The sequence below is a fragment of the Vombatus ursinus genome, unplaced genomic scaffold (genome assembly GCF_900497805.2).
Source record: "Vombatus ursinus unplaced genomic scaffold, bare-nosed wombat genome assembly UNPS02000577.1, whole genome shotgun sequence".
Lineage (NCBI taxonomy): Eukaryota > Metazoa > Chordata > Mammalia > Diprotodontia > Vombatidae > Vombatus > Vombatus ursinus.
This window is the reverse complement of record NW_020940355.1, coordinates 8100873-8172961: the sequence shown is the minus strand read 5'-3', so window position 1 is coordinate 8172961 and position 72089 is coordinate 8100873. Positions and strand designations below refer to the sequence as shown.

At 38.9% G+C, this 72089-nt stretch overlaps 1 protein-coding gene across 1 annotated transcript; it reads left to right on the top strand.

Moving 5' to 3' along the window:
- The first annotated feature begins 28916 nt into the window (after positions 1-28916).
- Positions 28917-58003, top strand: STMND1 (stathmin domain containing 1). The gene is made up of 5 exons (XM_027865711.1): positions 28917-28997; positions 37583-37763; positions 43925-44076; positions 53745-53876; positions 57713-58003. The coding sequence occupies exons 1-5, from the start codon at positions 28917-28919 to the stop codon at positions 58001-58003; spliced, it is 837 nt and encodes a 278-aa protein (XP_027721512.1).
- The last annotated feature ends 14086 nt before the right edge of the window (positions 58004-72089 follow it).

Here is a 72089-nt window from a genome sequence, read left to right as displayed (position 1 = left end):
GTAAGGTATTGTCTGTGTGAGTGGAGAAGAGGGAATATCAAATAGGAAGTATGTTATGGAGATAGAAATAGCAATATTTGGCAACTTATTAGACATATGGGGGAAATGAGAACGAGGCGTTGTGAATGACATTGAGGTTGCATGCCCTAGACAGGAAAGATGGTGATGCCTCTGACAGAAATAGGGCAGTTTAGAGGATTTAGAATGAAAGCTAACAAGTTCATGTTTTAGACATGTTAAGTTTGAGATGTCTGTGGGATATCCAGTTTGAAATGTCCAGCAAAAGAGTTCAGAAGAGATTAGTGTTAAAAATATAAATCTGATGGGATGACCAACTATGATAGACTTTGCTCTTCTCAGCAATACGAAGATCCAAGACAATTCCGAAAGCCTTGTGATGGAAAATACTGTCCACATCTAGAGAAAGAACTGTGGAGTCTGAATGTAGATTGCAGCATACTCTTTTTGCTTTATTATTTGTTTTTTTCTTTCTTGTGGTTTTTCCCTTTTGTTCTGATTCTTCTTTCACAACATGACTAGTGTGGAAATATGTTTAACATGATTGTACATATATAACCTATATCAGATTACTTGCTGTCTTAGGGAAGGAGGAGGGAAGGAAGAGAGGGAGAAAATTTGGAACTCAAAATTTTACAAAAATGAATGTTGAAAACTATCTTTACATGTAATTGGAACAAAAAATAAAATACTATTAAGTGCAAAAAAAATAGATCTGAGAATCACCTAAATAGAAATGATGATTAAATCCATGCCTAGCCCAGTGTTGCCTTTGGCAGATATCTCTTTCCATTTAGCAAATAAATCAGATGTTAGCTCATTTAGGTATGTTAAATACTCTCTTGATCTCCTTGATGTGGCAATTAATTTAAATTGACTAAACCTCTATAAAATTATTATGATTGGTGTTGATGTCATTTCTGTTGTCCATTTCCCATTTTTATAGCCACTTATTTATCCAAATAGTTCAGAACTGAATTGCCTTGGTTGAACACCATATCTTTTTTCATCATTATTCTTTCTTCTTGCTTTTTCCTAATTATGATCTTAGCTCTGAGAAGCTGATAGGCTTGACTGTACACAGAAAACTGATTCAGGGATAACTTGCAAATCAATACAAGTCCTTTCTTATCTATTAAAATATATTTTAAAAATTTTACAATTCCATTTTGTGCTCTCCTTATCCAGCACCTAATAAATCTTTTTTTTTTTAAAGAAAGTGTTCATAATATAAAGGCATGAGAATTCTGTGTGATCTACATCTTTGGCATTTCTCATTCATGTAATCTTAGTATCATAAATTTAGAGCTGGAAGGAATCTTTGAGACTGTATAGTTCAACCTTTCAATTTTACAGATGAGGAAACTGAGGTTAAGTGCCTTTTTTCACAATTAGGGGATTTGAACTCAGGTTTTCTAACTCCAAATCTGGTGCTCTTTCTACTGTACCACCCGCTTTACACTGTCACTTGAATTTTTCAATGCCACAATGAAGGTCTGTGACTTTTCAAAGACATATAATAGAGGACTAAACCAGTTAATAGACCAAGTTGGAGGGGGGAAAGGAATTGAAGCGGGATGGGTCAATGAACCGGGAAACTGGAATCCCCCTGGGGTTCATTGGGTCCATAGAAATTAAATCCCACAGCAATGCCTGAAGTTTCTCTCCTTTCCAACCCATCCCTCACAAAGCCATCAAACCAATTTTTCTTTTACATATGTATATATACACACACATACACATATATGTGTGTGTGTGTGTGTGTGTGTGTATAAAATCATGTCATCTGTGAATAAACTCCAGTGACTCCCTGCTGCCTCCAGAACGGGAGGGGGAAGGAGCAAGGAAAAGATCCTTGAGGACCAGAACAGTACACAAAGGCTTCAGGGAGAACATAGGAGTTAGAGAATGGAAGGGATTGGTCTAGGTAGTGAAAAGTAAAAAGGGCATTCCAGGCCAGGAGAAAAGCATGAGGAGGGTGAGCAGCTCAGACTAAATCTTTCTTTTTCAGCTCTTCCACTTATAAAAGGAGGTTATACTGGTCCCATCTTACAGCTGTATATTAGCTAATTAATGATAACAACCAAGAACATTGGAATAAAGCCTGCTGAGGATGCCAAGAACTCTAAAGGAGGGTCTGTAGTTTATTAATAAATCAGAAACAGAAGAGGCTTTGTAAGATAAAGTCTGGGTTGAGGGAGACACGGTTTCTGCCAAGATGTGAACAAGCATATCCCAGAGAAATTCTTTTGTGGGACCAGATATGGCTGTGACTCTTCTCACAACCCTGGAGGATAATAATACCTGGTTTACAGTCAGAGTTCTGGAGTGCTTGTACTGGTCAGGATTCATAATATGAACTTCTCTTTCAAGCAGACCTCATTCGTTGGCAGACTTCTGAAAACTACAATCCCAATAACACTACATTAGTATGTCTTGCAACTGCTTGGCATTTATAAGCAAGGCAAAGCAGGATAAAGATCTGGCCTTTATGGTTGTTTCTGGGACATAGGTAGTTTCAGCGGTCATACTTTCATACCCTCCCCAGTTTCCCTTGGTTATAGCAGATGTATGTTGGGGTGGAGGGGTGGGAGGAGAAAATGGTCAGGGCTAAATAAATTCCCCTTACCATCAGAACACTCTACCACCAATAGTCAATATATGGTGTGGAGGTACTGGTGTTTGGGGAATTGGATTGACAATGGTGAGAGGAAGGTAAATGTGGAAAAGGAATTACGTGGGAAACTCCAAGACCTCTCTGGCTTATTTCAAAAAAATTAAATCCTATAGCAAGGAATTCTTCCAAATCTTCCAAAGTGCAGGAATTTCATTTTCATAAATCTTTGGTAAAACCACTGGGTCATCAGCTGGAATATGGGAATAACTGGCTTATGCACATATGCCTTGTGCAATTGGAAATTCCACATAGATAAGTACAACTTCTCTGAGACATTTGTTTTCCTATTGAGTCTCCTGGTGTTCTTTGTAATTGGTATTTTTGCTTTTCTTTTACTTCCACTTTGGGATGTTATTAAATAATAGCTGAGGACAGGAAGGTTGCCATTTCAGCTAATCAGCTGCTTTGTATTATGTGTGTTGTGACCATAAATCTTAAAATCCAGTAGAATGTTCTGGCTGCATTCTAACAGTTATGTGAACTTCATTCATCTATCTTCAGGAGAGCTATCAAGTGTCAATACAACCCCTTCTGAGATTAAAACATTTCCTGAAATGACACTAGGAAAAACTTATAGCTTCTGACCTATAAGTTATTCTATCTGTTAAAGGCAAGATTCTTCCTACTTTGAAACATATTTAGTGGTGGAAGAATCTGAACCTGTGATTACATGGGGATAGAGAACTCCCCAGTGTGGAAACTTCTTTGGCCAATGCAGAAGGAAAAATCTGTCAATAAAATTAATAATAATAATAATAATAATAATAGCATTTATATAGTGCTTCAAGGTTTGCAGTTCACTGCAATCAGAAGAATCTGATTAATAGTAGACTCCATTATTAAAGTTTTTTTAAAACACAGAATTTTAACATTACATGAATGATTAAAATCACTTTTACTGTTGTAAAATAATTGAGATGCCTTTCTAATGAGTTTTTTATTTGCTATTGGTATGTTTTAAATGCCAATGACGTCACTTAAGAAGCACAGTTATATATATGTGTGTGGGAGTTTTTGACATATTATTAAGGAATATAATCATTCCCACAAATTCTTCTTCTTTTTAAGTTTGGGGAAATGTTTCATGTTAACTTATTCCTTTACTGGTCCAAATATCAGCCACTTCACTTAAAATGAGATATCTTTAAAAAGAAATAGGTAGATATAATTGATAGATGTGAATATGCATATCTAAATATAGTATATAAATTAATCAATCAGCCTTTTATCAAGTGTCTGCTGGGTGCTAGGCACTGTGTTCAGTGCCAGAGATATGAAGACTAGGGTGAAACAAACAGTGCATGCCCTTATGCAACCGACATTGTATTAGGGGAGATAATGGAAACGTACATAGGGATAAACACTGGACCTAGGATTTCATTAGTATAAGGAGCTCCTGGTGGGAAATTTCCTCAGCCAGTGGAAGTCAGCATCTTCTCTGCATCAATATCTAGTCTTATGAAGTCACCTATAACACTAAGAGGTTATGTTAGTAGCCCAGAATCACTCAGCCAATTATGTGTCAGAGACAAGACCTGCACTCAGGCATTTCTGACTATTCTAAGACCAGCTCACTATACCACATTGCCTCTTATAGGTGTTTGTCTGTGTATACTTATGTATGTGTATAGCAATGTATAGGGAGATGCACATGTGTATGTATATACTATATGTCTATATATGTATGTATATAGACATATACATGTGTATATGTAAAGAGAGACACATATGTATATATAAATGTATGTTTGTCCATGTACATTTATATATATGTATAGGGAGATGCATGTGGGTACATATAAATTGTGTGTCTACATATATTATGTATATAGACACATGTATGCATGTGTATACATAAAGAGCCACATATGTATGCGTGTGTGTGTGGATATATGTGTGTTTATAGAGATGCACGTATGTATATATGAATATGTATATTGTATCTATGTAGACATACTTATGTATGCATGTGTGTCTGTATATGTATCTGTATGTATATATATACACATATATGTATATATATATACATAGACATTTAAATATAAGTGTAATTGAAAAAATGGCCCTATATAGAAATGCTTGGGTTTGTGTCTCAAAGGGAAAAAAGGTGAAGAGGGAGGACATTCCAGGTGTAGGGGTTAGCCAATGGAAAGGCTCAGAGATGGCCAATGAAACCTATGTATAAGGAATAGTATAAGGAATAAGAATAAGGATAAAGTGAGATGATATTTGTAAAGCACTTTGTACTTTTGCACTAAAGCACTTCTACTTTATAAAGCAAACTTTAAACAGCTATATAAATGCTAGCTATTTTAATCATTGTTATTATTAATGACTATACTGTGTAGCATGAAGAGGAGTAATACGTCATAAGACTGGAAAGATAGGTTGGGCCCAGGTTTTGAGGGGCTTTTAAATGCCAAACGGAGGAGTTTATATTTTATTCTAGGGATACATATACATATACAATGTATGTATACAACATAAATGTATACATGTGCATATATAATGCTATATATACATGAATCTATTGTTGTTCAGTCATTTCAGTTGTGTCTGATTCTTCATGACCCCATTTGGGGTTTTCTTGGCAAAGATACTGGAGTGATTTACCATTTACTTCTCCAGCTCATTTTGCAGATGGGGAAACTGAGGCAAACAGGGTGAAGTAACTCATCCAAGGTCACACAGCTAGTAAGTGTCTGAGACTGAATTTGAACTCAGGAAGAGAAGCCTTCCTGACTCCAGGCCCAGCAGTTTATCTACTGTGCCACCCAGCTTCCCATACACATGAATACACATATCTATATACTATTCTATATTTACAGTACATCTATATGACTATACATACATATTTTCTGAAAAATAGCTCTGGTTATCAGTTGTACTGAGTGATTATGTAGGACAGATTGGTGGGAGGTGGGGGGTTGGAGTATACAGCCTGTATTTGGACCCATACCGTATGTAGTACTGCACCAAAACAGCTCTTTTCCTTTCCCAATAAGGGAGCATGCAGGGATAAGACATAGTGTACATATGTCCCCCTACTGGCCTAAGAGAGTGAATGCACCCTTCTGAGCATCTGACAGTGACTTGGGCAGAAGAGAAATCTGGCTCTGATTCTGATGAGCAGAAGTGGAAAGCATTTCTGAACCAAGAATAGTGGGATCATTTACTCCTACAGAACAGGAAAGTGGCAGCCTCTGCTTGGGAGCTTTATGATCTCAAGCACACAACACCTCACTGAGGCTTTTTACTCATTTGTCACCTAGGGATGGATGAGCATACAAATTTAACTGCGTTTCCCCTAAGCAGGGTTATTCTTGAAAGAGGACAGGTCGAATCCAATTTGAACTGCATCAGATAATAACAGTGGAACACCTTAAAATAATCCAGAAGCTGTTTAAGCAACCATACTTTCCCCAAGACTGACACAAAGGCTCAAAGCAGCTGCTTTCTTACTTACCTGTCTCTAAAGCTGCATTTGTTGTTGCTATTAGTTTAAAAAGATATCATCTGACCCATATGCCCTATAGAGTTTCTGGCATCCACAAAATTCCAATACAGGAGGATGCTAGGTAAGTATCACTGCATATTGTAATTCTGACACTAATGATGTATCTGAAATTATTAGGTAAATCCCATCACCTCTATGAACCTCAGTTTCTTTATTTGTAAAATGAGGGGGTTAGATTAAATGACCTCTAGGTGACCTTCTGGCTCTTAACATTCTATGTCTAATACGACAAAAGTTCTAAGCCCAAGATCTAACAGGTTCTTTGGTGAAAGAGATTGCAGACATACACAAATATTGTTCCTGATGGTTATTTCTGGCCATTTTAGAAGCTTAGGAAAGGTTCTGTCCACTTTCTGGGGATGCTATAAGTGCATCCTCATGAGGCACAGAGGACGGGGGAAAAAATAAATCCCTCTTTTTCACTACTTTCACCTTTTGGCCCCTGGAGAAAAGACAGAACCATTCCCTTTCAACCCCAATAGCCTTCGTGGTCCCTAGTGGTGGATATCAAGAATTAATAAGCTTTCCTTTCAGTTATAGGACATTTGATATCTATAAAACATTTTAAGGTCTGCAAAGCACTTTACATGTCTTCTGTGAATCAATTCTTACAGCACCCCTAGAGGGTAGGTTCTGGAGTTGTTATTATTCTCACTTTACCAACAGGGAAATTGAGGCTCAGAGACACTAAGTGACTTGCCCATCATCAAACAACTAGCAGTTGTCAGTGTCGGAATTCAAAACCAGGTCTCTTGACTCCCAAGTTCAGTGTTCAATGACAGATGCTACCTCTCATTGTCTGCATTCTCTCTTACTCAGCCTTCATTCTCCTCCCATCTCCCCGCCCCAGTCATGCCCTCATTATTCTCTTCCTTCTGTCCCTGCCTCAACAGCTTCATCCCTTTTCCTGACTGCAGCAAGAGAGTGCAGGCAGACAGAAAAAGAAAACTATCCCTGAGGGAGATAAAGTACAAAGGGAAAACCCGAATCCCTGTAAACCTGCACAGCTTTGCACACCAGTCTCCATTCATTTCCATATTGGAAAACTGGGGGGCTGGTTACTGGTGTTATGTTATGCTAAAGGTGTAATGAGTCTCTTAGTGGTCAGTCACAGAGTAACGGAGTAGGGGTGTGTAGTCGGCTGAACTAAGATTAGCCTCCTAGGATTGATTCGGCCACAGTAAGATTGTTCTTACTTGAATGTCACCGTGGTATTATTGCCCCCTGGTGGCTATTTTAATTACTTAGCCCTAAGTAGTTAAGAAAAAACACTTTTGAAAATACACTGGAGCTAGGCCACTCAAACTTTCTGAAACAAAATCAACTTTGCATATTGCTGAAAAGGAGAATGACAGCAGCTATGAGCACCCCAGGTGACCTTGGAGATCATTTAAGAATCCCTGTTGGAAACATGGATGTCCAAGCCTATAAAAGATACTTTGCAAGAGATCTTGGGGCTTGGGGGCTAGATTATTTTTTCTTCTCTATTTATTTATTCTATCATTGTTGGGGTTTTCCCCCAAAAAAGCTGGGACAATTAACTCTTTTGTCTCATGTAGTTTTCGTTTATGATTTCTTGAAATACAGCTCTGGAAAACCAGGTTTTGAAAAAGTCCATTAAGATTCAAATGGAACTAGTTGACTATGCCTTTAAATTCAAACCACTAGGGCTCTCCCTGATTGTCCAGTAACAGGTCCCAGCCCAAACTTCATTTGTCCATTGTTTGGGTTTTGATGGTTCAGAGTGAGTGTAAATAGCAATTGTTTCTGCTCGGGCCAGAAACTCTGAGGGTCAAAGGCAAACTAACCCATCTTTTGCCTCAATTCCTACCTAGCCTTTAACTACTGAATGGGGCATTGCCCCAGACAAACTGAGACCTGGGAAAGACCTTAGGTTAAAAAGCCCAAGGTCTCCCACTGCATCCCCGGCCATCACTGGTTGTCTTGATCTATGTCTTGCCACTGGACTCCAATGACTCTGGAGGAGAGAGTGAGGCTAATGACTCTGCACAGCTCTGCCTCACTTAAATCCAATTCACTTGCAAGCCATCATATCAGCCTGCTGACGTCATTGGACTTCTTTGAGAACAAAGGACGAAAGACAACATTGAGTATCTCTGGCCAATTACACTCTCACAGGCAGCATTGATTTTTCTGGTGCATAAAAACTCAAAATATTATAATTAATAAAAAATGAAGTTATAAGTAAATACCATCACACACTTAGAAAGTGCTATTCCACCAAGTGACTCATGCTTTTGTGTGTTCCCCATTGCAAAATGTATCCTCATTATTAAAATACCAAACTTTGCCTATTGGCACACAATTTAACTACTCACCATCATCCAGCCCCTTTAATATAATCTTTCCATCCATACAACTCCAGGGGTGAATACCCCTGCAGAGGCTCAAAAGCCATGTAATAATGGACAGTGGGAAGGTGGAGTTGAAAAAAGGATTGAGCTAAATATGAGAACAGGAAGAGTAAAATATCACCTTGTTAGCAGTGCCTGATATCTTCCTTTCTTGGCCATGTGGTCAGGGCAGCTTTCCAAGGGAAATAGTTAGAATCCCTTGGGAATAGTCACATCCCCTTTAAGTGAGTTTTCATTCTCATTCCTTTTCTACAGCTCATACAGAAAGAGAACAGTAGCTGTTACTGCCATACTTGGATTGAGGGAAGACCAAGGGTGCTGTGAGGGAAGAAAGCACAGTAGGGGAGGGAGTTGGGGAACAGTACATGGTATCTGCACTCCACACCCTATAGGGTCATTTTCTATAAAATAATGCTAGCAGCACCCAGGGATGTGCTGGTAAATGTTTAACAACCAGCTTGGGGAGTGGGGGTGGCAGAGAATATACATAAAGCATATTTTTAAATCTAATCTGCATTATTAACATTTTATCCATCACTTTCTTGAGTCTCAAAATCAACAAAACAATAAATTAAGTCCTGATATGTAGCACTTGCCATTTTGGGGGTATAAGTGCTCACATTAAAAATTTAACACAATCGACTTTGGTGGGTTTGAGTGGCCTCCAGCATATCCCTTCAGCAACCTTTCTAAAACACATTTGAATTCGATTAGTGTTCATTCAGATCTTCCCAGTTTTTGTAGATAGATGGATTTCTTCTGAAACTAATTGAAGCAGTATACCCTATTAGGGGAAATCCCAGGGAAACCTCAGTTTATCTATAGGGCAGATTTAGAAAATATGGCCTCCGTTCACTGTTATTCCATGCTTAGAAGTTGGATTATGATGTGACTGATGCTTATGCCCCTAGTTAAATAGCAAAATACTGAGCTGGGTGTTGAACTCCTAGCCCTGAACTGTGAAAGGTCCTTCTCTCTGGCACAGTTCCCCCATTCCCTCAGGCCACAAACAAAGGGATACCAGACAACAGAAGGACAAGGTGGTCCACAAGTGTTTATGAGGGATACTATTCATTCCAGCAAATGTATTCTTTAACAGAATGAAAAACAGCAACAACACAATTAAGTGGAGATAAAGCAGGAGTAGGGTAGGGACTGCCATTTTCTCTTAGCTAGCTTGTTTCTCTCAGTGCTCCTCCTACCATCAATCAGTCCATCAGCAAACATTTATCACCTGCATACTATGTCCCAAGCACTGTGCTAAGCTCTGGGGATACAAAGAAAGACAAAAGATAGTCCCTGCTTTCAAGGAGCTTACAATCTAATAGGGGAGACAGCATACAAACAATTGTGCACAAACAAGTTATTTTGTTGTTCAGTCTTCTCAGTTATGTTCAACTTTTCATGACCCTATTTGGAGTTTTCTTGGCAGATACTGGAGTGGTTTTTCATTTCCTTTTCCAGCTCATTTTACAGATGAGAAAACTGAGGCAAACAGGGTCAAGTGACTTGCCCAGGGTCACACAGCTAGTAAGTGTCTGAGGCCACATTTGAACTCAGGAAGATGAGTCTTCCTGACTCCAGGATTGGCATTCTATCCACCTACCTGCCCCACAAACAAGTTATATAGATGATAAATAGAAAATAATCAACAGAGGGAAGGCATTAGAATTAACAGGGCTTGGTAAAGGCTAACTGTAGAAGGTGAGATTTTAGCTAAGACTTGGAGGCAGCCAGGATGCAGAGATGAGGAGAGAGAACATTCCAGGAGTGGGGGACAACCAGTAAAAATGCCTGGAGTGAGCACTCAAAATAAAAACACAAATCACACACCTCCCAACTTGTCCACTTAGAAGTTAGCTCTCATGGACATGAAGAAGGGAACTTCAGATGTGGCAGACATAAGCACAGTTGTGGGACTACCCCCACCTCTCCCTTCTCCTCTGCTCTTCACATCATAGACCCCAGCCAGAGGCTGATATTGAGTTAGTTTCTCTCGTCCCAAACTAGGAAGAACAAGAATTCCCAGTAGGTTTGTGGTCACCTTAACCCCTCGCCAGAGCTTGTTACGTCAGGAGCATAGTATTAGAGCTGAAAGGGATATTAAAGAGCATCTCTTCTAGCCCCCTTGATTTATAGAAGAGATAAAAGAGGCCCACTATTTGTCCAAGGTCATATCACCAGTAAGTAGCAGGGCCAAGACTTGAGCCTAGACCTATTACTCCAAATCTAGCATTTCCCCCCCACACTGTAACACAGCTGCTGTCATCAGTATAAAGAGATGAGCCTGAGTATTTTAAACCAGACATATGAAAAAAAATCAGTTTAAATCCTTTCTTAGGAAAGACACATTAGACAGTGTTAAATTATTTTTTACCTTTTATTTATTTTTCATTTTGGGGCTTTAATTTTTTGTCTTTTAAAGATGCTACCTAGTCCAACAGGATTGGTCATTTACAGCATGGAACTAGTTTACAGTCAACTCTCAAATCATCTGCTTTGTGGGTTAATTGGGGGAAGGTTTCGCCCGATCACCAGCCCCTCAGCTGGGATGGGTCTCCTCTCTCCTGCCTCCCAGTTGGCTCCAGGACTATTTCCCCTAGCCACTTCTAGAATACTGTTCCCTCCATACTACTGGGATGGCTATGTTGCTACTCCATTTAAGGGACAAATTGAGAAGGGGGAGGAAGAGGGAAAGACAATTTGAAAATTTTTTTCTCTGACAACTTGTGAACTTTGGTTCAGAAAACAGAGTTTGGTCTACTTACCACAAAAACAATATAACTGACCAAAACATGGAAGGACCAAATTTGAAAACCAAATACTCTACACCTTAGTACCAGTTTTTGATTTTATAGATGAGGAAACTGAGGCCCACAAAGAAGAAAGGTCTTGCTCAAGGATACATAGCTAGTCAGTGGAAGGACCAGTACAAGGACCTGGTCCCTCGACTCCAGACCTCTCCTGACTCCAGCATCTCCACTCCATCACAGTGGAGCCAAGAACTGACTGAGTCATTGAAAGCCCTCGGTTCTCATTCTCTCTTTTCAGGTTTATAGGCAGCCAAGTTCCCCTGGTGTGTCAAACAAAAGATTTAAGGATAGGCTGTGGAGACCATATCACTCTATTTGAATAGCTTCAATACTCCAGCCCACGCCTCACCAAAATTGGAAACAACCAAAATGATTTAAATATTACTGTTCTTTAATGGTGAGAATATTAGTATGTGAAAATTGCCACGTATAACCTGATGAGTTGTTAGAGCTTTGTAAAAAAAAAAAAAAAAAAGCAACTGCCTTTCCAGCTGCCATTCAGGGAACACTGTTCCTTTTTCTTTCTTTTTTTTTTTTTAACACACCCCCATTAAGCCCATCATACGGCATTAGATCCATAGAATGCCTAAACATAATTCAAAGCTGATTCTTATGGTAAATGTGAATGAGGCCAAAACAATTCTGTTCTAAAACATTTATGACTACATTTAATAATATACTGCCGTTCCCTGCATTATTGCCCCAAAATTGGTATTTTCTCTCTGTATATTCTTTGGATTGAATGAACAAACATCAAGAGCATTGGCCTGAGGCCAAGACTGAGCAAACAGTTGTTTCCCTGTTTGTTGCTTGCTTTATTTCTCATAGAACTATCATACCGATGCTCTTACAATGACTCTCAATGGCACTGGCCCACTACCTTTCAATACAGTCCCAGTAATTCATAGTTGGCATCACTGCCAACATCAGGGCACAGATTCCAAAGATTTGGGTCAGGTGCTTTATGATTTTTCAGGAGAAGACTATAAAATTTGGAGCTCAGCTTTCCTTTAGTATGGTACTTTTTTCTTTTAAAATGCAAGTGTTCATAGACAGATTTGTGAGATTGCTAAAAGAGCTTAGTCCTGTTACTGAGGCAACCTGCCCCAGTGGATTCCAGAGATAGAAACTTCAGAGGCCTCTCACATCGCCGAAATGGAATGTGTGTGCTCGGGTGAGGGCTGTTTTCCAGAAGCACTGTGCTCAGGTTAAAAAGACTGGGCCAAGGCACACGAAGACCTAGAACAGTGGCGGGTTTTCAAATTAGCATGTTAACTTCAGGATGGTACAGAAAGCATCCTGCTACTTCTGACAATCTGGCACTAATTTCCTCCTGCTGGGGGAATCTTTTTCTTTCCAGTAGTCTCACTGTCCCCAGCATTATGTCTGCAAGATGCAAAGCAATGGGAACAGGAGTGAGGAGTCCTGTTCTTTTCTCTAGTGCCTTCCTTTTACACAGAGGGTTCCACTAAAGCAATTGTCGATTATTTCAGTGGGTGAGACCACTTAACAAAGACTTTTTTTAATAGGACTGGGAGTTTTAACACTTAATGAGTCAGATTCTCCCAGGGTAGGAGCTATTCCCTGAAAGTTACACATTTTTGGAAGCTGCGCAAACTCTTTTAGGCAATCAGGACGCCACATAGTCATTTAACAAAATGATAGGTTGGAGCCTGATGCTTGAAAGCAAGGATCTACTGTCATTCTAAAACAGATGTGCCAAAAGAGTCATCAAAGTCTCCTATTTACTCATCTGTCAGAGAAATCATTTTCATCTGCCCTGTCAAGTAAATAAATAAAAACAAAGGGAGGCTGCTGGTACCATCTTGACTTCAAATAGTACATGAAGTGTTTTGCAAACCTTAAAGCACTTAATAAATACTAGCTATTGTTATTAACTCATATTATTATCATTATTATTTTCTTTACACTGATTATTCCTGGATTGTAAGCTCCAAAAAGGAAGGTCCCATGTCTTATTATTCTTTGTATGCCTCACAATGCCTAGCATATAATAACCACTTGATAACTCTTTGTTGAGTTGACCAACTTCCTTCAAGGGACTACAAGTGAGTTGGAGGGAAGGCACAGAGGGATAGCAGGTTAGATGGAGAGCCTGGTTCCCAAGCATGGAAGAAATGAAGGAATAGATATACAGAGGCACCTCGTCCTTTCCCCCTTAGACTTTCATCATCTGTTTTCCCAAGTGTCCTTCATCATTCTGTCCTTCTAGCCACTCTAATCATTTAATAAATGTTATCTTTAATGTGCCAACTGTTGATTGTGAAAGAGCCACATACCCCTTGATTGGGGGCAATCAGAATCTCTGAGTGTTAAATGAGAGATCGGTACCTATTTGTGCTCTGCCAGAAGCAATCAGGGACCTTTTGATGTAAACCTTGATAAAATCAGAACAGAAAAGGAGCTTGAAAACATGGGGAGGATGTCTCCGACAGAGATGGGAGAGAGGATGCTCAAACCAGCTAATAGCTCAGGGCAGACTGACAAATGGGGCAGGTTTGCACCAAGTGGTGCCTTCCTTGCTTGAATTCCACATTCTCATCAAGCAGTCTTCTTATTTTGATTTCATTTCCCATAATGGGAAGAGAAATTATTCTTCTCAAGCATTCAACTCCACCCTCATCTCTCCTTCCTCCTCCAGAACTTCCAGTGGCAGATGACACTATCCCTTACATTCCTGAGAAGAGCGAAGCCATCTAACATCGAGCTCTTTCATTCCCTTTCCTCCACACTCTCTATTGTTCTCCCACCAAGTCTTCCTTTCTTTTGGTCTTAGAGAAGAAGTGGTTCTCATCTTGGACTTTTGTTTCATCACGCAATGAAAGGTAGTGAAAGGAGTCCTGGATATTGGAGTCAAAGGATCTGAGTTTCAATCTTTGCTGTGTAAGTCGTAACCTACGTGATCTTGAACAAGTTGCTTTCTTTGTCCATCAGGTTTCCCCCTATAAAATGAAGGGACTGTGGAATTAGATAATCTCTGAAATCCTCCTAACTCAATCCTCTTATCTTCTGATCATCTCTGTCTCATCTTTAATGTCTTCCTCTCTATTAGCCCCTTTTTCTGCATACAAGCACGTTCTGCTCTTCTCATGCTAAAACAAACAAAACAAACAAAAAACCATCTCCTTCTTCCTACTTCCCCTCCTCCTCCTCCCAATCTATTTCTGTCCTCATTTTTGCTGCCCGATTTCTAGAAATAATAGTCAACATTTATTTGCTCCTTCTTCACTACTTCTTACTTCTAACCTCTCCCCATTTCTGATCTGGTTTCCTTTTCCATCATTCTACTGAAAAAGATAATTGCAGGTTCACCAGTGACCTCCTAATTTCTCAGTCTAAATGTCTTTCTGCAACATTTGATACTGTTGACAGCCCTCTCCTTCTTGAAAGTATCTCTTCCCTTCGCTTCTATGACATTGTTCTTTCCTAGTTAACCTCCCACCTTTACGACCAATCCTCATCATTCACTGGAATCTCTTCCTCATCCTATTCTCTAAGTGTCCACCTAGATTCTCAGGTATCTCCTCTCATCCCTCTACACTTTCTTCCTTGGCAGTCTCATCCTATTTTCTCAAACTATCCCCAAACTCTTCCCTGAGTTCCAGTTCTGCCTGGATTTCTAAGTACCTAGTGGACATCACCTAGATATCTCACCAGCATCTCAAACTCAGTATGCCCAAAACTGAACTAATTTTCCTTCAGAAATATCTGTTCTTTCTCCTAACTTCCCTATTTAAAAATTAATGGTAAAATAAGTGAGAGATTCAAGGGCTAGTGCTTTCTCTGCTAATAATAGTCAGACCATGAGCATATAGTTGCTACTAGAGTTTATCCAATCCTCCATTCTTCCCTACTTCTTCCACCATTATTTTCTTATCTTATTTAGGTTAGACGTAGGCTGTCACTCCTATCGGACTCAGCCCCTACCTACTTACCAGGTTCTTCTCTCTTTCTATGTATACCAAATAAATTAAGAACTCATTATCTTAGTAAGAAATTTAATTAGATTGGATAAAAGGGTAATAAAATCTAAGCACCTGTATTTCAGAAACAGCAATCATTTTGGTTCCCCCTATCCCTCCCAGGTCATAGCCTCCTGATTTAAATGTTTAATGCAAACCTCCTAGCTCCAACTAGGCAGCAGAGAAGAGGTCACTCATATAGGCCACAAACTGGGCACTGCTATTCCTTCTCTTGGCTCATGCTACAGAAACCTCACCTGCTGCCCTATTCAGTGTGCTCAACTGTATAGCACTCCTTTCCACTTCGAAAAAAAGTAACCACTTCTCCTTTGAACAGCTCACTCAAAAGTAGGAACAACCACTTATAGTCAGCATCTTCCTGCCCTGGGATATTTTCTACCCACCAGCACCCTGCCCACTGCTCCTTCTCTGGTTCTGATTTAGAGGTCTAAGGGACTTCAGAGGCCATCTAAACCAATCCTCTTGTTTTACAAATAAGGAAACAGGCTCCAGATAGTTAAGTGACTAACTCAAAGTGAAACGCATAGTAAGCAGCAGCGACAATAAACTGAGGTCCTCAGGCTACAAAGCTAACTTTCTTTCCATCCTCTCATTTTCACCTTAAAATTTAAACTTAAAACTTAACAAACCAAAAAGTTTGTCCATCGACGCTCAGACATCACACATAGGAAATCATTTTTAGTATGTGCATACATACTCTCTTCCTCTAAGGCCTTCTGGGAGAAGCAGTTCACTGGCGAAAAGTCTGTCAGTCTCCAGACGTACAGATCTGTTACATTATTCTCCTAGTTCATCATTACATCAATCAATTGACAAGTCCTGCTAGACTGTTAGCCGCATGAGGGCAGAGTCTATGTCTTATCTATGTCAGTATAATACTGTGCATACAGAAGGCACTTAATAAATGATTGTTGAATTCAATTAAACACAAATCATTTAAATTACAGCTCTGAAAATTTTCTCGAATCTGATTTTTTTGTCCAAACCTATGATTTCACTGATATAGGGAGTTCTTGGTAAATAACAGCAGCAATAACAAGAAGAATTTTCTCTTGCAATGCACATGAGCAACTTCTGCTAAGTGATGCAGCGGATAGAACGCTGGACTGGGAGTCGAACTTGGAGTATGGTTACTGCCTCAGATACTAGCAAGTTACCTAGCCTGAGCCTCAGTTTGATCATCAGCAAAATGGGGATGATATCAGTACCTGCTCATCACAGAGTTACTGTAAGCATCAAATGATATAATATGTAAAGTGTGATATTCAAATACTAAGAAGAATTATTATTATTATTATTATTAGTCTTAAGAGACTCGCCTGGAGTCATTGAAAGGTTAAGTGACTTGCCCTGGATCTGACAGCCAGTATGAATCAGAGAGAGAACTTGAGCCCAGGTCGTCCTGACTCACGAGCCAACTCTCTATGTACTACCACAGGTCCTTAGATTTATCCCTTGCAAACATAATGAAGGGCAGCTTGGTGGCACAGTGGATAGAATGTCAGAGCTGGAGTCAGGAAGACTCATCATGCGGAGTTCAAATCTGGCCTCAGATTCTTACTAGCTTTGTGACCCTGGGCAAGTCACTTGACCCTGTTTGCCTCAATTTCCTTATCTGTAAAATGAGCTTGAGAAGGAAATGGCAAACCACTCCAGTATCTCTGCCAAGAAAATCCCAAATGGGGTTACAAAATCGGACACAATTGAACAACAATAAACACAATGAAAACAGTAATTCATCTTTTAATTCTACTTTATAATTTACGTTATTTCATATTGTACCTTCTTTATAACAACCCTGTGGAATAGGTAGTAGAAATGTGTTATTTAACCAAGGAAGGCTCAAAGAGCCTGTTAACTTGCCCATGGTCACATAACTAATATACACTGTAGCTAAGCCCCCATGGAGGCCTTGGGAGGACTCTAAATCTGGTGCTTTTTCCCCTGGACCCCCAACAAAGCCTATACATGCAAAGTACCTAGTGCCAGGAAAGACACAAAGTTTAATTATAATGAAGTTTCTACCCTTCATTTCCACTACCCTGACCACTTCCCTCATTTGCTCTGTCTGGTGCATTGTAATAACCTCCTTGACTGGTCTCCCTGCCTCTACTCTCTCCTTTCTAGCCCAACCTTCATACAGTCACCAAAGAGATCTTACTAATATATCACTCTGGTTACATTGCTCTCCTGTTCAAACTCTTTGATGGTTCTTAATTGCTCATCAATTGAAATGCAAAGCTCTTACCAAAATCTCACACCATATACCAAAATAAAGTCAAAATGGGTACATGATTTAGATATAAAGGCTGATACTATAAGCAAACTGAGAGAGCAAGGAATAGTTTACCTGTCAGATCTATGGAGAACAGAAGAATTCATGACCAAACAGAAGATAGAGAACATTACGAAAAGCAAAATAGATAATTTTGATTACATTAAATTGAAAAGTTTTTACACAAACAAAGCCAATGCAACTAAGATTAGAAGGGAGGCAGAAAATTGGGAAAGAATTTTTACAACCAGTCTGTCTGATAAGGGCCTCGTTTCTAAAATATATAGAGAATTAAGTCAAATTTATAAGAATACAAGCCATTCCCCAGTTGATAAGTGGTCAAAGGATATGAACAGACAGTTCTCAGATGAAGAAATTAAAGCCATCTATAGTCACATGAAAAAATGCTCTAAATCACTATTGATTAGAGAAATGCAAATCAGAACAACTCTGAGGTACCACATCACACCTATCAGAACGGCCAACATGACAAAACAGGAAAACAATAAATGTTGGAGAAGATGTGGGAAAATTGGAACACTAATACATTATTGGTGGAGTTGTGAACTGACCCAACCATTTTGGAGAGCAATTTGGAACTATACCCAAAGGGCTATAAAAATGTGCATACCCTTTGACCCAGCAATAGCACTTCTAGGGCTATATCCCAAAGAGATCACACAAATGGAAAAAGGACTCACGTGTACAAAAATATTCATAGTAGATCTTTTTGTGGTGGCAAAGAATTGGAAATTGAGGGGATGCCCATCAATTGGGGAATGGCTGAGCAAGTTGTGGTATATGAATGTGATGGAATACTATTGTGCTATAAGAAATGATGAACAGGCTGACTTCAGAAAAACCTGGAAAGACTGATGCTGAGTGAAGTGAGCAGAACCAAGAGAATGTTGTACACAATAACAGCCACGTTGTGTGATGACTAATATTGATAAACTTAACCCTTCCTGGCAATACAAGGATCTAAGACATCTCCAGAGGCCTTGTGATGGAAAATGCTATCCACACCCAAAGAAAGAACTATGGAAGCCAAATTGTTATTTTTTTTCTCTTCTGTTGAGTTTTGTTTCCTCTTTCTGACGGTTCCTCCTATTGGTTTTAAGTTCTACTTACAACATCACTAATGTGAAAATATGTTTAATATGAACGTAAATGTATAGCCTGTATCAGATTGTGCGCCGTCTTGGGGAGGGTGGTGGGGAGGAAGGGGGAGAAAAATTTTAAGCTCAAAAGCATATGGAAGTGATTATTGATAAATCAAAAAAAAAAAAAGAATGAAGGACAAACAAAAATAAATAAATAAATAAATAAATAAATATTTGTTAAAAAAAAGAAAGAAAGAAAGAAAGAAATGCAAAGCTCTTAGCCCAGTGTTCAAAGTTCTCCAGAATCTAGGCAATACCTACCTTTCTGATCCAATTTCATGATATTCCTCTTTGCATATTCTACAATCTAATAGTCAGACTGGAGCACCTACTGCTGTTCTCCTCACCTATCTTCACACCATCCTCCATTTCTCCTCTTTTCCTCAGTTATCATGTCACTGTGGCATCCTGGTTCTCCTCCTATCTTTCTGGTCATTCCTTCTTAGTCTCTTAATGGATCATTATCCATGTTTCATTCCCTAAGTGTGGGTGTAACCCTTGTAACAGTGACTACCTTGCCCATACTGCCTTAAGGTCAGGTTTGTTACATTTCTAACCCCCTCAAAGTTTTCTGGTACCCTGCTTTATTTGACCTCATGGCTTGGGTTAAAGCAAGGAACTGGGTTCAGGTATTCACAGGAAATTGGTACTTGGGAAGCTGATATAAACATGAGCTTTATTATCAAGTGGCATAGCAAGCAAGCAAAAAAAACAAGCATACATACACACTGTATGACAGTACAGAGAGAGATTCAGCCCCACAAATGAAAAAAACAAAAAACCTCACTCAGCTCAACGGGGAGAGAGCTGTGTATGGTGACAAAGATCTTGGCAGGAGTACATCTTCAGAGTAGGGGTCTGAGGAAGAAGCTTTATATCCTAAAAATGGGCTTGATTGAGAAGAGGTAATCAATGCCAAATATGGGAGAGGGCATTCCTATTCAGACCCAGATGCAATATGGAAATTCCTGGCATCATTTACTGACAGCAGGCTGGGGCAGGGGGGAGTTTTCTTATCAGGATCAGAAATCAGGTGAAAGTCTGAGTTGACTGAGGCAGCAGGAAAGTAGTGACTCACAAGCTGATGTAGGTGGCTAGGAGTCTTATCTAATCAGAATCTATGATCATTAACTTCTTGGCACATGGTTAGAATGGGTCAGAACAGTGGAAAAGTACAAAACTGTCTGTTATTGCCTATGTGTCTTATGGGCATTCGAACCACTTAGCCCAAGTGACTCCATGTTGGAGCCACTACAAAATCAAACAATATATTCCAAAAATTAAAATTATCGCATACCCTTAAGGGGATTTGAGAGTGTCTAGTCTCTTTGCCATTTGCTCAAGCCCCTACAGATAGTATTCCCCAAATTTTAGGAGTCCTTGGCACCTCAGGTCTATTTAACCACTTAACAGTCAGATTAGCTTTTTCAAAGGTCTATTTATTTCAAACATACTTCAAACATATTACAAGAACAGGTATTTAAACATCCTCCCAATACATAGGGATATAATCCCCACCTATACCACCTCAGTCTCTGGGGAGGATTAGGTTCACAGCTTAAGTTCACAGTATAGTTCCCACCAAATTCCAAGTCACAACCCCCTCTATCACAGGGCTTTTTCCCTGGCACCCTGGCTTCTTAGGGCTTTCCTATTTGACTGGCAGCAACATCCAACCTGGAATCTTGCCCTTCAAGGTTACTCAGTCTTGAGCTCCTAGCCCAGAGACTCTACTACTTGTACCTAGAACTGAAAAAGGACAAGCAAAACAGGACAAAACCTCAAGTCTGATTCTTGGGGTCATGGGACCTAACAGGGAAGGGGGAGAAGGTGAGCTTTCCCTTCACTCATCTCAATTCATGGTACCCATGCTGTGAGCGAACATGACCTTTACTTTTCTTAGACTACTGGAAAGAGAGACTATCATAGTCTGGCAGTTTTAAAAATACAGCCTGTTCAAGCTCTGTAGCCAATGGAAAGAAACTATTCCCACCCAGGTTGTAGAGGAACAGAATATCTTCTCCAAAGAGCAGGGAGGGCCCTGGTGCTGCTGTGAAGGGGTCTTCAATGTTAGGTGATTTAGGTATACATCAAAGCCCTGTTGCACTCAGTGCTCTGTCCTAAGCCTTATTTCCTCTCTCTCTCTCTCTCTCTCCCTCTCCCTCTCTCTCTCTCTCTCTCTCTCTCTCTCTCTCTCTCTCTCTCTCTCACACACACACACACACACACACACACACACACACCCCTCCCATAGGTTCAGTTATCATCACAATGTAGATGACTCCCAAATCTAATTATCCATCCCTATCCTTCTCTTGAGTTCTGATCCCTTATCACCAACTACCTACCGACACCACCCTCTTGATACCCCATAGACATCTCAAATTCAGCATGTCCAAAACACAGTTCATTATCTTCTTCTACACACTTACCCTTTACACAAACTTCTATTTTTGTTAAGGACACCACCCACCAGTGGGTGGCCCTCTAACCACCCAGGTTTGCAACTCTGATCTATTCTCAACTCTTCCTTCTCCCTAACTCTACACATTAATCAATGGCCAACATCTCTCATATTCTTCCCTTTCTTTATATTCACACAGCCACCACTCTAGGTCAGACCTTCATAGTCTCTTACCTGGATTATGGTAATAGCTTCCTAATTATTCCCCTTGACTGTCCTCTCTAATTCATCCTCTACAATACTGTCAAAGTCATATTCTTAAATAATAGGTTTGGCCATGTTATTCCCCTGCTCAAGAAGTTCACTCCCTATTAGGTTTAAAATAAAATACAAACTCTTCTGAGTCATCATCATCATCATCATCATCATCATCATCATCTTTTTGGTATAATCATTATGCTACAAGTTGCAGAGAAGGGGCTGTCCTGAACTATTGGAGTGGAGATTTCCCTCTACTAAAAAAAGCATGCATCTAGTTCTTATCCTTATTTCAAATGTGATTGTTAATATGTCCTTCTTCTCATCTTTTTCAATGACATTCAGGGAGAAATAGTCCTGGGACCACTGCTACTTGGCCATTATTCTTTTACATTTAAAGTGTTGCAGGCTATTACATAGGTAGATAAAATAACTTTTGCAATTGAATAGCATTACATCAGATACTTACTAGCTGTATGACCCTAGGCAAGTCACTTGACTGTGTTTGCTTCAGTTTCCTCATCTGTAAAATGAATTAGAGAAGGAAATGCCAAACCTCTCCAGTATCCCTGCCAAGAAAACCCCAAATTAGGTCACAGAGTTGGTCACAAATGACATTACTGAACAACAACAAAATTATTACATTGAATTGAATATTATTATTATAGTAAATGATCCTTCCCACCTGAACTATTAACCCACTTTGACCTCTCTAAATTTATCAAGCAATCAATCAATAAACATTTATTAAGTGACTAATATATATTCCAGGCATTGTGCTAAGTGCTATACATTTAATCACTTTTTAATGAATAGTAAAGTTACTTGTGTAATAATTTTGTACATTTTTTGCATGCATCTCTTCCTTCGTCAGATTATAAACTTCTAGAGATCAGGACAGTGCCATTTTTCACCTTTGTATCCCTAGCACTTGGCACTTAACAAATATTTGTTGAACAGAATTGTATTGAACACAACATCCAGGTCACTTGGCAGTTATATTTGTCAATGTCGATTATTAAATTGCTTTCTCCTCCGCATCTGTCTTGCGTAAGATTAAGCATCATGATCAGGTTTTTTCCATGGGTAATGCCTAAGAAATCTGACCACGAGTTACAGATCTGCTCTTCTAATATAGGGGAGTCACGGTAGTGCAATAAGACAATCACAAGGCATTGTCTGAGCATAAGCCTACTCCTCATAACCTGGAACAGTGTGATCATTTGCCCACCTCAAACAACTTCTTCCCTTCCACTAACACTCTGCCTAAACTCATTCCTCAAAGGTTTCTCATATCCTTATACTCTTTCTCATTCCAGTGATCCTGAACCCTCAGTTGCCAATGGCAACGCCAAACCCCAAGCCCCAACCCCAGCTGTCCACTCCTTTATTCCCACCCACCTCAACCCTCCCTTCCCCAATCTCCCATTTCAGATCTGCTTGCTTGTTCCACTGTGTTCTCTGGAATCTCTGATCCATAGTTAACAAGTGCCTTTTCATCTTAGACTTTCTCACTCCTTCTTTCTTCTGGCACTCACTAAGACCTGGCTCTCTCCTGAAGATATTATTTTCCTCAGGACCCTTTCCAGTCCTAGCTGCACTTTTTCTCACATCTGCCCAAGGGCTAGCAGGGGAGGTGGAAATGCTACTTACTTTCCATTGCCACATCTAGACTCTTCTTCTACCATCATCACTCAGGTGCCTCTTCCTCCTTTGAAATACATGCCATCTGAATTTATCATCATTTCCAGATCCTAGTAGATCTACTGACTCTCCGAAGAAAATTCTCATTCCTTCCTCAATTAGTTCAATGCCTGGATTTTAGCCTCTCTCCACCCTAACTGCTGCCCTCATGAGAGTACTTCAACATACATACTGATTTTCTTTTAAGTATCCTAACTTCCCGGTTCCTCAGTCTACTCAGTTCTCGTGACCTGCTTTTCCACTCCATATCATCTATACCCAAATAATCATAATCCTGATTTTAGAATAACCAACAAGTGATCCACTTCCACATTCATGAATTCCAAAATTCCTTTGTATAATTATAACCTCTTACCATCCCATGTTTCCTTCTGTTTTAAGATCCCAACCCTGTTATTTAGCCTCACCATGATTTCCAGTCTCCCCACCTATGAGTTTTACACTGGGCTATTACCCTTGCATTGGCTTCACTCTTTTCCCTTCCTAATCTCAACCCCTTGGTGAACAAAATCAATTCTGCACCATTTCTCACTCTTGAATCTCTTGTCTCCTTGTTCTAGAATTGATCACAGCATGCCAGACCCTAACACTAGGTTCTTTATTACCATTGCCTGCTTCCTTTGCTTCTATTCACAAGCTGTTTGATGGAGTCAGAGACAGCCACTGTGCTAGTCACCATATATGTATCTTATCCAATCTCAGATTTTCAAGTTTGGTGTTCTATCCACTAGGCCATGCTGCCTTACTACATAAGATACTAACCTTTCATTCAGATATGTCCTCAATGATGTCTTTCATCCTACTTTTCCTGAGCAGATTATCATTGGTAAAATTCTATAGTCTACTTACATCCACCATATGTCCCTCCACTGCCTTTTAGTTCCCTGGATTTTGGATTCTTCTGAGATAGTAACGTTCCATTATTCATAGTAGTACATTCATGTAGTACATTCATGTAGTACAATCAGGGGAGTATCAATATTATAAAATACCTGTGCTTTTTTGACACAGAGTAGCTTTCTGGTTCAGTGGGATACTGATTTAGTGAGTGAAGGACATGCAATACCTGCCCTCTATGTGCTTGCAATCCCGTGGAGGCATAAGCTCTGACCACATCACTCTCCTACTCAAAAAGCATTATCTCTTTACTGCTTCTGAGATAAAGTACAAATTCCTTAGCTTGATATTAGAGACCTGCTACACTCTGGTTCACATCTACATTTCCAGTCTCATTTTATATTCTTCTTTTTCACATATACTGTGTTCTGGCCAAATGATGCAGGAAAGTAGACTCACTTCCACTTCCCAACCTAAAGCTGCTAATAGTGATTTTCAGTAGACACTAAGTCAGAGCAAATAGTGGTGGGTAGTGAAAAATGAGGCGGGACCAAGTGGCCACATGTCTGATATCCCACTTCAGGAAGTTCTCAAAGAATTTGTTTACTGTGATGCTTCCAGCATCTGTCTACCTACATAGTAATCCTTGTCTCCCACTGCCAGATGAACCTTTGGCTCCAACAAAATTGGTTCATCAACCAGACCTGGGTTATCTTACCTTTGCACCTTTGTTCCTGCCCTTTCCTTCCCTGGAATACTATGCTTTCCTTCAATTCAATTAAATTCAGTAGGTATTTACCAAATGCATAACATTGTACGTGCAACAACAATAACAATTGCACATGTAATATGTGCAAGGCACTGCACTAAATGCTTGGCATACAAACAAAAGCATGAGTCTCTACTCTCAAGGAGTTTACATTCTGCTGAAGGGAGTGAGAGATATGACATGTACACATATAAGTATAAACAATGCAGGGAATAAAGGAGTAAAGGAGGAATTCAGACAAAGTACCCTAGAGAATTAGATGAGGCAGAAAAAAGCTTTCAGCTTGAGGATGTGGGGAAGACTTTAGAGAAGAAATAACACCTGAGCTAAGCTTTGAAGAAGACAAAGGTTTTGAAAGGTAGAGGTGAGCTGGAAGTATGTTCCAGGCTTTTATGAATACACTGAAGTAGGAGATGGATTACCAAGGTCAGGATTCAGCTCATGACACTTGCTCAAATCACTAATGTAATGCTGGCCACCTCATAGATATACCCATTTCCCATTTCAGCACCTCAGGTGTCTACTCTAACTTCCTTCTTCCTCTTTCCTACAAACCCAAAGGATGGGGCAGGGTAAAATCAAAGGCCAAGTCCTCCCAAGCCTGTCCAAAGGTCAGGATAAGACTGTCTGAAGAAAGGATTAAGTAGGAGAATATTGGTGATTTCCACACCAAAGCAGTAGGCCTCCATCTCTCTTGTCCTCATCTCCTTGTCAATATCCGGAAAAAGCATGGCCAATCAAGGCTACAAATCAACTATACATTGTTATAATGTTAGCACATAATGTGCTTCACAACCCAGCCTCATTCTACCTACCCTACCCTATTATATATACCTTACTCACCTTCACTCGTTATACAGTCCAGTCAAACTGTCCTTGTTTGATTTCTCACAAAGAACAAGATTTTCTCAGCACCTTTGCATTGGCTGTCTTTCATTCCACATTCCACACTTCTTCCTTGCTTAAGCCTCTTGGAATCCCTGAATTCCTTCAGGGTTTAGCTCAAACGCCACTTTCTGCTTGAGGCCTTCCATAATCCCCCCCAACTGGTACCTTCCTCCCCAAGAGAACTCTGCACTGGTTTTGTACGTGCAAATATGTGTACCTTTTGCTGCTTCCCATTAAAATGGAAGCTCTTTGAGGATAAGCACTGTTCTCTGTTCGTCTGTGTATCCCCAGCACCTAGAAGAATAATTGGCACATAGTAAGTGCTTAATGACCACCTGTTAATTAAGTGAGATAGCTGAGCACTGTAGGAACTCTAGATGCTCATTGACTTGACTTGACCTAACCATCTCATCCTTACATCACCTTGCTGATTTCAGAAATTTCAGAATTAGACATTCACTCCTCCAGTTCAAAAGAACATATAAGAAAAAGCATGATGTTGTTACATATATTTTTCTCTCTGTTTAACATCTTTCACATCAATTATCACTGGATATCAAACTTCAACAAACACTTATTATATGTCTACTTTGTGTAACATGCTGACCTAGATGCTAGAGAAGACATCCAAAGATGCCATAAGAATGTTGCTGTGCTACTCTAACTTGTTGTTTAGTTGTTTCAGTTGTATCTGACTCTTTTTGACCTAATTAGGGGTTTTCATGGCAGAGATACTGGAGTGGTTTGCCATTTCCCCTCTCTAGCTCATTTTACAGATGAGGAAACTGGGGCAAATAGGGTTAAGTGACTTGCCCAGGATCACACAGGTAGTAAGTGTCTGAGGTCAGATTTGAACTCGGGAAGATGAGTCTTCCTGACTTCAGGCCTAACACTCTATCCACTGTGCCACCTAGCTGCCCTCAATACCTTAACTTTTCTTTGTTCTTTTCTCTTTAGGTTATGTGGTATTCAGAAGTTCTCCATATAACACCTTAGTCTCTGGGAAGGATGAGGAGGGAGAGTGCTAGAAAAATGTTAAATTTAGAGTCACAGAATTTTAAGTCTGGAAAGGATCTTAGAGATCTAATCCAAGCCCCACCTACCTCATTTTACAAATAAAGGAACTGAGGCCCAGAGAGGTTAAGTGACTTGCCAAAATTCACATAATAAATTAATGACAGAGTCAAAACTAAACCCAGATCTCTTATCTTCCAGTTCAATGATTTTTCTACCACTCTCAGGCCTCCAAAAGAGCAAGCAGACAATACAATAAATAGCCTAATCTGTGGAATTTACCAAGTCACTTTTTTCATCTTGCCCTTCTCAGTCCTATTCAAACATGAAAAGAAATACAGGTTCGGTAGTTTTGAAGCTAAACATGTATTTTGTTGAACTAAAATATCAAGTGAATGCTTTTCCATATTCAGTTCAGCACCTACTTTGTATATGGCTCTATGCTGTGTTTAACAAAATAAATGAAAATATAATACAATATAGATAATGTTAATCTGGGGTTTTCTAAGTCAATATGTGGTACAGGGATCCTTATGTATGGTTCTGTAGCCCCAATTCTATTTGAGTTTGACACCTGTGTAGAGGATTGTCTGGAGAGGAGAGAGCCTTACAGTAGCATTCTAGCACTGGGAAATCCAAAAGCTTCCCAAAGCATCATCAAAGATAGCAATAGATATGGAATAGAATATGCTCCGAGGAACAGACATATTGCTCATTTCATTGGATGTTCTTAGGTCTTCCTTGTTGGCTTATTATCTGTCTGAAAGTAATTTGATGAGAGGCTTATGCATTTATGCTATTTAGATCTCTTTGGACTTTCAACAGAAATAATTTGCATCATTATTTGGAAGCTGTTGTTTATGATTTTGTGCTTCTGATTCTCTTCGATGAATGGGATATTGTGAGCGTGGAGGGTAGGGACTGTCATTTGCCTCTTTGTATCCCCACCACTTAGCACGGTGCTTGGTGCATAGTAGGTGTTTAGGTGATTAATAAATGTTTATTGGTTGTTTGATTTTATGAGTTTCTCCTTCATAGTATGGGCCCTTTCTGAGGTCATGCAGTGGTTGCCCTATGACCCGCTTGCTGTATATGTCTTCCTGTCTCTCACTGCTGTCAGGTCCTTTTGAGAACTACTCTTTGGTTATTCGAAAACAGACTACCCAGGCTCCCTCATTCTAGGTGAAAATTAAATAGACTGGTAGACCTGATGCCCAGCTCCTGATCAAGTTTTTAATCTGTCATAAAGGAGAAATAGATTCACAGATAGATGCACAGTCTATACTTTTCTACCTTTCAAGTCCTCTTACACTTACTACCATCCACACACTCTATCATAACAGTGGTCTTGAAGTCTTCATCTCCACTTCATCATCACACTCCAGGCCGTTTCACTCTCTGTTTCCCTGACCTAGAATATATTACTTGACCTCCCTATCCTACTTCCTGCATTCTCTGGTTTCCTCCAAGATTCAGCTCAGAACTCACCTTCTGCAATTGACTTTTGCTGGCCTCTCCCACTTCACTTCCCAGGGTCTACGCTCTGACATTACCTCGAGTTTACCTAGTGTCTTGTAAGTACATAGCTGTTTGTATATTGTCCCACTCGTTAAAATGTGAGTTCCTTGAGGGCAGAGTTGGTGGGTTTGTTCTACCTACTTATCTACCTATCTATCATCTATCTATTCATTTATTATGTATTTATTTATTTGCTCATTTGTTTTGAATTTATTGCCTTGTATTCCCAGTGCTTAGCACAGTCCTTGGTACATAGTAAACACTTAATAAATGCTTGTTGATCACTGAAACTGACTGTATAACTGATCTCTAACAGAGCTTTCCCTCCGGCCCCTGCGATCTTGGAATCCCCTCCGCGCTGGTGCTCCCTGGAATGCGCCCCAAGTTTCTAGTTTCTTGTAAACGTCTGTCCGTTCGAGTTCTTACTTACAAAAGAAAGCAGGGCCCCGAACCCTGCTGCGGGTCCACAACTCCCGACGGGACTTTGTGACGCCTTTTATTGTAGCAACAGCTCCTGGTCGCTTGCCCGAAATCCCCAGCTCCTTCCTCTACTGAGCTTATAAAAGAAGCTCGGCTGGAGGTGTGCAGGTTCCCGGCTGCAGAGTGCTGGGGCTAGTGGGGTAGGGGAGCGGGGGGACACAAGAGGGAGAGGCCAAGGAGGCCAAAGCGACAAACGAGAGTGATGGGGTGCGGGGCTTCTAAGCCTGTGGAAGAGCAGCGAACAGTCCCGGAGCCTAAGAAAGGCTGGGAGGAAGGGAGCGAGGTAAAAAAAAAAAAAAATAGACTTCTTGCAAACCATTTCATTCGGTAGGGGCATTGCGACCCTCTCCCTCCCTCAATCCCGTTTGGGGGGAGTGGGAGGGGATTTCAGCCTCTGCTGGAAGCTAAGACTGAGCAGTTGGACATCGGTGACTACTACCCCTTGCGGCTGCTGAATATCTGGAGGAGGGAAGGCGTCTCACTTTGAATGAGCAGGTTTGGCACGGGTGCCATCCAGCTTATTAAATTAAGTCTGACAGTCTGGTAATTTAATGAGCACCAGACAGAGCAGCAGGAGAGGGCGAACCAAAGGACCGAGACGGGAAAAACTGGCTGCTGAACTCTGGGTCCTGCGTATAGCTGGGCTTAGCAGCATCTCTCAATAGGCAGGTAGTGAGTTTCCCGGAAAAAGGAAGAGCTAAGCTCTCAGAGAGCTGCCACCTGCCGGCTTACAGTGATTAAAGGTAACTGCAGCTTCATAAAGTACCGTTTTCTCCATAGAAACCTCTCTAGATCATAGGGTCATCGATGTAGGGTTGGGATGGACCCCGGGGGGCATCTAGTCCAACCTTCTTATTTTACGGGTGAGTAAACTGAGGTCCTGGGAGGTTGTGACTTGCCCCAGGTCACACAGGTGGGTAAGCCTCAGGGGTAGGATTTGAACTTCAGACTCATTGCTTACTCCATTATACAAAAGATATGTGAATTGGGATGGGCTAGGGAGCGGTGGAGAGAGAATCTTGGTAGAAATGTCAAAAGCCACTACCTTTACCGGCCCTCCCCCAATCCCCAGATTCACATTCTCAGAACCCCTTTCAGTTTGCTAGAGAATGGTCACAGTTAGGGCTAGCCTTAGCTAAAATTCTGTAGTAGAAGAAATTGATCTTCATTCCTCTTCTTGGGTAGTGAAGGATCACCGGATGGACTTAGAAGATCTACAGTAGTTTCAAATCCCAGCTTTGCTACTGATTTCCTGTAACCTGCAGCAAATTCACTTTACTTGTCTGGGCCTCATTTTCATCGGTAAAATGAAGTAGTTCAGCTACAGAATTTCTGATATTCCATATAATTCCAAATTGATGATCCTATAATCTTCCCATCCTTTTCCAAGACACCCTCCATCCCCACCAGGCATCTAGTTGTACAAAAACTCTGAGCTCCCTTCCAACTCTGAGTTTGTCATTTGGCTCAAGGTTCTTTACCCTGGGGTGAATATTGGGCCTGCTCTCTTCTACCCTACCCTTAAGCTCTTACATGATTCTTTGTACTGATGTATTCCTGACCCGAGGTCTCTTTCACTTATAACCCTGCTAAATAACTGAACCTAATCTGAATAAACTAATTTGAGCTGAAGCATTGGTGGCTGACAATGTATTTTACTCTTTGAAAGGTGACCTCTGCATCTTAAAATGTCCTATAACTGGCCTTAGGTGAGAAAGTAATAGGGGTAAGTTGAGGAATTGTAGTGTGACCAATGAGGGAATTATTTTTGGCAAGAGTATGTTTTGGTGTCGGTCCAATATACTCATGCAGGCAGCAGGTAGTAGGCAGGAACCCAGGCTTTAGTGGAAAGCAAAAAATGGGCATCCATGATACCCAGCGTTGCCTCCTTTAAAGGTAAATGTCAAAGGCAAATGCTACGTGATTAAAAACATGTGTTACCCATTGGGCAGACTCAGATTCATAGTTGACAGTTTGTTGTCCCCACCTTTTCTCTATGGCATAGGTTTATGGCTTAGTTTGAAGTCTAAGTGAGCCTTATGTGTACTGATAGTTTTTGAGTGTGGCTCTCACTCCCCAGGAAATAAAAGAATTGAACTGGAAAAGACCAGTCTTAATGGATTCTATAGAAATTAATTTTAATTCACTCATTTTAAAAATGCATACATAGAACACTTTTCTATTAAAGAGGTGGTAACAGCACAAATAGCCAAAGAGTGTTAGCATTTCAAAATTTAAAAAATTAAGAATCTTCATGATAGATTCTGGGGCAGCTAGGTAGCACAGTAGAGAGCCAGGCCTGGAAGTCATGAAGACCTGAGTTCAAATCCAGCCTCAGAAGCTTACTACCTGTGTGATCCTGGGCAAGTCATTTAACCCTGTTTGCCTCAGTTTCTTCATCTGTAAAATAAGTTGGAGAAGGAAATGGTAAACCACTCTATTATCTTTGTCAAGGAAACCCCAAGTGGGGTCACAAAGAGTCAGAACACAACTGAAAATAACTGATCAGCAAAATTATAATGGCGTCTAATTTAGATTTTGCCAAACTCTGTGCAGGATAACTATTAGTAGCCTAGCTTGACTATTAGTAGACTCCCCTTCCTTTGTCTTCCTCTTCCATAGCTCTTAATGTTTTCCATCCTCTGTATGTAGAGAATACCTGGTACCTTGATGTTGGGCAAAAACAAATTGATACAAGAGAAACTTTAACAATTTTGCATATCATTATTATGTTCTTATTGTATAAAAGGTACCATATTAGGCATTGGGAATAAAAAGAGAAAAACATGACAGCCCCTGTTGCGAAAGCCCTTATTCCATTATTTTCTTCTGGGAGGATACAACATTAACAATGACAATTTGAGGAGGGAATGGGGAGTACTAACAACAAATAAAGTCCAGGAAGACTTCCTATAGGAGATGGTACTTAGCTGAGTCTTAAAGGGAGGCAGGGATTCTCTGAGGCAGAAGGCAAGAGGGAAGATAGGCTTTATGAAGTGGTGGAAGATGGAATACTCAGTTTGGGGTATAATGAACAGGTCACTTAGCGCATACAAATGGAAATTATTTGTAATTAGTTTGGAAAGTTAGGCTGAAGCCCTACTGTGAAGGGCTCTAAATGTCAAGCTGAGAAGTCTATATTTTTATTACAGAGGCAAGAGGGAGTCATGTTAGTTTCTAGAGTAGGGGAATGACTTTGTCAGATTTGTGCTTTAGGAAAATTATTTTGTTAGCTTTTGTGGAAGATGGATTAGAGAAGGGAGAAGCTGGAAGTCAGGAATCCAATGAGATATAAGGGCTTGAAACAACGAATATAACAGTAACCAAATTTTAATTTTTAAATGACCTGACAATTTACTTCTATATTCTAGTCTATTCTATGTTCTCCAGGGGTGGGGAACCTGTGGCCTCAAGGCTACACGTGGCCCTCTAGGTCCTCAAGTACAGCCCTTTGACTGAATCCAAGCTTCACAGAACAAATCCCCCTAATAAAAGGATTTGTTCTGTGAAATTTGGATTCAGTCAAAGGACTACACTTGAGGACCTAGAGGGCCTCAGGTTCCCCACCCATCTAGCCTATTCATACACACACACACACACACACACACACACACACACACACACACACCCTTTTTTTTTTTGGATGAGAGGTTAGGAGGTGGAGAGGGGCAAACACTCAAATCTGAGCTCTTGTTTCAGGAGAGGCCTCGTTAGTATGCCAGTACAGTTCTGCCATACCTCAGTTGCTTACATAAATGCACAGACACCAGAGAAGCACACATTAGAAATTCAGCATTTCAAATGTGTCTTAAAAATGAGTCAATATGAACATATTTCCTTGCATGAAGTATCTTTTTTTTAACTGTACAACTTTAAAATATTCTGAATAAGACTTAGTAAGACCTGTTTACATGCTTTCTCTTCACTCTTGCCTAAGTCTGAAGTGATGAGAAGGGATTGTAATAGAATAATGTATGATGTGCAGTAAAGCATCTGAAACTCTTCTCAGTGGGAGAATTGTACTTTTCCTGCATGCATAATTCAAAGGTTACCTAATAAATTTTCTGAACATTGATAAGAATAACCTTTGGTGTTGGCAGGGGGTGGACTAAATTACTTTTAAATATCTATTTGTGCCTAAGAACTCATTTCTGGATGAATTTATGAACCTATATATTTTTACTTACCAAAATTAAATTTTTTTTAAAATCAAGTTTTGAAACAAAATTTACCCTCTCTTGTACTTATCGGTGTATTTTTGCATCTATTATTAACCATCTACAAACCACCTTACAGTTATTTGATTTGGGGGTACCAATCAGCTCCCCCAGGCTTTAGGAAATAGTTTCCTCTAGGCTGGATAAAAAACTCTTGCTTCTCCAAAGACCTAGACGTTTAGAAAGCAATTTCAGATTTTCCACAGCATGGTTTTAGATTCCACATGATGACTCTAAATACCAATAACTTAAAAGTCATGACTTTTCAGTATCACAACTGGTGATAAAAGCATCCTACCCGAAGAAAGATATGTATGACAATAAATTAAGGCAAAGTGTTCCTATAGTTCCATTAACACCTGCCCCCACCCCCTCCCTTTCCTCCATGGTAATAACAGCATGAATTAGGATTCATACCTATGCAATTCCAAATACATTATTCTTTTCTAAGAAAGAAAGGTAAAGCCAAATGGAAATAAGATATGAAAAAGAAAGTTCTCTATGTTCCTTAGTACAAAAATTTGTACTTTTTCTCTACTCCTACCAAAAATTTTCATTACCTAAAATGCAGGTAAACTGATTATTGGGATGAAAATGCAAATTTCTTTGCATATATACACATATGTGTATATATACCTATATTTTGTATGTATATGTATATCTGTAACAGTGTATGGATATGCATACATGCCTACATGCGTGTATGTATATAAATATATACATGTGTATACATATACACATACATATACATGTATTCATGCATGTATACTCAGCCAGTAAGAAGTATAGTGGTCAGTCACAGGTCTGACTCCACTATCAGCCCAGGAACTTGAACTTTGACCTGCTCAATTTTTCAAACCTGGGTGATTTACCCCTCCATAGACAGTCTCATGGTCCCTTACTCTGGATGACCTCCAGTTTCTAAGAACAGAAAATCAGCTAGTAGTAGTAGTAGATTTACTTATGCTGAAAAGTTGTCACCATTTTCTCCATTTAAATACTGCAGTTTATCAATGTTCTTTCTAAAATGTGGCAAGCAGAACTCAATATAACAGTCTGGGAAGGGCAGGATAAAGAGAGAAACTATCACGTCCTTATTTCTGGAAGCTAAGCCTCTTAAAATAGCCTAGAGAAGCAGGCTTTTTTTTTTCTTCTCCAGAGTAATTCATTCCAGTCGCTTCAACTGAGCTTCATATGCAGTGAGATTCAGTAGTCACCATTCTGTTTGAACTTTTCTGAATACATCCTTGTTTGTCAATATCCTTCCTAAGACAGGGTCTGTTGAGGGCAGAGATCAGTGAAATATCACCTCCCTCTTTCAGGATACTAGGCTTTCATGGATACTCTTTGAAAAATGTTAGCCCCCTTAGATTAAAAATATAGTTTGTTTGTTTTTTAAGAGTTTTAATTCTTACCTTATGCATTGTTAGGAGGTAAGGCATTTCAGGGATCCTCTCCATATCCCAAGTTGGGAAGTAGGAAGACCTGACTTCTGGCTGTGGAAACTGCACGTCACTCCAATTTTCTTAATCAAAAGTGAAATTCCCATTTTTGTTAGAACTCGATGTTGTTGCCTTCAACACCTCTCAGAGGCAGGTAGATAGGTGAATGAATGTTCATGCTTACTGGCAAAATTGGATAACAACCTATGATCCTATAGTCTTAGGAATTCTAGTTTATGACATGAATATGTCATAAATGTCTAATATTTATGATGTAATTTTGAGTCACTTCTTAATAGGAAGGAAAAAGAGTCAATTCTCAGCAGTAGTTTTGGCATGTTTTAGAAATGTGGCTTTTTAGCCCTAAAGTATTCAAGTTTGCTCTCAATTTGAGTATGTTCTTTTAATTAAGTCTTGATTTTCAATTAAGACTTTTTTTTCATTCTACACTTAGAAATCCTAAATTTCATGATTTCTAATTAGTTCTTAAGGGAGGTTTTGATTTATTAGGTATACAAAATGATAGATCTGAAAAGCTAATGAATGCCCCTTCACCCCTGCTCCCGAGTGATGCATTGACAATCTTTCTCTTACTATGGATATCTACAGGGAATAAACAGCATACTTGGTTTTCTTGTTTTCATTCATTTTAAAATTAACCCTACTCTTTCCCCACCCCCATTAGAAGGGGCTCTCTTCAGTTTTTGCTTGTTTTGTTTTTTCTAAATTATATTTTGTTTTTTCTAAATTACAACACATACAACTCCTTTTCTCCTTGAAACAATGGGAATGCTTGTTCATTTTTCAGGGATGTGCTGGTAAATGTCTAACAACTGGCTCTCTAGGGGAAAATGTACCTATGACACTTTTAAATTTAATCTGCTCTATTAATCTATACTGGAAGCAGCTAGATGGTAGTGGATAGAGCACTGGGCCTGGAGTCAGGAAGACCTGAGTTCAGACGTGACCTCAGACACTCACTGGCTGTTTGACCCTGGGCAAGTCACTTTTTAAAGTCTGGGCGATCAAGAAAACAATAAATCAAGCTCTGATTTGAAGTGTTTGTCAATTTTAGAAGTAAAAATGCTCACATTGAACATTTAACAATTGTCTCTCAAGCTAGTTTGAGCTGGCTCAAGCAGGTTCCAGCACACCCCTGGCAATATTTATATTTGTGGGCTGGGGAGGTGGAAAGAAAGAAGGTGACTGGGAAAAGAGACAGAGACTCAGGCAAACACAGAAAGATAGGTGTAGGGAGAGGCAAGGCTGCTTACAGGCCACTTTATTCTTACTCCTTCCTGTTCTTAAGTTTTATGAAGAAACCCAAATGAGGTGCTTCATACTGTACCTTATTCCATGGCCCACAGGGATCTTCACAGAAATCTCTGCTTGACTTGGGTCATGTCCAAAAATGTATTTCTTATTCTGTGTTTTAAACCCATACTCTCTCTGAAGGAGGTGGTTGGCATGTTTAATCTTCAGTCTTCTGGAATTATTTATCATTGCACTGATCAGTAAAGTTTTTCAAAGTCATTTTTCTCTATAATATTGTCATTGAGTATATGCATGTATATACATATGTGTGTGATAGCATTTAAGTTATTTTTATTAGTGAGACTTTAAAAATGGAAGAAGGGATGCGGTAGGGGGTGGATTGCAGAGTAGGCAAGCCTGCTGCCCCTTCTGGTTAAAAAAAAAAAATGTTCCAGGTTTATTCTGTCATGGATCTCACTGTCATCCAGGGAAGCATAATCCTTGCTTGTGCACCATTTCTTCAGTACTGTGACGGTTAAAAATATTTGAGAGACATAGGTTCTGGGTAATTTAATCATTTTATTAATAAGGCCAGCAAGTTATTAATAAAAGGATGGTCATTTGGCCTTCTCTCTTAGACCAAAGATAATCATGGCATTGGCTCAGAGCTTATATGTTCTTTTGGAAGAGGAGGAGCAATCAATTCTGATTGGTTAACACAAAGGGAGGTGGGCTATATTAAAATGAGAGGCTGAGAGTAACATCTGCTACCCTTGGACAGAGAGTTCAGTCTCCTCCACCCCCAACCTAATCAAAGAATTCAATTCCCCCTAAACTTGGGTAGAACACAAAGGGCTTCCTCACCTTAGATTAAATTCCTTGTAAGATTGGGGGGGGGGGGGGGAGTCTGACTGAGATTGAGGAGAGTTACTTCAATCTCATTATCAGTAATGTCCTTCAAAGACTGAACTTTTCACTTTTAAAAATCAGGACTTTAGAAGAAGGGGAGAACTCTGGATCTCCCCAAATTATTGGTTATTAATAATCACTTCTCTCAGTATAATCTTGTTCCAGGCAATCAGTTTCATAGAGTCTTTTAGTCATGTCATCAATGTTGTGCTTCCCATGGACCTTCTTCCCTGGCCTGGTCAGCCTGCTCCCTCCTAGTTCCACTCAGTTTACTCTGCATCAGTTCACAGAGGGCTTCCCAGCTTCCTCTGAAAGTGTCTGGTTTGTCCTTTCTTACATTACAGTAATATTCTATTCCATTCCTATACCTCAATTCATTTAGCCATTCCCCAGGTGGTGAGTACTCCCTTTGTTTCCAGTTTGAGGCTACAATGAAAAGAGCTGCTTTGGATATTTTTTTATACATGTGTCCCCTTACTCATCACAGAAACTGGTTTAATGTACACAAGTCATTACAAACAACCTCTATCACCAATTCTCCTTCAAGTTCATAATGAGAAGCCATTATTTTAGAGGTTCCATTAACTGTTATACTTTCTTTTTGCAGATCAAAGCCACACGAGTAACTCTTAGTAATCACCAGCCAGTACAGAGCTCCTGTCTACAGAGAGGGTTATCCTAGCCTGAATACCGTCATTTCTAATCAAGGATATTGGGATTGTCAATGCTGCAAGGCTGAGTGGTAGTCCTTCAATCCACATGTCTTTGACTCTTCTGAATGAATTTTGACATTATTTTGTCTAGATCTGTAAAGGCTTAGCATTTTGATTGGTTTAAAGTTAAATCTGTAAATAATTTGAGTATCCTGACCAATACAAAGCTTTGCTGTTTCATTACCTTATCAATGCATATGGAAGACGATCATTGAATATTTATTGAACAATTGAATGGATACTCACAAAATAGAGCAGCAAACGTTGCTTTCATTTTCCAAATTACCTGTAATTCATAAATGATAAGTTCTTTTTTCCTTTTTTTTTTCACAGGTTGATATTGGTGAATCTCATATACCTGTAAATGTTGGGCCTTGGGATGGGTCAGCAAGATCTAAAAGTATTATGGATAATGAATTTGGACTGGAAGATGGTGTCTTAATGGGAAGCTTACCTGGAACCATTCTAGAAAATTCACCACCTCTTGATAAAAAAAATGAAGAAGTAAAAACAGGTAAAGAATCCAACTGAAATTGGAACAGTACACCTCTTAGATCCCTTCCAGATCTCAGGTTCTATGACTGAGTCAACTCATAACTTATGTAGTAGTACATGTCGTAAAAATAACTTAGTAGTTACATCCCTGGATATGCTGGTAAATGCTTAACAACAAGTATATATAAATATATACACACATATAGATATAGGTGTGTACTTATCTATATATATGTAAAATATGTGTATATACATATGTGTATATATATAATCACACTTTTAAGTTTCATTTGTGTCATTAATATTTAATTCATTACTTTATTAAGTCTAGACAATCATTAAAAAAAAATCAAGCCTTTATTTGTAATTGTCCAATCAGCAAAAAAAAAAAAAATCCACTGAGGCAGAGCTCCATGGCCCCCTCTAATGAAGTGGACCTCAGATCTTTCTCACCATCTGAGACGCACCTGATCCCCAGGACCTTGGTTTTACAGGGTTTGATATACAAATATGCAAAAGAAGCATGGCAAAATACAGAATCTCATTGGTTACTAGACCTTGCTCTTAAGGGCCAAAGATGATGTATCAGCCAAAAAACTGGTAGGTGAACAGGAGGGGTTATAGGTTGTCAAAGCACGGGGTATCTCTATTGACTAAGTGGTCATAAGATCATAAGATGGTCACGAGCCCATGTTGGACAAGAGAGAGTAGTCCGGAGATACAAAAATAAGTAGGAGGACTTTCCAAAGAATCAAGGCATTCCACCCACACTAGGTTTGGGCATGGAATTTGAGCAAAACAGGATGGAGATATCTTTGTCAGCATTCTTGTGGTTGAGCAAGTGAGCTTTATAACTAATAAATAAGTAGTGAACATTACATTAAAGATTGAGGCCTACTATAAAGGCCCACTATAAGAACCTATCTCACCTAATTATCCCTATATGATTTATGTAAAATATTAAGCTGATTAACGCTGATTGGAATAGAGTAGGGGTCCAAATGAATCATTCCTTACAATCATCTGAGGTGTAAATGCTCACACTGAAAATTTAACAATTGGCTAAACATTTAGCAGTTGGTCAGAGCTGGCTCCATCACATTACTGGATCTGTATGAAACAGTAGGGGAACTTTTCCTCCTAGATGCTGATTAGGAAGGATTCTAGGACACAGGAACAAAATGTTGAAAATGGATCTTGGAGGTTAGCTAGTAATAGAATCATAGGACTCAGAGTTGGGATGGACCTTAAAAGATCATCTAATGTGGCCCTCTCCTTTTAAAAGTGAGGTCACTAAGGTCTAAAGCATTAAGTGACTTGTCCAAGGTCACACAGACAATAAGTGGTCAAATCAGAGGTAGAATCCTCATCTCCACCAGACAGCATTGCCTCCTTCAATATTGTTGGATATGAACCTTGTTTTGTGGAACTGCAGCACCATAGATGATGAGGTCTATTGCCAAGACATTAAAATTGAACTTAGCTTCTTTGTGGGTTTTAGAGTATAATAGTGTTAGCCAGCAGCTTTCCAGTTAAAATGTCAAGTAAACTAATTTACTTTGTTTGTTTTTGATAACAGCCATTATAGAGGTTGGTTGCTTTAATTTTTGGCTGTATTCACCTCTCTCTACATGTAAGATTTGCATTTAAACATAAAATGAATCAAAAAGAATTATCCTAATAAGTGTAGAACCAAATAATTTTTAAAATTAATAAAAGAAATAATTATGTTTTGGTGTTTGTGCTATTGAGAAACTATTTATGATTTACTTCTCTGGCACAATTTCCCTTTCCCTAAATTACTCCTTAGTATTGGAATAATAATAATAACTTTGTTCAGTCATTTTAGACGCGTCTGACTCTTCATGACCCCATATGGAATTGTCCTGGCAAAGACACTAGAGTAGTTTGCCATTTCCTTCTCCAGTTCATTTTGCATATGATGAATTGAGGCAAACAGGGTTAAGTGACCTACCTAAGGTCACACAGCTAATACGTGTCTGAGGCCAGATTTGAACTCAGGAAGAGGTGTCTTTCTGATTCCAGGCATGGCACTCTATCCACTGTGCCACCAACTGCCTTGGCCTATAGTAATTCTAGTTCTTTCTGTTAGGGAGTATATTACTTCCTTAAATTTTGGCCTGCCTATTGAAGATAAGGGAAAAACTGAGACACTTCTAAGGGGAATCTAACTCTTCTTAAACAGGGTTACAGACTTTAACTTCATGCAATCTTTACCTCAATTCAATTCTTTTTTAGGAGGCCTTTCTCAGTTCCCCAGATGCTAACTTCTTCCCCTCTGAGATTATCTTCCAACTATTCTTTATATATCTTATACATACCTAATTATTTTCATGTTTTTCTCCCCCATTAGAATGATGTGATCTCCTTGAGGGCAGGGATTGATTTTGCCCATTTGTATCCCCATTGCCTTTGTATCCCCATTACTTAGTATAATGCCTGGCACATAGTAGCACCTAATAAAAGTTGTTGATTGATAATTCAGTACTTAATTATTAAGCACCTACTGCATGCAAAGCACTACAGTAGGCACTGGAGAAGAAACAACATTTAGGTAAGAAATAATCACTATCCTAATGAAACTTTTAGACTTGTTTAAGGATGAGATATATGATGTTTGAAAAGTTCAAGAGACATAGTTTCTGGGTAGTTAGTCCTTTTTATTAATAATGCTAGAATGTTACTAATAAAAGAGGTCACATGATGGAAAATGCTATCCACATCCAGAAAAAGAACTATGGATTCTGAATGCAGATCTAAGCATACTCTTTGCTCTCTTTTTTAAAATATTTCTTCTTTCTCATGGTTCCTCCCTTTGGTTCTAATTCTTCTTTACAACATGACTAATGTGAACATAGGTTTAATATGAATGTATATGTAGAGTCTAGACAGATTACAGGCCATCTTGGGGAGTGGGGGAAGAAAAAGAGGGGGAGAAAGTTTAGAACTCAAATTCTTATGGAAGTGAATGTTGAAAACTAAAAATAAATTAATTAATTTTAAATACCTTACAAAAATAAAATAAAAGAGGTCGATGGCCCTCTCAAATGGCAAAGACCCCTCATGGCAGTGGGCTCAGTTTATATACCCTTGGAAAAGTAGGTGTTCCTGAAGGTGGCAATCAACTCTGATTGGTTAACAATAAGTGAATGAATATTACCTTGAGTGGTGGGCTGTAGCACAATGAGGGTCTCGAGGCATGTGACACTGAGCACCCAAATCTTGGTCAGAGAGGTCTATCAATTTCCATATCACCCTCTGACAAATGGGAGAATCCACATTTTTCCAGACATGTCTGAGTAAACAGAATGAATCCACCCATTTGCCTAAACTCAGAATTTCTTTTACTGTCTTTGATTAGATCTTAGCTTGGCTAAATCATTGCCCAAGATTTCTCATACTGGTTGATTTCTGGATGAGAAATTAGAAAGCGGAAAAAATCTTGGTCCCAATATAATAATTATTTATTCAATACAAGAGAAAAATAATTATTTCTCTCAGATATAATCATGAGTAACTGTAATTTATGGTATTACATGATAAGTACATTAAAGAGGAATAAAACAAAGTGCTATATAAAGTCCAAAGGGGGAGGTTTCAACTAATGAGTAGGTCAAATAAAGCTTCATGAAGGATGTGGCATTTGAGTATAAATAATAATTAAATAGATAAAGAAGGAAACATTCCAGGTATAGGGAATTACATGACCAAAGGAACAGAAGGGAGATAGCAATTTGGAGGACAGGGAGCTGGGTTAGAATATAACATGCATGGAAGGGAATAAAATTAAATGATCCTAGAAAAGTTAGATGGTTATCAGATTATGGACAGTATTAAATTCCAGGCAAAGAAGTTTGAGCTCTATTCAGTACGCAGTCGGGAACCACTGAAGACTTTTGGGCAGTGGAATGAAATGACCAGCTCTACAAATTAAGAATTATTCTGGCAGTGGTATGAAATAAATCTTAGAGGAGAGAGAGAGTGGAGGTGGTGAGACAAGTTAGAAAGCTATTGGCAATAGCCCAGGTGGATGGTAATTAGAGTCTATAATGGAGTGGTATCTGTGAAAATAGAGAGAAAGAGACAGATATAAGATCGAGTGCAGAGGTAAAATGAACAGGATTGGTTAACTGGATGAATGTGAGGGAGAAAGGTTACATGTAACAACAAGCTTTCAAAATGTGGGTGAATGGTGGTTCCATAAACAAAATTGTCATAAAACAAGAAGAATAGGCTTAGAGGATAAGATTCACTTTGGGAAATGTTGAGATCAAAATGCTGAGAAAACTTTCAGGGGCAGGGATCTTGGAGGCCCAGTGAGTCCCAGGCTATATATTCCTGATACACTATTTCAAGGGGTCTGCTGAACTGCTAGTTCAAACAAACCTCAAGCTTTGTCATCTCAATCTTCATTTAGCTCCAGACATATGTAGTTATTATTCATTTAAATTTTTTACTGAATTCATGGACAGTTTTTGTCATTATTTATCTTTTCAATCATTGCATTCTAAGAGATCAAGCTCTCTATGAGAGTATACTCACTTATATGCAATAAAGGGGTCCTTTTAGTTAGAAACCACTTCTTACAACAGTTGGAGAAAGAGGAGAACAGGAAATAAATCAAGTTTGATTCTCTCAACAGCAACTAACTCCTTGGTTTAACACTTTGAAATTAAGTTCTTATTGTATTTGCTACTATGCACTTATTAGATATTCTTAGGGGCATATTGAAAAGCAGTACTGAAGGAGAGGAGTGGATTTTTTAAAATATTCACATGCTAGAGTGAAGGAAAATGACAACCTCATGGCACAGTGAAAAGGCCACTGTATCTGAAAGCCAAGCACCTGGATTTAAATGCTGGCTCTGCCTATGTGTGACCTTAAGACAAGTCAATTAACTTCTCTGGCCCCCCAATTTCCTAAAGTAAAACTAGACAATTTGGACTAAGTGAATTCTAAGGCCCCTTGAAGCTGTAAATCTGTGATATCTGGTTAGGTTTTATTCCACAATTTCACAGTAAAAATTCACTCATCCTATCTACGCTGGCCTGCAGAGTTAAGAATTTCTATGAAATTCCTCCAGTTGAATGGAAAGAACTTGTTTTCTACTGAAATTAAGCTTTTTTTTTTTGCTAAGTATGCTTAAGGAACTCCCACTGTGGGATTACAAATTATCTCTTCCCACATGGACCTATCACTACCCAGCTACATACATAAAGAGTCCCCTGGGATTTGCTTAAGACACAAAAAGATGACATGATCATCCCAGGGTCACATACCCAGAAAGGGTGACAGGGATTTGAATGGGATTCAAAACCAGGTTTTCCTGACTCTAAGTGTAGCTGTCTCCAAGTCTCTATTTTTTAAGAATAGATGGCAGCATATTTCTGGGGAGAATGCAAAGTTTTGTTACTGACAGAAGAAAAAACACAACAAAATAGAACTGCATTTGCCCAAAACAAACCAGCAAAGTCCATTTGCATGATACTGAAATAAGGCTCATTGGCTTACTTATAAATTTGGGTGATTAGCAATGGGGTTTCTCTATCACTGGTGCCCTCCTATAAATTATTTCAATATTGATTTTTAAAAATAGCTTTTATGAAAGATTGGCTGATGTTATGTGACTGAGTCTGATATGGTCCAAAGATTCTTTTCAGAGAAGACCTAGCTCTACTGATACAGATTTAGCAGATGGTGTAATTGTAAACTCAGAGTTGCAGAACCAGAAATCTCTTGGCAACATCACACTGTTTATCATTTGTATCCAAAGCATAGAAACCAATCTGCAACTGCAAAGACTTACTCAAAGAATCCCTTATTCTTCACTGCTCTCTGGCTTTGTAATGAGGACAGACGACAAAGGTAGCCATACCCAAGTGTATGAGTGTTGTGACAACGCAATCATTGGGCACAGCAGAGAGAAATGGCTTTTTTGTTTTCTTAATAAGCAGCCTCCCAAATAAACAGGTTTTCCTGTTCCTTGTGGTTCCTCCCTCTGTAGGAATGCTGAGAACCTGAACGTGCTCAAAAAATGACAGATTTTATTCTGTGCCCAGAACAGTCTATGGGTCACAGTATTAGGGCTCTGAGGAAATGAAGTAGTGTGATTAATTGTGAGGTGGGCTCTGATGCTTGTTTTGTCTTTTTTTTTTAAAGAACCAATGATTAACGGATTAATCGATACGTCCCAACACTTTCAGAGTCGAGAGAGGCCAAAATCATCAGACATCCTGGAGGAACTTTTCATTCAAGGAATAATGCAAAGTCAAAGTAAAGTATTTAGAAATGGAGAATCATATAATGTCATGGCAAGTAATTAATTTATAATAAACTTTAGAATGTAGTTAAAAGTAAAAGCAGTGTACGATTGTTGATCAGAAAGCATAAACTCCAGTGAATACATGTTAAGTATGATTCTCAAAGTACCTTTTTGAGTTAGTCCCCCTACTCCCATGAATTACCTCTACCCTAACATGCAAAATTTTCAATTAATTCCCGGGCTGCTCTAAGCATTCATGAGGCACTAAAGTGCCTATGAAGTCTTACAGACTCTGAGGTAAACAAAGGCAACCTTGAAATTGAAGTCCGGTTTTTTCAGGGTAAAGACTGACCATCAGCCACAGAATACAAACACGCACCTGATCCTGATGAAAAACTAAGGTGAAACTATAAATGTAGTGATGGTTACTCTATTGCTAATCATGTGCCTCCTCCAGCTGATCAGTTTGCCTGGCTTACTTGACTGTACAGTTATCCCTTCCACATTGTAGGAGTTAGGGATGTGGTGCCCCTGCAATGTGGAAAATCCATGTAAAAATTTAGGGCCTTCCTTTTGTACCAGAAAAGTTTGAATTTTTTCTTTTTCTTTTATGGGGTGTTTACAGTATTTTATTGTAAAATCTGAGTTAAGTATTTTGTCATAGGCTCTGTTATCTGCTGGCTTTTATATGCCATCTTTGGTTTTCACAAAAATCCCCACAAATTCCCATTTAATTTCTTATGTTAACTCATGATATATTGAAACCACAATGGGGGAAGTCACAGTGTAGAAGGGATAACTGTGCTGTTTGTTACCGTGGGTAGAATTTGCCACAGCCGCCGCTAACAGAATGCAAGTTCCTAAAAGTGTCTCTATCCCAGAGAGCCTGCCACTGAGAGGATGAAGCAGTTCGTGGGCATCACTAGTGAGTCTAAGCCACAGGCAGGGGAGAAGGAAAAAGAGAAGAGTAAGAAAGAAGGGGAGGGGGGATGGGATGTGAGAGAATAAGATGGTGTATGATTGTTGATCAGAAAGCATAAACTCCGGTGAATGACTGTTAGATAAGATTCTCAAAGTGTCTTTTCGAGTTAGTCCCTCTCCTCTCATGAATTCCCTCTGACCTAGCTTGCAAAATTTCCAATTAATTCCTATGCTGCCCTAAGCATTCATGAGGCACTAAAGAGAAGAAAGAAAAAGAAATGTAAGAAAGGAGGAGGTACACATGGTAAAAAAAAAATTGACTGAGTATTGGCCAAGAATAGTGTCAGGTGGCACTCAATGATACCAATAGAGGAAGTTCATCAGGTTTCCCTGGTTTGTAATAATAGTCACTTAGCCCTTAAAGGTTTACAAAACACTTTCTTGTAGACTGTTTCATAGGATGCTAGAACTAGATGGGGGCTCAAAGGCTATTAGTTCCACCCACCCCCACATTTTAAATATGAGGAGACACAGGGAAGTGAAGTGACTTGGCCAAGATCATTCGGTTAGTAAGTAGCAGAGGTTAAATTTGAACCAAATTCCTCTAATTCTAAATCCAGGGCTTTTCCTATTGCCCCATGATGACTTATTTCATTTTGATCCTCAGAGATCTAAAGCTGTAAGAGACCTCAGAGGCCCTCTAGCACAACCTCATTATTTTACGGGTGGGAAAGCTAAGGGCCAGTGGAGGTTACATGACTTGAATAAGGGCATACAGGAAGTAATCGGAAGAACTTGGATTTCAACCCAGGTCTTCTGACTGAAGAGACAGTACTTTTTTTTTTCCAGGCAATTGGGGTTAAGTGACTTGCCCAGGGTCACACAGCTAGTAAGTGTCAAGTGTTTGGTCTGAGGCTGGATTTGAACTCAGGTCCTCCTGACTTCAGGGCTGGTACTCTATCCACAGCACCACCTAGCTGCCCCTAGACAGTACATTTTACCATGACAATATGCTGCCTTATTCCTTTTGATCTTTATTAAAAAAAAAAAAAAAAACCTGTGAAATAGGTACAAAAACTACTGTCAACTCTATTTTAGAGAGGAATTGGGGTTAAATGATTTGCTCATAAGCTAATACAGGATGTCCCAAAAGTCTTGGTGCAGTTGTAAGCAATGAAAGCACTGTATAGGGCAGTCAAGACTTGAACTCATATCTTTTGGCACCTCGTCTAGAGTACTTTCCCCCTCTGCCAAAATGTCTCTCAGTATTTTCATGATAATAACAATAATAATAGTAGACAAAGCAAACACTGGGGTCAGAAATCAGGAGATTCATTTTGTATGGGTTTTTGATGGTGCTTAACCTCTTTCTAATCTTGCCTCAAGACAATGCCCTCACCTTGACATCTTCCATCTACTTCAGGTAGCTTTTTGGGGGGGGGAAGGGATAATCCAACTCTCCATGACCCCATTTGAGGTTTTCTTGCCAAAGATGCTAGAGTGGTTTGCCATTTCCTTCTCTAGCTAAGATGAGGAAACTGAGGCAAACAGGGTTATGTGACTTGCCTAGGGTCACACAACTAGTAGATATCTGAGGTCATATTTGAACCCAGGTTCTCCTGAGTCTAGGGCCAGTGCTCTATCCACTGTGCCATCTAGCTGCCCCTTAAGGAAAGGAAAGGCATGGACCCCAGAAGGAAGGGCCTAGAGAAAAGAAAGGAAATGTAAGAAGCATAGAGAAAAGGTAGAAGGGCTGGGGGGTCCTAATAATAAGTAGCTCACGTTTAGAGATCTCTTTCAGGTTTGCAAAGTGATTTTCATCTCCAATGTTATTTAGGCTAACAACAGCTGTGTATGCCTTACTATCACGCCCATTTTAAAGAAGAGGAGCCCGAGGCTCAGAATGGTGAAATGCCTTGTTTCTATATACCTGAAGCAGGCTCTGTCCTCTCCGTACTACTGTCAGCTGGAAGAGGAGAAGCAGCCACAGCATGTCCTATAAGGGGCAGGAATCAGATTTTAGAAAACCTACTAAGTGTCGTCAGTAGACTTGGAGTAGGAAGGGAAGAGTGAAAAAAGAATGTAGGGTAATGACACGTGACAGGGGAGAATTGACTTGCTTCATTGAGCAACTCCTTATTAAGCACCTGTTACGTGCAGTACTATGTCAAGAAGAGGAAAGTACTTACAGCAAGGGCAGGAAGAGGTGAGTGTCCCAGAACAGAAAAGGAAGGCCAACAAAGGAAAGAAGACAACTCACTGTGCAGTCTCTGAGAAAAAGTGGTAGGTCAACTAATGCCAGCAAATGACTAGAATTCACAAATGCCCACCCAGGGGAAATCATGGGAATCTTGATTACGAAGTCAGGGGGGATGGCATTAAAATATTTTTCTATTATTCAGATGTCAAAGATGAAAGTGTATTATAAGCTTAGTAAGGGTGAGGATAAGATTAATGTGTGATGTATTGTGGAAGAAACATATCTGTAAGGAAAAAAATAAAAGAATTTCTGGCTTGACTTTGTCGCAATACCATTAAGTCAGCCAAGGATAAAGACTGTTTACATATTATTTAGAAATAGAATGGTTGCTAGAGACATAGCTAAAACGTTGTCAGAGGGATATAAATGTGAGGCAGGACTGGCAGAGCACAGCACAGATAAAATAGCAATCAGGAGCTCTAATGGAGTGCCAGAGTGACCCAGGATAAACCAGGCATGAGGCAGGATGGAAATACACCAGGCTTAACAGGTCCTTATGTTCCCGGAAATCCTGCCACCATCCAACCCTCCCCAGCCCCTAATTCAATGAATGGTAAAAATAATAAAAATAAAGTGTCAACAGTATAATCCAGCATTAACTGAAATATGAAGTCTGGTGATTAGGAGGACAGGATGGTCCCCGGGAAAAGTATCTAAATGGATGGAGGTGGTTAGGGACTGGACCTGTGATTTCATTAGTATTAGGAGGACTTAGATGAGAAAATTCCCTCCACTAATCTACTTTCTCTGCAGCTGAAGTCTTAGAACATTAACTAGGACACTGAGAGACGAGGTTAAGTGGCTTATTCAGAGTCTCACAGAAGTACAATTTGAGCCTAGGTCTCCCTGTCTCTGAGACCAACTCTCTATCCATTACACCACACACCTTACCTAAATGGAAGATTGCTCAATGACCAATAAATAGCAAGAGCTTTGTTGATATACCTAGGAGAGAATATAAGAATGCTAGATGTCTAGTATCTCACATATAAAGGGTGTCCCAAAAGTCTTAGGGCAGTTTTATGCTCTTTAAAGTAGATGTGTAACCTATTAAAGCTTATTACTGCATTAACATTCCATGTAAAGGAAAGTTGTGGTGTCTGTATAAAAATGAAAGGATGAGTTAGAAATCTAGATCTCATCAATGTTGAAAACTGAAACATCATGTAATAACTTTAGTTTTTTGGAGTGATTTATTTTGTGTTGTTTTTGTGTTTTTCCTGAACATTTATATCTCCTGAACAGTGAATGTTATTGATATAAGAGAATCTCCAATATGAAAGTTTCTTACAATTCTCTTAGCCAAGAGAGTTGTTTGTTATAGTAAGAAGATAAGTGACTTAATCGTAGTCACAAATCTAAGATACATCAGAAGACTTGAACCTGAGTCTTCCTGACTCCAAGGCTAGCTCTCTATCCAGTTATCCATAATGCCTCTCAGAGAATAAATGTGTTTTGTTTTTTTTAAAAGACAGGACTGAATATGGTTTCAAGGACATTACACAGAGAGAAAGGAAAATCCCACTCAGAGCAAGTGAAAAGATAAAAGGGTGAAAGAGAAGATGAATGTAGTAATTATTGAAATGCCATATTAAAATTAATAGAATCAGATTAGCAAGACAGAAATGGAAAAATAAATTATGGCAGAAGTAGCTTTCAGTGTTTTTTTTTAAGGTCTTTCTTAATTACCAAGAGAAAAATGTTTTTCAATAAAATAACATGAGGGTAAATGTGAAAATAAATAAGAAAGGGTTTTAGGAAATGATTCTTATATAGCTACTCATATGGTAACATTATTAAGCTGTGAAGGTATGTCCCTCACCAGCCCAAGTCATTATCTTAGGTCCCATTTGTCATCTATGTCTAAGGACAGTTAGAGTGAGCAGATAAATGAGCTTCATCCATCCTCCGAATTGGGAGAATCCCCTGGGTGCAGTCATTCCCAGGAGGGCTGTGGAGCATCTGTGCCCACCGCAGGGAATCCCTTTTGTCTGTTTTTCACTTTGATTATTTACTTGTGAAGAAGTACTGAAGGAATTCCATTCTGCCTGCTGGATAAGCAACTTGTAAGCTTCCCCCCCCCTTCCTCTCTCCCCCTTCTCTCCCTCTCCCTTTTTCCCCTTCTGTCTGTCTGTCTGTGTGTCTGTGTGTGTGTCTCTCTCTTTGTCTCTCTCTCTCTCTCTCACACAGACACAGACACACACACACACACACACACGCAACAAGGATTACTCTGAAGATGGAGCACAAAATGCTAGATGGAAAATGCAGTTTAGCTAAATGTAAAATATGCTAAATGGACCTGCCAGCAACTTTAAAGAATCCTGAAGATATTTCTATGGACATCTAAAACATGTCAAAATATATGTCAAGATATAAGCTTGGGTAGAGCTAGGTATACTTAGAGAAAAAGATGAGTGTGACTCTCAGTTATATACGTGTGCAATCCACCTCCCCATTTATGACAAATATTTTACTCCTGAATTTCCCCTTGCCACCTAGCATACAATGAGGTCACTTACCCTTATGATCCCTTTCATCAGTTAAAATTGGCTTAATCGACGAAAATCAATAAGAATATTAAGTTAATCAAAACATAATTACAAGGTGCACAGAAATAAAGGCATATTATTTTTATTTTTATTAAAATTAATTTTAAAAATTTTGGTCTAGATCTGTGATTTCTTTAGTGTGAGGAATTCCTTGAATGGAAGGAAACTCCCTCTGAGGCAGCCATCTAACTTAACTGTAACTTAGATTTTTAGAGAGGGCCCCAAGAGGTTGTGACCTGTCCATTATAACATACCCAATATGTTCCAGAGGCAGATCTCAAACCCAGGTCTTCCAAGTCTAAAGGCAGTTCTCTATTCACCATGTCACTCCATCTCTCCCTGTTAGAAATGTCAAGGTAGATATAAATGACTTTCTGCATCTTTTATGTCACTGATCTTTTTTTATTAGTGTGGATAATTGAAAGTCAACTTCCTGATATGACTTGGAGGGGGGGAGAGGAGAAAAGGACAAGATATTAGTCCCTCTCAAAGTAAGTGAAACTGTCATAAACATCACTGAATTTAGTGACCTTGTACCAACCTGTCTGATAATTTTTATTGAACCTCATGGGGAGATTTCTAAGAGGGAGGAAGTTTGACTGAGCCCAGAATGAATATTCCCAGTAAAAGCCCAGTAACCTTCCCATGGAGATTTGAGAAGCAGAACAAGATTTACAAACATCTTAAGAGAAGCTCTGACCCACTTCCATTCGGTGCATAGAGTTCTGTTAGGACTTGAATCAAGGTAGGTTCAGACTTAGGTCAATAGCTAATTAGGAGACCTCTGCAAAATACCTAGATGATTCAGGAAGTGGTATGTAGAAATTCAGTTGACTAGACAAGTAAGAAGCAAATGTTATTCTAGGATGTCAGACTATTAGACTTGAAAACTGGTCAATTAATCAATCAATAGGTGTTTATTAAATACCTCCTAATGCAGATATTGTGCAAGGCACACGTAATACAAAAATAAAAATGAAATGGCCCCTGATAACAAATTGGTTATGTTTCTGAAAGCGATTTAAAAAATATTTAGATTGGTGACAGCCAGTTTTTTTAAAATTTTTGTTATTATTTTGAGATGCCAACATAGGATCAGAGATTTAGAGCTAGAAGGAACCCCAGAGATCATCTAGTCCAAACCCTGATTTTATAGAAGAGGAAAATGAGACCCAGGGAGATGAGACGTGATTTGTACAAGTTCACACAGGTAGCAAGTAGTAGAGGTAAGGTTTGAACCCAGGATCTCAGACTCCAAAACCAGTGTGTGTTGTTCTGTTAAAACAAAGACTAGCATAACATGAGAACAGAAAAAAAAAGCCAGCATCCCACATATGACTTTTAAAAGGTAAGCTCAAGATAGAGGTGGTGGGAAAGCCTCTCTCTACTTAGAAAAAAAGAGCTATGGATCAAATGAAATCTCAGATCCATCAGAATGGAAACAAATTCTAATGTTCAATAAGGTAGAAAAGTTCAATTTTCATTCAAAGCACACTTTCCCCACCCCTTCCAGATTCATATTGCTAAATTAAAACCACCCAAAATCCTAGAGTCCAACTGTGTCTTCTTTTTAGAGGTTTTGTTATGTGAAATTACAAATTTAATTTCCTTTTAGTTTTTGCTATTGAAGAATTTCATCTAACTTAACTGTCTAATACAGATTGTAATATCTCTGGGTCCCAACATTGTTAGAGTAATAAGTAGTTTCTTTTTCAGCAGATGGCTTTCACCAGCAGGAGGCCCAAGTGACAATTGTCATTAAAAAGAAAGAAAGAAAGAAAGAAAAACAACAAAAATAACAACAACAACAACAACAAACACCCTGGTTTGTCAAACACATCCCACTATCTATATGTGGTGAAGAAATTCTCACCACATGAACTCTCCAATACTTGCAACTGAGCCAAAAAGCAAATAGATTTTTTTTCTCCTTTCTTAAAAAAAAAAAAAGCAGCCTTCACAGAATCATAAAATTTTATGGAAATTTTGAAAAGATCTAAGAGCGCATTTAATTCAAGCACTTAAGAAACTAAGAAATGAGGCAAAGAACAGCCTGTTTACCTACTGAGACCGTTAAAGACGTTGGCTTGAAAAGACCAAGGTCCCCCACTGTAGCCTGGACCATCTCCACTTGTCCTGATCTTTATCAGGCCACTGGACCCAGATGACTCCAGAGGAGAAAGTAAGGCTGGTGACTTTGCACAGCCCTCCCTCACTTAAATCCAATTCACTTGCATGTCATGGCATCACCTCCATGATGTCACAGTTCTCTTCGAGAATGAAGGACAAACAACAACAACAAAAAATTGTGAAACTAAGGCCCAGGAAAGCTAAGAAGGTTTGCTCAAGATCACACATTACGTGTCAGAACCACCACTAGAATCCAGGGCTCTTGGCTCTCATGGCTTTCTTTTGACTTTCGCTTTTCCCCTTCTTGGTAAATATAGTATAATAGTTGTGATTTTTAGCATTGTGCTTATAGTCAACATTTTCACTGAATGAAACTGATATTCTAAGTTCCATGATTTTCTCCAAGCTAGAACAAGATACTTCCAAGACCATTGCCTCCTAACATGGATGTCAGGATTCCTCCAATGTGGAACTGGGAAGGGGATAGAAGGGACACAAGCAGTGGTACCGCCAGGGAGTCATAGTTCAAAAGGTTATGGTATCATGGGCAAATCCATAATGGTCTTAGGAGAAATTTCTTCCTGAGACTCCTGGATGTATCTTCTTTCCATGCTTTAGGGAAGCTCTTGGATCAAAGGGGAGGCAAGGAATCTCTCTCAGGTGAGTCTGATTAGTTTCCCATCCTTGAGGTTGCATGGGGATGTCAGTCATCTAGAAAACTAGACATATCTAGCTTCGAAAGGAAAATTCCAGATACATGGGGGCTTCTACAAAAGGGGCAGAGCAGGAAGAAGGGGGTACCAAGTAAGAAGAAAGGATGTAGCTAAGGTTAGACAACTGGTTATATAGAGAAAGACTAGGCCAGAAAAACCAGAGACGCAACACACTGCTTTCCCACAAGTCAAATAATCGTGGTCTGAGAGTCTAACTCCTGTTCTAGCAGTGACTCAAGAAACAAGGCTATAGAAATCTATCCAGAGACTGACCAGACTTTGACATCCAAACACCTAGTTCAGGAAATCATCTGGCTTCTCTAAGACCATAAAGGCTATTGCAAGAGGTACCAATGACCACACGGAAAGCCCCTGTGGAGAATGTGCAGGCATTGTTATCTGCCCTGATTGTCTGTGAGAGCAACAGTGTACATTAGATGCATCAACATATGAGTCAAAACTCATTTGAACACCTAAGGTGTCCTTGATTGAGGCCAAGTGGAAGGACTGTGTACCTGTGGTGCAATGGGTAGAGCACTGAGCCTTGAATCAGGAGGATAAGAGTTCTAAAGCTAGCCTCAAACTCTTACTAGCTGTGTGAACCTGGGTAAGTCATTTAAGTCACCTGTTGCCAGTTCCTCAACTATAAAATGAGCTGGAGAAGGAAATGGCAAACTACTCCAGTATCTTTCCCAAGAAAGCCCCAAATGGAGTTACAAAGAGTCGGACACAGCTGAACGACAACATAAATCAATTGCTAACTCACCTCATTTCTCCATCTTATGCTTATTCTCAGGATTCCTTTCTACTTCATATTCTTTTCAATCTAGTTTCAGAAAAGCTTTGCCTTCTTGCCACATTTTTTTTCTTTCACACATAGTTTGTGATTTTTAATACTCTGAAAAGTGTGAGTTTTCTCCCAACCTCCTCTTTAGGACTTTCCATCATTGGCAACACTCACTTCTTAGGCTGGTACTATTAAATAACCTTAGCTTTTCAATAGGTTTTTGGCTTCCTCAAGAATAAAGCAGGACAAAGCTTGGGTGCCTGCCTTCCATCTCCCCTCTCTTACGCTGCTACCCAAGCATGTGTTTTTTTCCTTTTTCCATTTTTTTTCATTTTAAAAACTGTCTTTCTCCAGGTAAGCACAGATGAGAAGCCTCTCATGAAGCCGCCTGCCAGACTGGAGAAACTTAAGACCAAAAGGGAAACAAATGGGTTCACAATAAGAAATATTGACGAGAAGATGAAGGCAGCAGATGAAAGGAGGAAGGTAACTTCACTCTCACACATACCATAATGAGGATCTGCTCACTAAACTCAGTCCTTCTCACACTTTTCTGGTAGGACTTTGTCCTTTTGAGATAGATCTCCCAGTTTGGATTGAATCTTACAAGAATGCTTGTGTTTGAATAGATTTCACCTTTCTTTTCTTAATTTGTTTTTTAACTTAGGAATAGCATAAAGTAATTCTTAGTTGTTGATATTAGTTTTACCTGAGAGAAGTAGTGTGAGGTAGGAAGCAGAGAACTTGCAGTCAGGAACATCTGGGTCCAAAACCCATTTCTGCCAAACCACTCAATGTCCCAGGCTATGGACTATAAATTGTTGTCATCAGCTGCTGATCTGCATTGGTGCAAGGAGTTTCCTCACCAGAACTTCCTTCCAACAATAGAATTATGGGTACAGGGTGGGAAACCTGTGGCCTCAAAGCCACATGTGTCCCTCTAGGTCCTCAAGTGTGGCCCTTTGACTGAATCCAAACTTCACAAAGTTCACGAAAAGGGATCCCTTTCCTGCTATTTGATCCAAGAGCTGCCCTAAAGCATGAAAAGAAGATACATCCAGGATTCTCAGGAAGAAACTTCTCCCAAGGCCATTATGGATTTGCTCATGATGCCATGACATTCATGAAGTTTGAATTCAGTCAAAGGGCCGCACTTGAGGACCTAGAGGGCCACATGTAGCCTCGAGGCCACAGGTTCCCTACACCTGGAGACTAAGGGGAAAAAATTATGTCATCTATGCAACTTAAGGAAGATGCCACTTTCCTCCATTCTCCCCTCCAAAAAAAAAATAGAATTTTCTTTATGTGGAAGTACTAAGAGGGAAATCTCAGTGCTGTGAATTTTAATTAGGAGACTAGAATTGGAGAAGCACAAACTTTTATGGTACCAGAATTCATAAGTGGAAGGATTGTTGAGTTAGTCACCATCTGAATTTCATTGACACAGGCTGTGCGCTCTTATATCTGCTAGATTCAAACCAGACATTTGGAGCTCTAGTTTTGATGCAAGAGGGATGTCTTCCTGAGGCTTTTACAAAAGCATGGACACATTACCCAGATTTCTGAGACACTGGGCCAGTTACAGCAGGATAGAGGTTCTCCAAGTCAAGTCTAGGGATCCCTGGGGGTCCCTGAGACCATTTCAGGTGGTTTTCAAGGTTGAAACTATTTTCACAATAATACTAAGATATTTTAATTTCTAATATGGTAGATATCAACAGATATAACCTATATAAACAGAACCTCTTTGGGGTCCTCAATAATTTTCAAGAGCATAAAGGGGGACTCCTTTGAGACCAAAAAGTTTGAGAATTGCCATAGAAGATAGATTTGTCCCATCAGACATGTCCCCTCTCACTCTTCTCCCTTGCCCCTAGAACTTTCTGGTTGCTTGAAGAATAAAGAGCTGGCAAAAGCAAAGAGAAGAGAAAAACAGAAATAAGTAAAATTTTAGCTATGAGGAATATGGCCTATTTACGGTGGACCTAAGTCTTCAAGTTCTTGAAGATATATTATAACTTGAGCAGCAATTCACCAAACTAAAAATGAACGAGAAAGAAGGCTCTTTAGCTAGTAGAGGAGGAGGAAGAGAAGGAGGAGAAGGAGGACTGATTAGGAAGAATGTCCTGAATAGGATCAAGCCTGGAATAATTAAGAGATATGATGATGTAGTGAGAATGATGATGTTGATAATGATAATAAAGAATTACAATAATAAACTTGCCATCTTTCATAAACTGACAGATGAGGAATTCCCCTAATACAAATATAAACTTCAAAATACCCTTGAGAGTTCCACAAATAAACTGTACTGAAAGTGAAGCATTATCAAAGACCAAACTGATGCCCAGGATTGCCTGGACATAACAATGATCTATAATGTTTTTAATTGGTTCTGCCATGCCAAAGGCTCATAATCTCCAAACTACATGTATGGAAAAGCTTTAAAAATATAGAGACTGGCAGGGAACATTAAAATGCTGTGGGAATAGGATGTGCTATCCTGCCTGCTATAAGAGTTATCCCAAGTATGCCTTCAGGGAGCATACAGAAGATGAGTTTATATCCCAATGCTTCTATTCCATTACAAAAAACAGTTATTTTATCCAACTTTGCAAAAATAGTCCTTAGAACATTAAATATAAAATAATAACAGAAGGATAGTGACTTGTTGCAGGACAAGAACTTGGTCCCTCTCCTTAGAGAAGGAGTATGGAATAGTGGCTAGAGTAATAGACTTGATGTCTGGGGCACCTGGGTTCAAATACTGCCTCTAGCATGATCTGTAGGAGCCTGAGCAAGTCAGTTAATCTCTATAAGTTTTAGTTTCCCCGTTTCTAAAATGAGAAGGGTAGATTAGATGGCCTTTAAGATCTCTCCCAGCTCCACATCTCTGATTATCTAAAAAAGTTGAATGAATAATGGTAACAGGTTGAATTTGTGAGACAAAAAACTTAAAATTCAACAAAAGTCTTTCCTTTATAATGAAAGAAGTTGTGGAGTCTCCTCATCCAGAGATTTTTGCAGAAATGTGTAGACTGTCTATTGTACTGGAATAACTCAAGGACAGTTCAGCTTGAACAGAGGATAATGGTAATGAATTAGCTGACCTTTGATGCCTCTCCCAGGGCCGTGGTTTTAGAAGTGCTCTTCATCAAGAAGTGCCATCATTCCATTCTCAGAACCTCAGAATTTTATTGTTGCAAGGGATCTTAGAGATCTAGTACACTCCATTCATTTTACAGATGAAGAAACTGAGGCCAGAAAAGTGAAGTGATATACTAAGCCATTGAGCTATACCATGGGAGAACCCTAATCTACCACACTCGAGGACTTTCTTTCTCTGACTCCCACCACCATTTCTACTAAAGAAAAGCAGTTTTTAAAAGGTCTAAGCAGAAACAGCAAACAAATTTTGTTCTGAGAGTATCTCACAAAATCTCAGAATTGGGAGAGCCCTCAGAGGTTAATTAGTCTAACCTCTACTTGACCAAGGAATACACTTTTACATCCGAAACACGTGGTCATCCACCTTTCCCTTGATTACCTTAAGTGAGGAGGGATTCATTACTTCCTAAGCCAGCCTATTCCACTGTTTTACAATTTGTTATTAGAAAGTTTTCCTGACATGTAGTTGAAATCTTTCTGTCTATAGCTTGCACCTACTGCTAGTATGCTGTCAGAGATCAAGCAGAAGAAGTGTAATTCACCTTCTACATCGTAGCTTTTCAGATATCAAAGGCACTATGTGTCCCATACATTGTCTTTTTTGCAGGCTAATCTCCAGAACTTTCAAAGGATTTTATGTAATGGTCTCTAGGCTCTACACCAATCTGACCATGCTTCATTTTGTCATCTCAAAAACTCAAATGGATCTGTGATCTCATATAGGTGTTCCTCTACCAATGTAGACTGATCTCCACTGATGTAGACTGTGACCCATCCATAGCTGTCCATTTTTTGATGACTCTTGTCTGTGGTCTTCCTATGAGTTTGACGTAGGTAGTCTACTGAATATGCTAGGGGCCTTCCTCACTTTGTCTTGGTGTTATGAAGATGCCAATGGAACCCATAAGCTGTCCAATGGTTATTCCCTTGCTCTTTCCATATGACCAACCCATCTTTTTTTTTGCTTTTTCATTTCTTTACTTTGTCAGTATCCTTCCTAAAATGGTAATGACAAGTACCAAATGAATACTTTGTATTAGTTTTCTTTATGACGTTCCAGAGTATAATGTTAATCGGGGGTAGGTAGGGCAACATGCTGAGGCTCTAGAAGGAACCATTCATTCATTTGTCCTACCTTCAACACTGTTCTGCAGGTTAAAAGTGAAGAAATGAAAAAAAGGCTGAGAAGTGAGAGGCCTTTGCCACCAATTGTCCCTTCAAGCACAGCAAAGCTGAGTGAAGATGACACTCCATTTGCCAAAGGATTTGATGCTACAGGCTCTTCTGTGTTTCATCCCTCTGCCATGGAAACAAGAAGGCAAGTGAAAAGGAAAAAAAGCATCGGGAAAGGCAATATGGCTTCAAGTGAAATAAATCAAAGTTATGAAGTCTTTGGGGTTGTGGAGTCTGATGTGCACTACAACACTCCCAATGACGTATTCTGATGCACCAGTGGGCGACTCTATTCAATGTACACTACACATGAGATATTTCACTAATTCTTAAAAAATTAAGCCTTTGCTCTGCCCCTTACTTTCCTCCTACAGAACTTATTACAGTAATTGGTCCAATAACAATGATATGCATTGCTTAACTCCACTGTTAGTACTCAGGGCTACAGAGATTGTTGATGTCAAGATTACTGGTTTCACATCTATGAAGTCCAAAGGAAGAGAAGGAGGAAGGGGAGGGAGGCAGCCCCAGGAGGGGCCCTACTGCCCTACTGCCTGTGGTCAGGAAAGGCTCAGCTAAGCACTTCCCAGCTCAACGCATACTACCACCTGGGCCTTTCCTTTCAATGCTTAGACTTTCTCAAGTGGGTGACAATCGTTCTGAAGGTGTGTTGCAGCTACTGAAAGATAATTAGTGTAGTAGGAAGAGTCCTGTAGTGTTAAGAGAGATTTGGTTTTGAATTCTACCTCTGACACTTTCTACCTATTGGACCATGTACAAGGAGATTAGCCTCTCCAGGCCTCAGTGTCTTCATCTATGGAATGGGGATAGTAATACCTACAATACAAATCTCTCTAGTTGTTGTGAGGACCAAGTGAGATCATTCATTCATTCGTTCATTGAATAATCATTTATTAATCACTCAAATGGGTCAGTCACTGTGCTAGGCACAGAAATAAAAAGATAAAAACAATACAGTCCCTGCCCTCAAGGAGTATCTCTTTTTTTTTGAGGGGGAACAGCATGAACACAGATAATAAATTCAAAGCGTGTAAATATGTCTGACAGGAGAACTCAGAGAATTTAGGATATGCCTTGTGTAAGAGATGGCATTTGAATTAATCCTTAAAGGAAGCTAATAACTTTATGAGTTAGAGATGTAACAGATTTAGGGTACAGAATGAGACACATATTTTTGTATACAGACATCAAGGGAATTTGTTTTGCTTTACTATGCATATTTGTTACAAGTAATTTCTTTTTCTTATTTTTTCCCAATGGGATGGAAGTGCGAGGGAGAGAAAATAAATTTCTCCTTAGTTTTTTTTTTTTAATAGGGGGTGGGGATAAGGATGTGAAATATTGCATGCACTTTCAGATGAGGTCACTGGATTATTAGCTTTTACTTTGTTACAAGAGACTTCTCACAAAGTGGGAGTAATCTTTAAATGTTTTTGATGTGAAAACAAAATGTTTGAAGAAATATTTTTAAAAAGATGGGGAGGAAGTACATTCTAGGCATGGGAGATAGCTCAGGCAAAAACAAGGGGAAGAGAGATGGAATGTTGTAGGTAGGGAAACATTAAAAAAGACAGCTTTGATTTAAATGTAGAGTACATAAAGTGGGACTGTCACTTCTCAAGTATTTTGGTCTCAAGACTCCTTTATGCCCAAAGAGCTCTTGTTTATTGGGTTATAATCATGAATATTTATTTTATGAGAAATTAAAACTGATCATTTAAAAATATTTATTAATTCATTTAAAATAATAACTCCATTATGTGTTAACATAAATAACAAATCTCAATGAAAAATAATATTTTCCAAAACAAAAAACAATTAGTAAGAAGAATGGCATTGTTTTACATATTTTTTTAAATCTCTGTAATGTCTGGCTTAATAGAAGATAGCTGGATTCTCATATTTGTATATGCATTCAATCTGTTGTGTTATGTTGTTTTGGTTGAAGTATATGAAGAAAATCTGCCCCACACAGACATGTAGCTGGGAAAGGAAAGTGTATTTTAATAGCCAAGTAACTTCTTAGTATTATTATGAAAATAATTTTGATGTTGTGGACCCCCTCGAAAGCTCTCAGGAACTCTCTGGGGTCTGTGGACCACACTTGGAGAACGATTTACCTTACCATACTTTATGTTGCTGAAATAGCCAAATGTGCAGTAAGCCTGGAGACAGACTGTGAAGGTCTTTACGCCAAAGAGAAAAGTGTGTATTTTATACTAGAGGCAACTGGAAGTTCTTAAACAGGAAAGTTCTATGTGCCAGATCTGTGCTTTAAAAAGGAGTATCATTTTGTAGCTACGTGGAGGATTGGGTTAGAGAGGGGAGAGACACAGGAAACAAGAACAACCAGGAATCTATTGCAGTAATCCGGGTGAGAGGTGATGACCGTTTGATGCTGTGGAATAAAATAAGCAAAACTTGGTATTTGACTGGATATGAGGAGTAAAGAAGAGGGAATTTGAGGATCATTACCAGGTTACAAACCTAGTTGACCAGAAAGAGGGAAATGAGGAAAAGACAAGGGTTTTATCTGAAAGTTTTGGACTTAATCAGTTTGAGATGGCTATTTGGAAATATTCAGTGGGCAAAGTTGACGATATTGGATTGGAGCTCAGGAGAGATTTTACATATATGTGCATATACACACATGTATGTGTGCATGTGTGCGAGTATGCATATATGTATATGCATATATACACATATTTTGTGTGTATATGCATACATATACATAGTGTGCATCTATATATATATACACACATATGTATATGTGTATGTGATGTGTGTATGCCTGAGAATCATCTGCATAGAGATGATAATTGAATCCCATGATAGCTGATGAAAGAAAAGAGCACTACAAGATAGAACGAAGAGAGGAAAGAGAGGAGAAAAAGGCCTAATTCATTACCTGATGTATACCCATACAAAGTGGGCAAGACATGGATGATGATCCAGCAAGGGATACTGAGGAGCATCCAGTGAAACAGGGACAATCAGGAGAGAACTGTGACATGAAAAATGAGAAAAGAAAGAGAATCCGGGAAAAGGTAATCAGCAGTGTCAAATGCTGCAGCCAGGTGAAAGGGATGAGGATTGAGACAAGGCCTGCAGATTTGTCCATTGAAATATTGTTGGTAACTGTAGAAATGGCAGCTACAGAAATGAAGGAAATGAATGAAGACAGATTTTTCTAGGAGCTTAACTGTGAAAGGGAAGAGGACAGTAGGTTAAGGGGAAGTAATGTGAAGTTATCTAATATTTTATTTTGTTTTATTCATGGGCAGTGTATGCAGCTGATTTGGAAACTAAAAATTAGTGAGCATCAGTCAACAAGTATTTTTTACTCACTTAACATGAGCCAAGCACTGTGCTAAGCACTGGGGATACAAAGAGAGGCAAAAGGCAGTCTACACTCAAGGAGCTCACACTTTTTTTTTAGGCAATTGGGGTTAAGTGACTTGTCCAGGGTCACACAGCTAGTAAGTGTCAAGGGTTTGGTCTGAGGTCAGGTTTGAACTCAGGTCCTCCTGACTTCAGGGCTGGTGCTCTATCCACTGCACCACCTAGCTGCCCCTGGGAGCTCACATTCTAATGGGGAAGACAACATGTGAACAACTACATACAAGTAAGGTGTAGATAAGACAAACTAGAGACAACCAAGAGAGGGAAGGCACTAGCATTAAGTGAGAACAACCAGCAAAGGGATCTAGTATATTAAACCAATACTAGAAGATGGGCCTGAGTAAAGGTAACAAGTCTCTGGAGATGGGATCAAGAGCACAAGTGGAGTCATCCTCACTGTTTCTTCTTCATCAGAGACTGGAATAAAGGAGGAGAGAATGGTACAATCCAGGGTTGGCATTTGGTAAGGTATGTGTAGCAATAGGCAAGGGGTAATACCTCTAAAGGGCTTTGTTAACAGTAAAGGGCTGCGTAAATATTAGTTATTAATGTGATTATTACTATTATTTTTATTCTTATTGGAACCTTGAAATCCATCCAGTTACCAACAAATCATTCTAGGATACTTCTACAAAATAATAGCAAGCATTTATTTAGACCTTTAAGTTTGCAAAGCACTTTACCTATGCTATCTCACATACTAGTCCTCACAACAAGCTTCTGAGATGGGTGTCATTTATTATCCTCATTTTACAGATGAGGAAACAGAGGCTCACAGAGGTTAAGTGACCTTGCTTGGTCATACAGAGTATAAAGGTCTAGAGTGAGATTTTAATTCAGCCCTGCTTGACTCCAACTCTCACACTGCCATACCACATCGCTGCCTCTGGTCCATAGTTCATACATGACTTGGACATAGGTTTTTTGTTTGTTTCACCAACACACCTTAGAACCCTGTAAGCCTGTTGTGGGCAATAACGTGATACATTTTATATAGTCTGTGGAATGAGTCCAATCACTGTTGCACAATAACAATGTTAGCTGACTCCCCATACAAGTGGATGTATCATAGGTGTGCTATTTAAAAGATCTGTTGTTGTTTTATTCCAGTACTGGGGAACAATAAGTAGCCTTTTCAGAATGATGCCTGGTAATGGCATTTATCCATTATGGAAAATGGGATAATGGCTGGAACAAATTTTCACACTGGAGGGAGTAGAACTTTGAGCTGTGAGTATGGAGATTCTGAATTTCTTTATTTATTTTTTAAAGGCCTGCTAAACTTAAAAAAAAGGAAAGGAAAGAAAAACAGGAACAAATGTATGTTTGTTGTTGTTTTTAATCTGGAAAATACAAACAAAATAATGGCTGTGCAGGTGGCGCAGTAAATAGAGTGCCAGGTCTAGAGTCAGGAAAACCTGAGTTCAAATACAGCCTCAAACTCTTGCTAGCTGTGTGACCCTATGCAAGTGACTTAACCCCGTTTGCCTCAGTTTTCTCATCTGTACAATGAGTGGACTAGACATAAACCCTGAATTTTCTTCCTGCTCTACATCTGTGATTCTGTGATCTGTGACCTAAATTATAAGGTCATTTCACTGTTAACATCACTGACTTGAATCCCTCCATGTTTCATGTTGGAATTGGGGACCATGAAGAATAAAAATGCCTTAAAGGAAACTAAGTGTCCTCATCTGAGAACTGAGAATTTCTATTGGAAAGAAATTGTACAATCATCCGTGGACTTCCTGCTTAGTACAAATGATGGGAACAAGAACCATAAACTATGTTTTGACTTTGCATTTAAAAGGGACCTTTTTCTTGCTTGCTTCTTAAAGGAGAACAAAATAATTTGGTTATACTACAAACTAGCCCAAATGGCTAGAACTGAACTTTTAAAATTTAATTCATTACTATTTCCAAAGGGCTATAAAACTGGGTATGCCTTTTGATCCAGCAATATCACTAATTTTTCTTAAAAAGGGGGAAAGGACCTATTTGTACAAAAATATTTATAGCAGCTCTTTTTGTGGTGGCAATGAATTGGAAATTAGGGGAATGTCTATTAATTAGGGAATTAATTAATATCTTTTAATGTCCATTAACTAGGGAACAAGTTATAGTATATAATTATAATGGAATACTATTGTGCTTTAAGAAATTATGAGCAGGGTGATTTCAGAAAAGCCTGGAAAGATTTAGATGAACTGATGCAAAGTGTAGTGAGCAGAACCAGAAGAACATTGTACATAGTAACAGCAACATCGTACAGTGGTCAATTGTGAATGCCTTAGCTGTTCTGAGCAAGACATTTCTAAAGGACTCATGGTTAAAAATGCTATCTACTTCCAGAGAAAGAAGTGATGGAGTATGAATGCAGATCGAAGCACACAATTTTTTACTTTCTTTATTTTTTTCATGGTTTTTTTTTTTGGTCTGTGTTTTCTTTTGCAGCATGACTAATATGGAAATATGTTTTGCATGATTGCACATGTATAATCTATATGAAATTGTTTATTGTCTCAGGGAGGGTGAGGGAAGAGAGGGAGAGAATTTGAAACTCAAATTTCTTTTTAAAAAATTGAATGCTAAAAATTGTTTTTACATATAATTGAGAAAAAATTAAATATTCAAAAATGTTAAACAAAAATAAGTAAATAAAATTTGGTTCATTGAGCACAAGAAATTTTAAAAATTGGAAACTTTTTTATAAATGTGGGAACAGTTAAATAAACAGAACCACAATAATCAATACAATCAATTATTCAATACAACTACAATGATGGAAATGAAAAGAAAATCAAGCTATGGAGGAATTGCAAAAACCAATATTGTTCCTTGAAAGTAGATCATGAAACATGCCTCCCTCTGCCTGTTGGCAGAGAGGCAGGGACTACCAGGGTAAAACATTGCAGACATTGTTATATGTAGTCATTGTACTAGTTGTTTTTGCTTAACTGGTTTTCTTTTGTTACAAGGCTGGGGGGGGGGAGTCAATTTGTATAGGTAGGTAATATCCAAAAATGACTGTGATATAAAAACAAAAGACAGTAATAAAAGATACATTTTTTAAAGATTTGGTTTATTGGAATCTTAAAATGTGTGATGTTAATTGCATAAGGACAATTTAAATTTAGTTGCAAAACATAAATTTTGGGCACACTCAGGACATTTCTGCTAAGAGCAGATATGAATCTTTAGGCAGACACAAAGCAAGTGAAAATTAGGTTAGAACATTAGCATAGTTCTCTTAGCTGATGGTGGTTGAAAGATAGTTTTAGTATTGACCAAGTTGTCTAATCTGAGAGAAGGCCCTCCGTCTCATTGCAGATGACTCACTGATTTACATATCCATTCCCAGTTGTTCTCTTGAACTGCAGTCTCACTAGTTGCCTACTGGATATTTAAAACTAGATACCATAGAGAAATCTCAAACAGGTCCCAAACAGATTACATTATTTTCCCCCTAAAACTTACCCTTTCCCAAATTTCCATATTTCGATGAAATTCACCATCATTCTTCCAGTTCCTCAGGTTCATAACCTCAGTATTACCCTCAGCTCCTCACTTTTTTTCATTCCATATATCTAAACCAGACCTTGTTATTACTACCTCTACATCATCTTTCACCTGACCCCTTCTTTTTTATAGTCTTTCCCTGCCTCAAGTTTCTCCCCACTCTAATCCATCCTTCACATTGCTGCAGCAACAAAGGAAAAAACACCCCAAAGAGACAGAATACTAAATATACGAAATTCTCTTGCTTTGCCCGTGGTTGGATCTGGGTCACAGTTCTGAGGGGCGGTCCTGGGGGAAAGAGGAGTGCTGGCGTGATGGAGATTGTTGTGGTGGTGGAGAGGAAACACCTCACCCCTTGTCATAGCACCTGGGAAGAACTGAAAATTTACAGATCCCTAGAAGTATCTCTGAAAACAGCTGCACAAACCCCTGAAGCTTGGGATAGTACATTCTCCACATTGGAAGCAGACTTTTGTCTTAACAAAAAGTTTAAAACTTAAGTAATTGGTCGGGATCTTGAGTAAGCAGCACAAAAAGAGTCAGACTATATTATCTTACTTTGGTGACAAAGAAGATCAAAACATACAACCAGAAGAAAACACAGTCAAAGCTCCTACATCCAAAGCCTCCAAGAAAAATATGAATCAGTCCCAGGCCTTGGAAGAGTTCAAAAGGGATTTTGAGAAGCAAGTTAGAGAAGTAGAGGAAAAACTGGGAAGAACTATTTATTGTTACAAGGTGGGGGGGGGGGGGGTCAATTTGTATAGGTGGGTAATATCCAAAAATGACTGTGATATAAAAGCAAAAGACAGTAATAAAAGATACATTTTTTAAAGATTTGGTTTATTGGAATCTTAAAATGTGTGATGTTAATTACATAAGGACAATTTAAATTTAGTTGCAAAACATAAATAGAGAAATGAGAGTGATGCAAGAAAATCATGAAAAACAAGTCAACTGCTTGCTAAAGGAGACCCAAAAAAATACTGAAGAAAATAACACCTTAAAAAATAGCCTAACCCAAATGGCAAAAGAGGTCCAAAAAGTCAATGGGGAAAAGAATGCCCTAAAAAGCAAAATTGGCCAAATGGAAAAGGAAGTCCCAAAGATTACTGAAGAAAATACTTCCTTAAAAATTAGAATAGAGCAATTGGAAGCTAGTGACTTTATGAGAAATCAAGACATTGTAAAAAAAAATCCAAAAGAATGAAAAATTAGAAAACAATGTGAAATATCTCATTGGAAAAACAACTGACCTGGAAAATAGATCCAGGAGAGAGAATTTAAAATTTTTTGGACTATCTGAAAGCCATGATCAAAAAAAGAGCCTAGACATCATCTTTCAAGAAATGATCAAGGAAAACTGCACTGATATTTTAGAACCAGAGGGCAAAATAGAAATTGAAAGAATCCACCGATCTCCTCCTGAAAGAGATCCTCAAAGGAAAACTCCTAGGAATATTGTAGCCAAATTCCAGAGTTCCCAGGTCAAGGATAAAATATTACAAGCAGCCAGAAAGAAACAATTTAAGTACTGTGGAAACACAATCATGATAACACAAAATTTAGCAGCTTCTACATTAAGGGTCCAGAGGGCATGGAGTATGATATTGTGGAGGGCAAAGGAGATAGGATTACAACCAAGAATCACCTATGCAGCAAAACTGAATATAATCCTTCAGGGGAAAAAATGGTCATTCAGTGAAATAGAGGACTTTCAAGCATTCTTGATGAAAAGACCAGCGCTGAATAGAAAATTTGACTTTCAAATACAAGACTCAAGTGGAACACGAAGAGGTAAACAGGAAAGAGAAATCATAAGAGACTTATTAAGGCTGAACTGTTTACATTCCTGCATGGAAAGATGATATTTGTAACTCATGAGACCTTTGTTAGTATTAGGGTAATGGAAGAAAAAAAATTATATGTATGTATATATATATACATATATATATATATAAATACATAGAAGGCACAGGGTGAGTTGAAGATGAAGGGGTCATATCTAGAGAATAAAATTAAGGGGTGAGAAGGAGAAATGGAGAGGTAGAACAGGGTAAATTATCTCACCAAAAAAAAAAAAACCAAAAAAGAAAAGGCTCTTACAGTGGAGGGGAAACAGGGGAATGTGAGAGGGAATGAGTGAATCTTATCCTCATAGGATTTGACTTAAGGAGGGAATAACATACACACTCAATAGGGTATGGAAATCTGTCTTACCCTACAGGAAAATGGGGGGGGGGAAGGGGACAAGAGAGTGGGGGGATGATAGAGAGGAGGGAAGATTGGGAAAGGGAGTAATCAGAAGCAGATACTTCTGAGGAGGGACAGGGTCAAAAGAAAGAATAGAATAAATGGGGCAGGGGATAGGATTAAGGGAAATAGAGTTAGTTTTTCACAGCATGTCTACTATGGAAGTGTTTTGCATAACTGCACATGTATAACTATATTGAGTTGCTTGTCTTTTCAATGAGGGTGGGTCAGAGGGAGGAAGGGAGAAAATTTGGAATCCAAGGTTTTAAAAACACATGTCTAAAAAAAATGTTTTCACATGCCACTGGGAAATAAGAAATAAAGGAAATGGGGTACAAAAAAAAGATTATATTCTCATAATTAATGGACAAGAGATTCTGATGGAAACCTACAAGAAGTGACTGAAATTATACTGTGATATTAACAGCTACTAAGTAAATCTAGAATTTTGGATTGATGTTTATGATTACATTTTAATAAAATATTAATGTTTTATTGAATTAATGAATTAAAAAAACCAAGAAAAAATACTTTCTCTCGCTGCTAAAGTGATTTTCCCCAAGCACAGATCTAACCAAGTCATATCCCTTCTCAATAAACTCAATTATTTCTCTCTTGTGTCTATGCAAATTCCTCCATTTAGCTTTTGAAGCCCTATACTACTTGGCCTCAATCTACCTTTCTAGCTTCACTGTACATTACTTATCCCTAGACTCAACAATCCAACCAAATGACCTTTCTCTCTTCTTCACAGCCAAGGGTATGCTAGTAAATGTTTTACAATTGACTTTCTTAAAAAAAGCATGCTAGACACACTTTTAAATTTAATCTAAGGGGCAGCTGGGTGGCACAGTGGATAGAGCACTGGCCCCGAAGTCAGGAGGACCTGAGTTCAAATCCAGCCTCAGATCAAACACTTGACACTCACCAGCTGTGTGACCCTGGGCAAGTCACTTAACCCCAATTGCCTAAAAAAAATTAATCTGCACCATTAACATTTTCTCCATTACTTTCTTAAGTCTAGACAGTAAAGAAATCATAGATCAAGCCCTGATTTGTAGCATTTGCTGATTTCTGAGGTGTAAGTGATCACCCTGAAAATTTAACAATCGGCTCTCTTAAGATGGTTTGGCTGGCTCCAGCACAACCTTGCCACAACCAATACCCCATCCCCCATCTGCATGCCTTTGTGCTGGCTGTCCTCCATGGCTGGAATGAATTCCTTCATCACCTCTACCTCAGAAATTTCCACTCTTCCTTCAAAAGACAACTCAAGCAACATTTTCTGCATGAAACATTTTCTGATCCTTCCAACTGCCAGTGCTTTCCTTCCGTAACTGTGGTGTATTTAAATACTTTCTGCTTATCCATATTTATTTCCTTTGTGCTAAATTTATTTAGTGCAAAGGCAGAAAGATGACAGATGAGTGTTGTCTGTGAGAGAAGGCTGGCTGGATTGTAGGATATAGGAGAGGGAATATTATATAACGAGGGAGAAAGACAGGTCAGAGCCACATTGTGAAAGACTTTAAAAGCTACACAGAGAAAATGTTTAATCATAGAAGCAACAGGAAACAATTGGAGAAGAAGAAAGCCATATTTATTACTTGTAGGATACAGGAAAGAATCTGGAGCCAGTCACTGCTAGAAAATAAACTATAGGAAAGCACATTTGAGCTTTGTAGTGGCTGTTGGTGTTTTGTTTATTGCTTTGAAATGCTTCTTAAAGCTACAGTCTGTCTTCAATTTCTTTCATGAATGATGACCAGTTAAACGTGGAGGATGAGTCTGTCAGAGTCTCTTACAACATTAAAGCTAAAAGAGAGGGCCTTCAGAGACCACCTACATCCAACCCTTATCCCTGTCCAAACCCCTTACCCCATCCAAACCTCTCAGCTCCATCCACTCCCTTTTTTTTCCAAAGATTTTGCAGATGAGGGTACCCAGAGAAGGTAAGTGACTTGCTCCTGGTCACAGATCTATTAAATTTCAGAGCAAGGATTTCACCCTACATCTTCTGACTCCAGACCTAGCACTCATTCTCTGACTATATGCTGTTCTTTAAAAAATTATGGTAGGTATGCCTATATATTTCAAAATGAAGTTGATATTGGATTTATTCCATACATCTGTTTAGAAGAATGCACACTTTGAGCATTGTTAATGGGTTCATTTGTCAACAAAAGTTTGACAACCATGGAGTTTCTTAGAGTGAGTTGCTGTAGCAATTAGCAGTAATTTGGGACTGGGTTTATTTCCATGTTTGATTCAGCCATCAATAAGACTCTACCTTTGAAGGACTAATTATAAAATAAATACTTGTTTCTAAAGATCACTCTTTAATATTCAGTGGACTGTTTAAAGCTATAATTAAGAGCTGGAGTTGAGCCAAGCAATGTCAGAAATGTGTATCAATTTTCTATCAGCATGGATATATCGATAAGCCTTTATTAACTACCTACTATGTGCCTGCACTGTGCTAGGTGCTACAGACACAAAAATAATGAAATAATGTTGTATTCTTCAAGTTTATTTTAACACCTCAAGTTTCTTTCATTTCCTCAATAATTAAATAATCCATCCTGTTTCAGTTGTTACACCAGAAGGAAGAGTTTTCAATAGAGGGACCAGTGGTAATAATGATAGTGAATGGAAAGATGCAGGACTGCTACAGCCCAGGGGCACCAGCCAGTAAGGATCAATTTAACTCAGACAGTGAAAAAAGGGGAAAAGATTCCCTACTGGATTCATTTCATTTCAGCAGGATGTAAGGCATCCTACAAGCTTATAATTAATTTACCATTACATATGCTAACAAGTGCATCAGCAACACTAATTAGATTTGCATTTTTCAACACGTGATCCAACTTTATTATAATCAATACATGCAAACAATATAAACCTCAGCCCCCTGTTTAATGAACAAACCACCATCTTGTTCCTTAGAAATCCCAGTAAACATTTTTCATACCAGAGCTCATGACACCTGGGCTTCTCTGCCAGTTGGAGGCCAATTACTGCCCTCTGAGGAGTTGGACTAACAAGTCCACACTGTCCTCAGGTGAAGGTGAGCTCTCAAGCGCAAGGAATGGAGAAGCCTGTCCCAGCCACAACCCAGAAGCAGGCTGACAGATAAGACTTCAAGGCAGTTTCTTATAGGTAGGCTATGGATGTTCCTAATTTGTTTACCACAGAATTTAATTGGTAGTTTATTACATAAAATACCGATAAAGTTGTTTATATTCTTTTTCTGTTGGTGGTCTTTCCTATCAAAGGGTCAGTATATGCTTATCACTTAAGACCACATACATGTCATTTACTACACCCTACTCCACAAGTGTTTATCCTATTGAAAAACAACTTATAGAAAAATAACTTCCTCAAAACAACTCAGTCACAAAATTCAGACTTAAAATGACATGATGACAGTCATGTTAAGTTGACAAATTTATTCCTATTCTCTTATTAAGGTCATAAAAATTTTCACTACACAGCCTATCCACTTTCATGAAAATATCCTTTAATAATTTCTTCCTTGGTGCCTAGTTTCCATGTTAACTGTGATGAAGGAAAAACCTGAGAGACAGAGTTTCTGGGTAATTATAATCAATTTACTAATTAGGCTAGCTAATAATCAATACATTGATGGGCAGTGGTTTCTCTCTGTATCCAAAGACAAAACCATGGAGAAAGTCTTTTTTTTTTTTTTTGGTGAGGCAATGGGTGTTAAGTGACTTGCCCAGAGTCACACAGTTAGTGAGTGTTACGTGTCCGAGGTCGGATTTGAACTCAGGTCCTCCTGACTCCAGGAGTGAAATGCAGTGCTCTATGCACTGCATTGAGAAAGTCTTAATATACTTTTGGAAAAGGGGAATATCCTGACAAGTAAAAAATCAACCCTAATTGGTGGACATTTTAACAAGGAAGTGGGTGTGATGTCTTTAGCTTTTCCTGCTGAAAACTGAGGCTTGATCATGAGACTCAGCAGCCTCCTTCGATCTGGACAAAGGAATCCAATTCCACCTAGACCACTTGGGTTGGTTTTCTCCTTCATAAACTGGGTCACTTTAAACTCCAATGGAGGGGTGCAAGGACATGCACTTATTTCCTAAGGGCAAGAATTCACCTAGTTTAGATTCTGTTTATACTCTGCACAGAAGTAAGATCTCCTAGTTGGTTAGGGTCCTACTCAAGATTGAGGAGCATGGTCCCCAGGAATTAGAGCAATCTCCTCTATCAGCCACGTCCTTCAGAGACTGGCTAACTGACCTACAGGGGCTGGTCTCTGAATAAGTAAAAAAAGAAACAACCTTACTGCTCATTTAATACTTGGTTGTTAATATAATAGCAAAATAATAATTTCTCTCATCATCACCAAACAACCTTCTAACTTTTATTACTTAGATTTCCTAGCACTCTAATACTTGGAAGATGCTGACTAGTTGTTATGAATATTTCAATCTCTATAGCAGGTTTATGCCTCATTGTAAATTTCTAGATGGGATTCTGGTTTATGAATCAGTATTGTGTGAGCCATTTATATCAAAGCTGCTCACTCTTGGATGAACTGAATATAAAAATAACTAGAAATGAGACACCAGATTTTGGACCACAGTAATTCTACTAAGATACCAAACCCTGAGAGGCCAAGCCTGAAACATCTTACCACCCTTACTTAGCTTTGTGATAGTCATGTATGTCTTTTTAGATATGTAGATACAATCTGTCATGGTATAAATACTGTATTTCACTGCATAATCATCACCACCGCATAATCATCACACTGCTTTTTTTTCCCCAGTCCAAAAATTGGTTTATAACTTTTCATTGTGCAATCATCACATGGTATAATTCTGTTCATCACACCACTTGAAAGGTAAACAGAGCAACAATGTATTCACCAGTGGCATATGGATACACATTTATCTCTCAAGCATTGCAAACTGTGAGCCTAGACTTCTCAGCGTACCATTGTCAGTATTCAAGTTTTAATGTATATTCACAAATATGCCGTGCATCCTAATCTTGCACCAAAGGCAGTTTAGTCATAAATGATTTTTAAGTAATACCAGTACAAAGATTTAATAGTTTGATATTCTTTTTTTACAGAGATGCCAAGTGAAAGGCACTTAGCTATCAGGGAAAAATCAGTTTGAAAAGCCC

Bases quoted from the DNA above. Each gene is read 5' to 3' on its own strand.
- STMND1 (XM_027865711.1), top strand. From the start codon at position 28,917: ATGGGGTGCGGGGCTTCTAAGCCTGTGGAAGAGCAGCGAACAGTCCCG. The intron at 28,998-37,582 runs GTAAAAAAAAAA...TTTTTTTCACAG, and splicing joins GCTGGGAGGAAGGGAGCGAG to GTTGATATTGGTGAATCTCA. The intron at 53,877-57,712 runs GTAACTTCACTC...ACTGTTCTGCAG, and splicing joins CAGCAGATGAAAGGAGGAAG to GTTAAAAGTGAAGAAATGAA.